The sequence below is a fragment of the Microcaecilia unicolor genome, chromosome 7, assembly GCF_901765095.1.
Source record: "Microcaecilia unicolor chromosome 7, aMicUni1.1, whole genome shotgun sequence".
Lineage (NCBI taxonomy): Eukaryota > Metazoa > Chordata > Amphibia > Gymnophiona > Siphonopidae > Microcaecilia > Microcaecilia unicolor.
In genome coordinates, this window is record NC_044037.1 from 225,146,067 (window position 1) to 225,218,155 (window position 72,089).

General features: G+C 43.2%; 1 protein-coding gene across 2 annotated transcripts; it reads right to left on the minus strand.

Moving 5' to 3' along the window:
• Positions 1 to 33,553: 33,553 nt before the first annotated feature.
• CDCA7 (cell division cycle associated 7) lies at positions 33,554 to 59,896 on the minus strand. 2 transcript variants are annotated; one of them, XM_030209970.1, is made up of 10 exons: positions 59,769 to 59,896; positions 47,084 to 47,206; positions 46,542 to 46,652; positions 44,719 to 44,976; positions 41,180 to 41,257; positions 40,841 to 41,029; positions 39,386 to 39,526; positions 37,397 to 37,546; positions 36,144 to 36,280; positions 33,554 to 36,023 (listed from the first exon to the last, which is right to left on the minus strand). In XM_030209970.1, the coding sequence occupies exons 1-10, from the start codon at positions 59,787 to 59,789 to the stop codon at positions 35,993 to 35,995; spliced, it is 1,239 nt and encodes a 412-aa protein (XP_030065830.1). In that variant the 5' UTR covers positions 59,790 to 59,896; the 3' UTR covers positions 33,554 to 35,992. The 2 variants fall into 2 exon arrangements, with proteins under 2 accessions (XP_030065830.1, XP_030065831.1); XM_030209971.1 differs by lacking the exon at positions 59,769 to 59,896 and adding an exon at positions 55,953 to 56,205.
• Between the last annotated feature and the right edge of the window lie 12,193 nt (positions 59,897 to 72,089).

Consider the following 72,089-nt stretch of genomic DNA (forward strand, 5'->3'; position numbering starts at 1 on the left):
TGGACGTCCTCAGGAAAACTTGGGCGCCCCATTCGATTATGCCCCTCCACGAAGTTTACAATTTCTATCACAGGTACTTTGCACTGGCCCTAACATTTGTTTGTTGCTTTTTTTTTTCAGTAGTCACACAGCTCTTCTCTTTCGTTGCCTTGAATTGAATTCTTGGACTCAGAACCTCTCTCTTCCTAATGTCTGGATCACAGGCTTTTTCAACCCCCAGTCCTTCCTCACAGGTAGGAAACACATCACAAGTTACAACTCATTAGTGATTTACTGCTACAGTAATTTTTCTAATTACTGCCAGGAGGCCTCATTAAATTTGATCTAATGAATAAATATTGTATTTTTCAACATGATTACCAGAACAGTTTAAGCCATGTGCCATCAACAATTAATTTCCTCATTTCTCATTCTATACAGTCTACTAGGGATTTGCATGCTGTAATATATATTTGCTGGACTGTTTAGCAGTATCTTTTTTATTCAATAACAAGACCTTAATGCAATTCCCAAAGTGATAGTCCTTCCATATGTATTCAAACAGAAAGGAAAGTCAGGAGAAAAGAGACAAAATTTCTTTAAAAAGTGGTAAATAAATTTAAAAAATATACTACTGAGCCAATAAAATGTACACACAAAATCTGGGAAAAAAATACACACTGAAAGCATTGAGGTCCATTTACTATGCTGCGTATGAGCGTACACGTGTCAATTTTAAACTACTGCCCGGCTACCGCATTGCCCGGGCGGTAATTTCATTTCTATGTCTGTCCACTATGTGCAGCACTAACTGGGCGGTAACTGGCATTGTACACGCGCTGACGATTACTGTTCTGTTAACGCATGAGACCTTACCACTAAGTCAATGGGTGGCGGTAAGGTCTCAGGCCCAAAATGGACGCGTGCCAATTTTCATTTTGCCACACATGCATTTTCAGCCAAAAAAAAAAAAGGTCTTTTTTGCAGGTGCGCTGAAAAATGGACCTGTGTGCATCCAATACATGTGTCTACAGCAGCGCAGGCCATTTTTCAGCACACCTTAGTAAAAGGACCTCATTGTTTGTTGAGGTGCAATTTTCTGCATTTACAATAAATTGATATTGAGCGCTGAGCACTAAGCAGCTTGTAACTCTGGCTGAGATCAACATGCAGATTAAGGGGCCTTTTTACCAAAGGGTATTAAGCCCTTAACATACCACTGCAAAATGCATTAAACCATTTTGCGGTGTTGTGCCTGTTAGTGTACATTAACTAATCTAAAAAAATATTTCTATACCATAAACACCTTCCCCTATGTTTACTAAGCCACAGTAGCGGCTGCCACGCAGCAATGCCGACGCAGCCCAAAGTGAATGGGTTGTGTCAGCATTAGTGCACGGCAGGTGCTAGTGCAGCTTAGTAAACAGGGTGGCTTGCAAAGTTCTACATAGTTTACATAAAAAAGGAACCAGGCATACTTGGGAAAGTACAGAGATCAACCAATAACCTAGCACAAATGAAATAAAAGACTAAATCATCATAATCCTTACTTTAAAAACTTCTCAAATAGTTATATTTTTATTGATTTTTGAAATAAAATAAGCTATTAAAATGCCTAAACATACAAGGAAGCTCATTCCATAATTTGGGACCTGAAAAAGAAAAGAAAGACTGAGAAGAAGGTAGATGTAACACCAAAATATCTTTTAGCCACCTAAAATTGCTAAGATTGGGAAAAGCTATCAAAGACATGGATTGTGGGGCTTATACCATGCAATATCTTAAAAATAGTCATAACCCACACTTTAGATAGGGGCCCTTTTACAAAGGCGCACTGAAAAATGGGCTGCGGTAGTGTAGGCGCATGTTTTGGGTGAACGCAGATCCATTTTTCAGCACGCCTGCAAAAAAATGCCTTTTTAATATTTTTGCCGAAAATGGACGTGCAGCAAAATCAAAACTGGCGCATGCCCATTTTGGGTCTGAGACCTTACTGCCAGCCATTGACCTAGTGGTAAAGTGTCACGCGGTAACCAGGCATGGTACTAATAACCTACATGCGTCAAATGCCACTTGGCGTGTGTAACGGACACGCGCCAGAAAATAAAAATTATTTTTTTGGATGCACGTATCGGATGTGCACCAAAAGTGAAATTACTGCAAGAGCCACGTGGTAGCCAGGCAGTAAATCCAAATTGGTGCACGTTGGGTGCATACAGACACTTATGCATCTTAGTAAAAGGGCCCGTAAGTTAACATAGGGGCAGTTGTATTTTGCACTAATTGTAATCTTTTCAACTGATATTTTGGGAGTCCACAATGTACAGCATTGGAACTGTAGCATCTAAACCATGTTTTTATTAGCTTTATCAGATTTCCTCATGTAAGAAATCTCCATGTCTTTTGATTGGACATTAAGGGGCCATTTTACTAAGGCGCTTATGTGTGTCCAACACATGTCAATTTGGAACTATCGCATGCCCCGGGTGGTAATTCCATTTTTTACATGTGTCCGTTATGAGTGGCAGAAAAAAAGAAAAGAACTATGATTTGGATAGGAAAGGTAACACATCCTAGCAATAAAGCAAACTTACTACATACAGTGGGGGAAATAAGTATTTGATCCCTTGCTGATTTTGTAAGTTTGCCCACTGACAAAGACATGAGCAGCCCATAATTGAAGGGTAGGTTATTGGTAACAGTGAGAGATAGCACATCACAAATTAAATCCGGAAAATCACATTGTGGAAAGTATATGAATTTATTTGCATTCTGCAGAGGGAAATAAGTATTTAATCCCTCTGGCAAACAAGACCTAATACTTGGTGGCAAAACCCTTGTTGGCAAGCACAGCGGTCAGACGTCTTCTGTAGTTGATGATGAGGTTTGCACACATGTCAGGAGGAATTTTGGTCCACTCCTCTTTGCAGATCATCTCTAAATCATTAAGAGTTCTGGGCTGTCGCTTGGCAACTCGCAGCTTCAGCTCCCTCCATAAGTTTTCAATGGGATTAAGGTCTGGTGACTGGCTAGGCCACTCCATGACCCTAATGTGCTTCTTCCTGAGCCACTCCTTTGTTGCCTTGGCTGTATGTTTTGGGTCATTGTCGTGCTGGAAGACCCAGCCACGACCCATTTTTAAGGCCCTGGCGGAGGGAAGGAGGTTGTCACTCAGAATTGTACGGTACATGGCCCCATCCATTCTCCCATTGATGCAGTGAAGTAGTCCTGTGCCCTTAGCAGAGAAACACCCCCAAAACATAACATTTCCACCTCCATGCTTGACAGTGGGGACGGTGTTCTTTGGGTCATAGGCAGCATTTCTCTTCCTCCAAACACGGCGAGTTGAGTTCATGCCAAAGAGCTCAATTTTTGTCTCATCTGACCACAGCACCTTCTCCCAATCACTCTCGGCATCATCCAGGTGTTCACTGGCAAACTTCAGACGGGCCGTCACATGTGCCTTCCGGAGCAGGGGGACCTTGCGGGCACTGCAGGATTGCAATCCGTTATGTCGTAATGTGTTACCAATGGTTTTCGTGGTGACAGTGGTCCCAGCTGCCTTGAGATCATTGACAAGTTCCCCCCTTGTAGTTGTAGGCTGATTTCTAACCTTCCTCATGATCAAGGATACCCCACGAGGTGAGATTTTGCGTGGAGCCCCAGATCTTTGTCGATTGACAGTCATTTTGTACTTCTTCCATTTTCTTACTATGGCACCAACAGTTGTCTCCTTCTCGCCCAGCGTCTTACTGATGGTTTTGTAGCCCATTCCAGCCTTGTGCAGGTGTATGATCTTGTCCCTGACATCCTTAGACAGCTCCTTGCTCTTGGCCATTTTGTAGAGGTTAGAGTCTGACTGATTCACTGAGTCTGTGGACAGGTGTCTTTCATACAGGTGACCATTGCCGACAGCTGTCTGTCATGCAGGTAACGAGTTGATTTGGAGCATCTACCTGGTCTGTAGGGGCCAGATCTCTTACTGGTTGGTGGGGGATCAAATACTTATTTCCCTCTGCAGAATGCAAATAAATTCATATACTTTCCACAATGTGATTTTCCGGATTTAATTTGTGATGTGCTATCTCTCACTGTTACCAATAACCTACCCTTCAATTATGGGCTGCTCATGTCTTTGTCAGTGGGCAAACTTACAAAATCAGCAAGGGATCAAATACTTATTTCCCCCACTGTAAGTACAGAATAGGAGGAAGTTAAAAAAGCAAACAAACATTATCAGCAGATATCTAAAAGCAATTGCATATAGCCACAGAGCCCATTCTCAAGGGAACACACTAAACAGTTTCAAAGGCTTGTGCAAAATGTCAAGCCTTTAGCGCAGGCTTAAAAGCCTTAAAGGAAAATTCTGCACGGACATGCGAGTCATTCGTGTGCTGGGATAAATTGGCTGAAATTCCTATTTTTTGTATTAATGGCCTTGAGTGATGGTTATGAATAGATGCCCTATCGTCTGGGACCCTGAAGCAGCTAAGCAAAACACTGGCCATCGTTGGCCTGGGGCCATGTGAATAGCTCAATGAATGTTGGCTTGGTTCTGATCCTGCACTTTATTATGAGTTTTCTTGAGATAAGTGCTTTTTCGTCTTTGCATTATGAATGTCGAATATTGTAAAAATTGATAAAAAGACAAGAAGATAAAGAAAGAAAATAAAGTTTTTGTTTGGAAGGTTTTTGCCAGTGATGAAGAGGAGATCTATTGGATCTGTTTAGCTCTTTGAATCTGTTAAGATTTTGAGCTCTTTGAGGCTTTTCCTTCCTTTTTCATTCAAAAACTTGTATGATGAATTTTTCTGGCAGAGTTATTTTTCAGGCAGTGGATTGTTTTGTGCTAGTTTATCTTTTGTGATTTTGTTAATCCACATTCTATTTTTTGTTGCTTGCACTAATTTTACTATTAGTCTGTGGCCATTAAAACAGGTTAGAGCATAAGCCCTTTCCACCATAGGAGCCAGAGCACCCCCAGTATTGAACATTGACTGTGTTCAGGGAAAGGTACTTTCCATTGGGTGTAGCACTAGCACCTCTAATAATTTGGAAAGTTGGCTCCTATACTTACCACCACCTATTATGTAGGCAGTGAGGTGTCATGCACTAAGCAGTGTTAATCAGTTAGCAGGAGGCAATGTAGCAGTGCTAACTGATTAGCACAGACCACGCCCACTGTCTGCCCCAGACATGCTCCCTGCACAAAAAAATAAAGTGTATTTTTTTGCACATGGGTAGCGCACACACATGGTAAAATTATCACGGGACACCTCAGCGTGGCCTACGGTACACCATCTTTTGCTGCAGTAAGCAAGCATTAGTGCTTAACGCAGCTTTGTAAAAGGGCCCCCTAGCCTGGTAAGATCAATGATTATGTGGCTAAAGAAAACCGGGTGCATTTGTTTCCTTTTTCGTTGTTCATATTGTAATCCATTAAAATACATAAAATACCAATAAAAATAAAGATTTTTATGCTTTCTTTAGCTGCATCTTCCTTGACTGAAAATTGGCTCCAAAGCAATTGTTCTGTCCTGCAAGAGAACATGTAGTTTAAGTATGACATAGTACATTTACTGAAGTGTGCTGTTGACATGCACAGGGCTGCCAAGAGGGGGGGCAAGGGGGGCAAAATGGCCCAGGCCCAGGCCCAGGCCTCCAAGGGGATCCCGGCGCCAGGGTCTCTTTCTCTCCTGCTCCTAACAGGACCCAAGTGATCAACAGGAGCAGGAGAGAAAAAACTCCAGCGCCGCCCCCCCTCCCCCTGGAGGCTGGGGAGGACCTGGAGGAGCATACACTGCAGGTCTTCCTCCAGCGCTGCTCTTCATTCTGCCCATTGCTTTTCCTCTCAGGCACGCATGTTCGGTTTTGAAACCAAGCATGCCCTGAGAGAAAAAGCAGCCACAGGGGCAGGCAATTGGCAAAGTGAAGAGTCAGCGCTGGAGGAAGATCTCCTCTGCTGGCTGCTGGAGGGGCCCCAGGATCCCCACCAGCCAAGGTATTTGAATTGCAGTAGCGGTAGCGATCGGGGGGGGGGGGGGTGGCAGCGGAGGATGATTGTGGGGGGTGGCAGCGGTGATGATCGTTGGGGGCGGCAGCGGCAATGATCGTGAGGGATGGGGTCTGGTGGCCCTGCCCCAAGCCTGGTTCAGTCTGTTAGCAGCCCTGGACTTGCATATTCACTAAAGATTGCTACCGCATTAGAATATGCTAATGCCATTAGCATGTGTCATAATTAAAGATCCTACTGTATAACTAATACTTGCAGTACCTAATGCATGTCAAATGGATGTAGTGCACTTTCATAGATGTAACCCCTCATGCTATATAATATGATCTATAGCCATGGCCTTTACTCCCGATCCCCAAGGGCCACCAACAGGCCAGGTTTTCAGCGTGCCCCTAATGAATATGCATATTTATTAGGATAGGCATAGGAGAAAGTGGGATTTGTTTGATCATATTTATTAGGATATCCTGAAAATCTGACCTGTTGATAGCCCTTAAGGACTGGGAGTGAAATTCAAGGGTACTGTGTCACCTTTATTTCAGGGAATTTCTTTGTCCTTTAACAAACTCTACCACAGCTTTGCCTGTTAACATTTTTCCTGTTGGCACTATGGGGCCCTTAAAAGTATGATGAAATCTGGGCATAACACATTTTAACATGGGACTAACTTTCCTACACACTAAGCCTAGATTTAACGTGTTACTTATAGGGGGATTTTTAAAAAATGTTTCTATGCAGGTCGTGTGCTAATGTTGTCATTAGTGCGCATCGGCTGAATACAGTTAATGTGGGAGCACTTATCGCTTCCTATTTAGGAGGTACTAAGGTTCTCCCACGTTAACCCTGAATTATCCAGTTAGCACATACTAGTCCTAATGCATTGGCTAGCTATTACAGGAACACCCACTCTCCACTCATGACATGCCCCCTCCAAATAATTTAATCTTACAAAATATGGGGCCCTTTTACTAAGCCGCGTAGGCGCCTACGTGCACCCAATGAGCGCAAATTTTGAGTTATCACCTGGCTACCACCTGGCCCTTGTGGTAATTTCATTTTTGACACCCGTCTGCTAGACGCAATGGAAAATATTTTTATTTTCTGGCACGCAGGTGGTAATCGGAATTTTACACGCGTAGACCATTACCGCCTGGTTACCGCGTGAGACCTTACCACTAGGTCAATGGCTGGCGGTAAGGTCTCAGACCCAAAATGGACGCACAGCAATTTTCATTTTGCTGCAAGTCCATTTTCGGCAAAAATTTTAAAAAAGTATTTTTTACAGGTGTGCTGAAAAATGATTCTGTGCACGCCCAAAACACGCATCTACACTACTGCAGGCCATTTTTCAGTGCACCTTTGTAAAAGGGCTCCTATATAAAGTATGGATTATGACTGTTTTTAAGATACTGCATGGTATAAGCACCACAATCCATGTCTTATGGACCCCTTAATAAAACACCTTATGATCATGTTATGTCTATCCTGAAAAATCTGCATTGTTTACCCGTTAACCAATGAATTCATTTCAAACTTTTTATGCTTGGTGTTTTGTACGTTTCATTTTGAACATCTGATGCTACCTTATGAGCAAGCAAGGATGTTGAGATCCTCTCAGAGGAATTTGCTTCAAATCCCAAAAGGGGTTAGATCAGTATCGATTTCATCTGGGTTTTTTTTAGATTTATGCTCCCCAGCTTTGTTTTTCCTATTTTTTATTCCTATTTTAGGAGATATTTGAATGCTTGGTATTCCAGAAATGGCTTTGGTTGATTTATATTTTATTGTTTTATTTTAAACATTTGTATTACTGTGGTATATGATTGCACTGTTATTTTTATTTGAAAATATGACTATTGCTAATTGTGACAATTTTTGTTATGTTTAACTTTATTTATATTGTATTTTTATTTTGTATGTTCTGTGTAATTCACCTCAGTCAGGTTTATGAGTGAGGCATGTAATCAAAGAAAGTAAAACGAGGTATTGAATAGGGATGTGTCGGAGAATAGTTTTCATTTTGTTTTTCCTTTTTCTTTTCTTTTTTTTGTTTCATCACTTTACTTGCATAAATGTATTTTGTATGCCTGTAGAGTTACATTTACACATGTGAAATTGGTTTTATATGCATAAATACGATTTTAAACATATAAAAACCTACAGAGAAACAAAATAAAAATGGAAACAAATCCAAACCCTGATATTATGCTAACTGATTATGGATTGGTAAATTCCAGCCTATTGCTACATTGCTCCACTGTGATACTTTCCCCTAGGGCCTCTTTTATCAAGCCACACGGCAATACTAGTGGAGCCCATTCAAAGTGAACAGGCTTTGTCGGCATTACCACAGCGGGAGCAACTAGCGCAGATTGATAAAAGAGGCCCATAGTTTGTACAGGTTCACAAGACTTAGTTCCTGGCTTGTTTGGCTGTTTGCTAATTTTACACTAGGTTGTCACTGTCCTAGCCTAAAAGAGGGGTATGCAGACAAAAAAAATTGTTTTCGTTAGTTGCCATGTTTGTTTGCAAGTTTTATGTTTTTTTTTTTCTTTTAGTTTGGAGCAATTTCATTAATAGTTCATACTATAATGCAACAGTGTGTACTATTGCTCAACAGTGCTTACTGTAGCAAAAGAGGGCACCATCAATGATACATACACACCCCTAATCCATATGCCTCTATACTGCACTGCCCATCCCCTTGAAACCAATACTGCAATTTGGCTCCATTTGGCAGACTGAACAAGGTCTAAGGTCAGTGAGACTTCAATAACTAGAGGGAAAGAGAAGGGAGAGGAGAAGTTAAATAGCAAGTAACCTGAAACTTTGATCATGATACTTTAAAACCATTTGTGAGAGTGACCAGAGTAACATAATTAAAAATTTCTTCCGGCAGCCATACAATGGCACATCAGAATGAGTGGCCATTGAACAAGAAGCTGTAAACACAGTAACAGGACAAAATCATGTTATTTTTTATCTGAAAGACAGTACTGCAGAAAAGCGTATGAGTTTAGCAAATATAAAGCATACTTTTGTATGCAGTCCTGTATTAGCATGTTAAAAATATTTTATGAAAACACTTCACTGCTATTAACAAGGAGGTGCCCTTGTTAAATTATTACATGAAAACAAAGGGTGTCACTGTCAAAGCTCAGGGAGCAGAGCTGGCAAGAGCCTTTTGAGAAACAATCAGCAGCAAATCATTCTAACTATAGTGTAAAATATATTTGACATATGTGTTATATTCAAATAAAGAATCTATTGAACCAATAGGTACTGCCCAACAGAAAGTTTTCTAGTTCAAGCACAAGGAGTGGCCTAATGGTTGGGCTTTGATCCTGGTAACTTGGGTTCAATTCACACTATAGCTCCTTGTGACCTCGAGTAAGTCACTTAATCCTCCAACTTAGAATATGAGCCTTCAAGGAAAGTACCTGCATATAATGTGTACAGTGCTGCATACATCTAGTAGCACTATAGAAATGATTATTAGTAGTAAATCCCACTGAGGCTCCTTATGACATAGGGCAATTTTATGACTGGGTGTTTAATTAAAACACTTACTATACTGCCTTTTTAATAAACAAAATATAGGTCAAAGTGGTTTTTAGAATATAGCAAAAAAAGGAAAGGAACACCAATTAATCATTAAAAGAAAAAGCAAAGAAATCATTCATCCTGAAAGCTTTTCACAGCAATACAGGTAAACAACTAAGCTTCATCAAGGCAAACTGGTCACATATCAGCACCCAAAGGCCACCTGGAAAAAATACATTTTAAGGGCCACTTTTACTATGCTGTGCTAAATAGTGGCCTGCAGTATCAGTAGCGCAGGGCTTTCCTACGCACTGAGGCAGGGCCGGTGCTAGGGTCTCTGGCGTCCCCTGCAAACTATCAGTTGGTACCCCCCCCCCCCCCGGGTCCAGCATCTCCTTTCCTTCTTCTCCCTCCCCCCCCCCCACTGTCACCGCCATCCCCCTCCCACATACAACACCCCTCTTCCCCACACCACAGTCCTACCTTGAAGGACCCACCCGCCCTTGGTGGTGTAGTGGCCTCTGTGGCTGCAGGAAAGAATCCCACTCTTTCCTGCCCACTGCCGCTACTTTGTCTATGCTTTGCTGTTCTGCGCCGTGGGCGCCACCGGCGTGTTTCAAAAATGGCTGCCGAGACTTCCGGCGGCAATCTGCTGCCAGAAGACTAGGCAGCTATTTTTAAAACACGGAGGCGGTGCAGAAGAGCAAAGCAGAGACAGAGTAGCGGCAATGAAAGAGTGGAATTCTTTCCTGCCCCTGCAGCCACACAGGCTACTACACCACCAGGGTGGGCCCTGGCCTTCAAGGTAGGTCTTGGGAGGGCTGTAATGTGCGGTGACAGTGGCCAGTGGAGCGCAGTGCAATGGGTAAGCATGGCAGTTTCTGGCGCCCCTCAAATGTTGGTTCTCCCCTGCTGTGCATATCCTGCCTACTGCGTTCCACCTGCCCTGTACCGAAGCCACTTTTAGCGTGACTGTAAAATGGCCACTATTTCTACTTCCCCATTGATGGCCACATGCTAGTTTCCTTACTGCCACCTATTTACTAGGCGGTAAGGGCTCATGCGCTAATCAGGCAGCGCGCAGCAATTTATCCATGCTACCCGATTAGTCTCCTCTCTGCCTCCAAACATGTCTCCCATGCTAAACAATAAAATCTATTTTTTAGTGTGTGGGTAGCACAGAGCAACTGCGGGACACCCGATCACATCCCATGGTAGTGCCTTTTAGCACACAGTACGCACACACAGGGCTGTGCCAAGGGTCTATGGCGCCCCCCTGCAGATGATCAGTTGGCGCCCTCCCGCTCCCTGGGCCATGTCCCAACAGCCCGCCCTTTTCTCCCCCCCCCCCCCCCAAGATCCTTTTTAAATTTACCTCCGGCAGCGAACGAAGGCGGCGCTCCCGACGTCTCTAGTCTTCCCTTCGTTCTATGTCCCGCCTTCTTCTGACGTCATTTCCTTGATGTCAGAAGAAGGCGGAACACTGAGCGAAGGGAAGACTAGTAGAGACGTCGGGAGCGCCGCCTCCTTCACTGACGCTGCGCCTTCGTTCACTGCCGGAGGTAAATTTAAAAGGGACCTTGCTGGGGGGGGAGAAGAGGGCGGGCAGTTGGGACATGGGAGAGGGCGAGGTAAGCATGGCGCGGCGGGGCGCCCCCCAGAAGACGGCGCCCTCCTGCCGTGCTTACCTCGCTTACCATGTTGGCACAGCCCTGCGCACACATTAGTACTTCCCAGTGGCGTTCCTAGGGGGGGGCGGTGGGTGCGGTCCGCCCCAGGTGCACGCCGCCGGGGGGGGTACCGCGCGCGCCTGCCCTCTGTTGTTCCATGCTTCTTCTCTGCCCTGGAACAGGTTACTTCCTGTTCCGGGGCAGAGAAGAAGCATGGAACAACGGAGGACAGGCGCGCACGGCACCCCCCCCCCCCCAGCGGCGTGCACCCGGCGGGGGGGGGGTCCTTCGCGGGGGTGTCCTTTCGCTGGGGGGAGGTCCGCGCTGCATCGGGGGGGCGCTGCACCTGGGGAGGCGGGGCGAATCGGCGATCCGCCCCGGGTGTCAGCCCCCCTAGGAATGCCACTGGTACTTCCTGCTGCTCAGTAAAAGGGCCCCTAAATTCCTGGATATATAAAAGACCATTCCAAAGGCTCACAGCCAGAAAAAAAAAAGATGGAATGTCATATGCATTCATAATGCACCAAAGCCGGTGATGGTATAACCAGACGATGTGAATCCAACGATCTAAGTGACTGAGCAGGGATATATGGAACCGCTAATGACACCTGGGTCAAACATAAAACCTTATATTGGATCCTACAACAAACTGGCAGACAATGTAATTTGACGAGGAGAGGGGTTATATGGTCATGTTTGTGTGTATGATAGGAGTGTAGCCAGACCTCGAGGTGGGAGGGGGCCAGAGCACAAGGTGGGGGGCACATTTTGGTCACCGCCCCCCTCCGCTGCTCAGTGCCACCGCTGTAACATCTTGGCTGGCGGGGGTCCCCAACCCTCACCAGCTGAAGACTGTCCAGCGCTGGTCTCTGGCGCCGTTGCACTGCCGGCCCTGCTCAATTTCACTAAAAGGAGCATGCCCAACGTGAGGGGGAGAGCAGGGCAGGCAAGGCGGCAGCACCAGAGACCAGCACTGGACGAAGTCTTCAGCTGGTGGGGGTTGGGGACCCCTGCCAGCCAACCAGGGGCCCAGAGCAAATTTAGGGGGGGGCCAGGCTCCTGTGGCCCCACCTAGCTACGCCACTGGTGCATGACAAAGAATGGCCACCAAGGTGACATTGTAGAATATTAGCATAAGGCATGCCTAAAGTTAGGTGTGAACAGTTCCACCAGGTCAAAGGCAGGTGTAAATATTTGGGCCTAAATGTTCCATGAAAGGGAGCTAGAACCCCCCCCCCCCCCCTTCTCAAGTCAGGGTAGAATAAGCAGAAAATGATAATATTAGAATATATAAGTGAATCATAAATGTTATTTGTGTGATAGAGAGGAGAAAAGGTAAAGGAAGGGCAAGATAGATGAGTGATCAGGTGACAGGCTCTATACTTTTATGATTTATTATATGTTAGAAAACACAGATCTTTCTTGTTAGTTTCAAAGTATTTAATCATTTTAACTTCAAAAACTCTTATGCTCCTGCATTGTTTTACATTTCATGATCATAGATGCGGTGTTCTAGTCTTGAAAAGTGATTCCCCACAGGGTTGTCACCTTCATCTGCTTTGCAACTTCTGATCTGATGTCTCTGTGAACTGATTCTGTCTTTTTAAGATCTGGCCTGTTCTCTGAACAGCATCTTTCCTCTTAGAGGCGGAGCTTAAGTTCAAAGTTTTTCCTGTGATAAGTGCTGTCACAGTTTTGCAATCTGGTATATTGCAGGAATTTATAGCACTCTTTTTCCTGAGCTTCCCTTGGGAGCTTGAAGCAAAAATAAGTGAAAAGCAGATAAGGTGGTTGTTGATCCTGGTGCTACCGTGTTTCCCCGAAAATAAGACAGTGTCTCATATTAAATTTTGCTCCCAAAGATGCGCTAGGTCTTATTTTCAGGGGATGTCTTATTCGGGAGTAGTAGGGGGACTGTGGCGGTCGGGAACAGTATTGAAGTGGGGGGCGGTATCCTGCAGGAGTAGGCTGCGGCTCGCCTATCTGCCCACAGTGACCGTAGGACTCGAGCGGAGCAGAGCCGCCCTGGCCGGGCTGGGAATGGAGGAGGGTTATGCACTAGGGAAGGTAATGGAATGTGGGGCCAGGCTGCTCTGGCTGGGGGTCTCGGGAGGTTGTGAGAGGGCTTAGGGCACAGGATCATCCCTACCATATTACAAACGCTTAAAAAAATTCTACTGTAGCTCCGTTCCCCATTGGTAGCGCTTTATGCGCTCCTCCTGTACATTCGCAACACTTTCCATCATTCTAGTCTGACTTAGCCCTTGGGTGATGGAGCAGCGCCAAAAGGGCTCGGTTACTCATTTTCTTTTCTTTTATTATTTCTGCAAGGGGGATGTTTCTTTTCTTTCCGGGCTCACTTACCGGTAGTTGATCTTCACAAAAGCGTGGAGGAGGATGGTAGGAGTCCGCTGGACGATAGATTTTCCACCTCAGTCTTGTTTCTTGCGTTTCTTTAGTGCTATTTCGTCTTTGGGTTACAGCGAAAAAAATTAAGGTTTCTGTGTCCATGTCCCATCGGGGCCAAACAAAAACTTTGCTAGGTCTTACTTTCGGGGGAGGCCTTATATTTAGCAATTCAGCAAAACCTCTACTAGGTCTTATTTTCAGGGTAAGTGCTAGTCTATAAATGGCACACAACGCAGAACACCGTTTATGGAATACTGCTCCTTGCAGATTTTTCGGCGCTCACATTTGGCCACCATTTACTGAATTTAGTCCATACTGACTTTGTAAAAATCTCTGCTGGCTACAAGAAACTGTCAGCATTTTTATTTATGTAGGATAATTTAATATACAACCTTTCAACAGATATCAAGGCAGTTTACAGTAACAAAATGACATCCACTATAATGAATAACAAAAGTAAGCAATCAAAACACACAAGACTAGAAACAAAAAGGAGAAAGACAAATTACACAACCATAAACTAGCAGTGTTTAAACTGTTAAAAACATAAGGGCCCTGTTTATAAAAGGCGCGCTAGCATTTTTAGCGTACGCTAAAAATTAGCATGCGCTGTGTGGACACCCACAGGAATATCATAACATAGTGACAGCAGCTAAAGATCTGAATGGTCCATCTAGTCTGTCCAACAGTCACATTCATTATCAAGATTAGAACAACAATGAACGCGATATTATATACTTGATCATGGTCTTCCTTAGGTGTTTCTGGGACATAGACCATAGAAGTCTGCCCAGTTATGTTCGTATGTTCCAGCTCCTGGAGTTGCTGTCAAAGCTCACTTCAGCCTATCCAAAACCATTTTGTTATTTGCGGTACACAGACCATAAAGTCAGTACTGTCCTCATGTTCCAAATTACTGGAGTTTCTGTCGAAGCTCTCTCCAACCCATCATACAACCAGATTGCTATATGCCAGCCCAGCACAGGTCTTGGTCGATACAGTCAGAGTTACCATCTAAGCACCACTTGATATGCAAACATATATGCAACTCTTTAAGTTTTGTTTTTTTATACATCGATGTTGAGTATGGGCATCTACATGGTTGGCTGTGCTAAAAATGTTAGCGCATCTTTGGCAACAGGGCCCAAGGATAGGAAAACTGGACATGTAATCCCCAGTTCTCTAAAGCTCGAGACATAGTAATAAAAACATCCCTATATAAACATGTTTTCAGCCCAATGCGGTGGGGCAGTTGCAAGGAAACAGTTTTGGGGGACGGCAGTTTGTGGCATGGTGTGAGTTGCAGAGGAATAGTTTTGGGTAACAGATTACATGGGAGTAGAGTAGTTGCTGTGGGTTTGGGGGTGCAGTTTACAGGGCAGTTTTGCTGGGCTGAGATAGGTTTTAGGGTGGTGAGGCAGTTGTAGAGGATAGTTTTTGGGGTTGGGGCAGTAGGCAAGATGGCATAGCAGTCGTGGGGGTAGTTTGCTGGATATTAAGACATTAATTTTTGTGGTGGGGCAGTTGCATGGGGTAATTAATTGGTGGGGCCAATTCATGGGGATAGTTGGGGGTGGTAAGGGCAGATTGAGTAAGAGATTTGGGGATATGGAAATTTTCATGCTGGCGGGGTAGTTATGGGGCATAGTTTTTGAGTGGAGTAGATCAACAGGCAGTGGCGCACAGATGGTGAGCGCGCTATAGGGATAATTTGACCATGACCATTACAGAAGGGTTATTTGGGGGTGGGGGGAAGATTTGATAGCAGTGAATCAGTAGTTGGGAGTAGGTTTGGAGTGGGGAAGTTACAGTGGTTTATATCAGGGGGGTGGGGCAGATTGTGACATATGAACCAACTTTTCAAAATTATTGCAGGTGCTAAACCCAGTGGAAATAACCTCTTCTTGAGCACATATGAGGAATTTTCTCAATATTGGGGGTGCTCAAGCACCCACAGAGTCAGCTCCTATGGATTGTGAGCAGTTGCAGGGGTTGGTTTTGGGGGTAGGCAAGTTTGTAGGGTAGTGGAAAGTTGAAGGGGTAGTTTACAGGATTAGATCAGTTTGTGGAGTGGTAGAGCTGTCACAGGGTGGTGGGACAATTGAAAAGGAGTAGTTAGTGGGGGAGGGGTAGATTGTGGGGTGGTGAGGCAGTTGCAGAGGGTATTTTGGGGGGGGGGTGAGGCTTGGTGGGAAGCCATTAAAAGTGTAGTTTTGGGGTGGGAATTGCAGGGGAAGGTTTTTCAGGTTGGGTAGTTTGCAGGGTGATTCGAGAGTCAGAGAGGGTAGGGCATTTGTCAGGGAATAGCTTTCTGGGCTTAAGCAGTTGGCAGGGTGGTCTAGCATAAGAACATAAAGAGTAGCCATACTGGGTCAGACCAATGGTCCATCTACCCCAGTATCCTGTTTTCCAAGCAGTGGCCAAGTCAGATCACAGGTACCTGGCAGAAACCCAAATCGTGACAACACTCCATACTACAATTGGGGGGGGGGGGGGGGGGGGGGGGAAGCAGGAACAACAGTTTGATCGTAAACTTATTTCTCTAAACCATCCAATTTGGTCCATTTTCAAAACTTGATGTGTTTTTCTTACATGCCAGGTTTCATTCCATAAAACTTTTCTAAGTCAGTCTGGCCCCACATCAATATTCTTAACCCAACTTCAAATTGGGTTGGAAAGAAAAACAAAAGGGAGGAAAGTGTCTCACACCTACTGCTGCGAAATGTTTTTCCTTACAGTCTTGACTGGTATGTCTTACAGAACTCATTTTGTCTATCAATACAGTAAAACAGTTTGCTTCAGCAGCAGTTAGAGATGATATGAGAGTACAACTTTTTCACATGTTCCAGAGAAAGACAGTGCAGGATTCACTTCTCCTTTGCATTTGTTTTTTTGTTTCACCCTGCTAAAAAAAAAAAAAGGTGATACTTTGCATTAACTGAACAGATCAGAAAAATAAGAGACTCCTAAAAATAAATCCCCTACTTTCGAAATAAGAAAAAAAATAGTTTTGGTAACTTAAGTGGCACATTGCAATTATGAATCAGCCTTCTACCTGTGATATTCATGCTCAGCTTAGGCTCTGCTTTGGTTTCTTAAATCAAAATTTCCATTTTTTAAATCCTCCATTACTGTGACCTTAGTTTCTTTAGTGTGGTTTGTTGTATTCCTCATTGTGAGACAGGTTTTGGAAAGACAGAACACAATATATATGGGCCCCGCACTTAGCACCTGAGAGAGACGAATTCAGCGATTTACGCTATCCACGAAGCACCCGCTATAAAGATAAGTGTGGTGCCTATTTAACATTGATAGTTTTATTAGTAAAGCACAACTAATAAGTTAAACAATTGTAAATAAAGTAAAATTAATGAGATTTAAAATAGTTTCAGCAGTAGCGGTTTTTTGTGCCAATGATGAAAGTAGGGTCTTTTGACCAGATTTAGCTTCAACAGATCAATTCAAGACCTGGAAGCTTTTTGAGGCTTTTTCCACTATTTTGGTATACTATTCAGTTGTTGGTAGTCATTTTGTGACAGCAGTTCTCTTTGTTTTTGTTCACAATATATATGAACCACTATAGTAGATCACACACTATGAGAACGAATTACTAATATTTAAAATCTATGCCATTTAACATTTTCCTCTTCTCCTTCATTATTTCCTTAATGCACTGCAACACTGGTATACACACATCACTTCAGTTAGATGCCATTGCACCAGAGTGGCCTAGTGGTTAGAGCACCAGTCTTGACATCCAGAGGTGGCCAGCTCAAATCCCACTGCTCCTCCTTGTGATCTTGGGCAAGTTACTTAACCCTCCATTGCCTCAGGTACAAACTTAAGATTGTGAGCACTGGAACAGAGAAATACCCAGCCTACCTGAACATAACTCACCTTGAGCTACTACTGAATAAGGTGTGAACAAAATCCAAATTAATAAATAATAAACCTAGTGCGGGGCTGTGACAGCCAAAAGATTCTTTCAAAGAAGTTATATAGGCTATGATGAGGGATCAATACCAACTTATATTTAAATATGTAGACAGGCTTAGAAAAGGAATTTGCACAAAATTCTTTGCTTCAGCTTCATTCCATAGCAAGGGAAAAGGACGTGGATTTAGCTCACACTTCCTCAGTAGTGCTCATTGTGAATAACATTCAGATACAGTAGGGTGACTTACCCAACATAACCAGGTGCATCAGTTGTATGTGAAACCATAGCTTGCCTGGTTCTCAGCTCTAACCACTTGGCTACTTCTCTTCCATTTAGTGTGTCTAAACTGGATCGGGTTTGAAAACAGCTGGCTAGGTTGAGAGACAGGCAAGACCATCAAGACTCAATACTGAAGATTCAGAAGTTAGAGCAGTGGGCTGAAAACCAGGGAAGCCAGAGTACAAATGCCACTGTTGCTCCTTGTAACTTTGGACAACTCACCAATGCCTCAGGTACAACCTTGGGGGGGGGGGGGGGGGGGGGGGGGGGGGGGGGATTCTATAACTGGGCCCTTGCAATAGTCACACCAGTGCCAATTCTAACACAGCATCTGGTTCTAAGATGTGGAGGAGTGGCTTAGTGGTTAGAGCACCAGTCTTGACATTCAGAGGTGGCCAGTTCAAATCCCACTGCTGCTCCTTGTGATCTTGGGCAAGTTACTTAACCCTCCATTGCCTCAGGTACAAACTTAGATTGTGAGCCCTCCTGGGACAGAGAAATATCTACTGTACCTGAATGTAACTCACCTTGAGATACTACTGAAAAAGGTGTGAGCAAAATCCAAATAAATACATAACACTAGTATTCTATAAGAGCATCTTATTTAAGTCAGCACTGATGCACCTCACATGAGGCATGAACAGTTATGCCAGGTATAAGTGTTCCATGACATAGAATACTATAACTTATCCTTAAAAGTTAAGCATTTACAGTGTGGACATGCCCCTCCCATGTGGACACCCCCTTGCAGTTATGTACAAATGCATTATTCTGCAGAATAGCACATGGTGCACTTTTACACATATGGGGCAGTTTCAGTAAAGAGTGCTTAAAAAAAAAAAAGAAAGAAAAAATCAGCAAGGGGAAAAAAAGACAGTATTCTATAAACCCCACTTAAAGTTAGGTGTGGTTTATAGAAGGAGAAATTAGATCTTACCTGCTAATTTGCTTTCCTTTAGTCCCTCCGGACCGGACCAGGATTGGACTGTTGGGTTGTGCCCGCCTACCAGCAGGTGGAGACTGAGAAAAACTCTGACTCTAGAGAGCCAATAGGAGCCCTGGCCATGTGACCTTAGCCTCAGTATTTGAATAACAAAGCAGGAAAGAAAGAAAGAACTTCTGTGCCGTATGAAATCCTAGCAGCCACAAATTCCTCGGCAAAACCAAGTACTAGAGCTCACCAGCAACTCTCACCAGAGAAGTAGTATGACTCACTTAAGGTTTCATATATATTCCATCAACTGAGCTCATCAGCAACTCTCACCAGAGAAGTGGTATGACATATTTAAGGCTTTATATATATTCTAGCAACTCAGCTCACCAGCAACTCTCACCAGAGAAGTGGTATGACATATTTAAGGCTTTATATATATTCTAGCAACTGAGCTCACCAGCAACTGTCACCAGAGAATTGGTATGAACCATTAAGGTTTTATATATATTCCAGCAACTGAGCTCACCAGCAACCACCAGAGAAGTGGTATGGACCACGCAAAGTCTTTTTTTTTTTTTTTTATATATATATATATATATATATACAGTATCAACTGTTTTTTTTTTTTTTTGGTTTTTTTTGAAACATTCCACTTCCAAACTTAATAAAAGAATCTAGAGTTGATAGAACATGGGAGGGGCCTGGTCCGGTCCGGAGGGACTAAAGGAAAGCAAATTAGCAGGTAAGATCTAATTTCTCCTTCCTTAGCGTCCCTCCGGACCGGACCAGGATTGGACTGTTGGGAAGTACCAAAGCAGTAATCTTATGGGAGGGACAGACATTGAGAATGCGGTAGAGTCCCTGAAAACACCCAAACTAGGATGAATACGAAGCCAAAAGCTTGACGATCCAAGAACCGCCAATAAACTAAATAGAATGACTACAAAGCAAAAAAGCTGAAAAGTCCAAGCGACGCTGAACATTGTCCCCTACCAAGTGGCCACTATATAATGTCCCCTACCGCACTATCAGTGCAGCGCAAAGGACAGAGAGACTCGAGAAAAAAAAAACGACTGAAAGAAAGATGGCAAAGGTAGAAGCAGAGCCGCCTGGAAACAAAAAACTGCAATGAATCTACTACCTCAGCTGAGAAAGTGGAAACCGAGATCCTGAAGTACAATACTCCAGATATCATAGACTATTGCTGACCTAGCAACAGATTGGAAGTATGTAAAGCCTGTCAGTGAGAAAGTACCTGATCACTAGAAGCTAAATAGGTAAAAACAAGAATGCAGTTAAATACTATGCAGAAGAAGAAGGTACCTAAATCCCTGCTGCAAACTAGACTGAAGGTCCAAATAAACTGACAGCCGATGCAGTTACCCAACATGAAGAAAACATATCTCAGAGCGCAATTCAAATGAGAGAGAATCATCTGTAGCTGTTGCCTCTGCAAGCAGATCACCTGAGACTCTTGTCGTAGACCCCAATTAGTGAAAACAGGAATAAATCAACAGTAGACACTTGTTAGTACCTTTCATCTGTTAGATACATATAGAAGTCCATAAAACACTACACAGTTCCAGGAATAACATGTATAGAATGTTTGTACGTTTAGGAATCTAGCCAGGTGCTCATGGTCTGGATTGGCTGTGGACCGAAAAGGTGGGCTCGATAGGACCTTTGAGCTTTTCCCAGTGTGGAATTAAATATGTACTTATGTAGTAGAACTATAAATATACATATATATTTTCACAGATGCCGCCATCAAAAAACTGTTCACTGTGTATATGCTCCTGGCATACTTGCAGGAAGAATGCTCAATCTCAACCACCAGACCCAAGTGCTGCACTAGTGAGAATACAGAGGCCAACTGAGCGGAGGGAATTCCATCCGCGATAAAAATCTGGATACGAGAGGGCATCTATCTCTGCCGCTGACAAGTCTTTTTAGCAAGAGAATAAGCAAGGCACATGGAAGGTCAGAGCGAAAAGAAATAGTTCTAGAACTGGGACCTCCCCTTAAGGTACTATCCACTGAGAACTCCCATAATTTTTTTTTTTCAATGGTCACGAAATTGACGGAGTGAAAAGCTGCCAAAAAAGACTACCGAGACTCCAAAGAGAATGAAGAAAAAATTCCTTCTTGGGTGCTAGAAAGTAAAATTTTACTCTGCAAAATAGAGCAAGGTAATGGCCGAAGGCCCAAGAACATCCAGAGAAAACAGAAAGTGGGACGCTTGTAGAGAAGACAAAAACAGTCTGCGCCAACTTGACTAAACAAAGAGAGAAAAATAGAGACATGCTACGAAATCTAATGAGATCACACGAGAGCTCAAAAGAGAGATCAAATGAGAGACCTGGCTACATGCACCCCGTAACCTAGAGTGTGCCCGAAATGCACCACCCGTTGCTTGACCTGACAACTCTGTCAATAAGGCTGTCTGTAATGAACCAGACATCTAGGAAAGGATGAAACGAGGAGACGTTGTTTCATGAGCGCCGCTGCTACTACGACCATAACTTAAGAAAAAAGTGCGCGGAGCCAACGCGAGACCGAAGAGCAGGGCAAGAAAACTGGTAATGAGGACCTTCTCATCATCCTCGTATCGTGGACATTACTCCTCCTATACTGAGATGTACTAAGATGTACCGACCCACACCCATAAGAAATGAATGTGGTACTTGCAACCTGGATTGACCACAACTGAGGACAGGATGCTGGGCTTAATGGACTCTTAGACTTTCCCCGTATGACAATACTCATATACTAATAGCAAAAATGCACAGGAAGTGAAAGAATCCCTTTCCAATTGAAAGGAAGGTCTGGAGTGAGAACGTATAGAATGAAAATGAAAGGATCACCATATGTTGAGCGTGGACTGAGATACAATGGCCTTTACTTTTACCGGATCTCCCCAAACCTCGTATTATGTCATGCCTCCTTCCTCACTGAGATGTACAGAGATGAACAGACGCACACTCATGAGATATGAATGTGGTATTTGCAATCTGGATTGACCCCATCTGAAAACAGGATGGGGACTCTTGGCCTTTCCCATTATGGCAACACTTATGCCCTGATGGCAAAAAATGCACAGAAAATGAGTGAATCTCCTTCCAAGAGAAAAAAAAAAAAACTCTGGAGAGAGGAAGAATAAAATGAAAATGAAAAGGAATAGACTTGGAAAATACCTATTACGGAAAAGGTGGTGAATTTGTGCCACAGGAGACAAGACTGTACCTGACGTCAAAAAAGCTTGAAACAAGACCCTAAAATCTGTAAGGAAGAGAAAGGGATAGCAGATGTTATGGATGGTCATACTGGACAAAACCAGAATGTTTACCATGTGCCCAGGCTGAATAGATAAACAAAAATACAAGTAGAAAGCGTGAGGACCTCTCACTATCCTTAAGTGGGAGAAAATGCAAATTGACCGGATAACTTTACTCCCTAAGTGGACATATCTCTTGTAAGTCCTAGAAGAAAACTAAGATAACACATGAGAAACTCCAAGACAGTTGGAAAGTAGAGAAGACGTGAATAAAACATGCCTTCTAAAGCAGCTGAGAAAACTGGGTGCTCGGTAGACAGGACTGAGTCTCCTAGAATATGAGAACCATCTGAACCATGTAGCCTATGCAGCTGTCATCTGCTATGCCAAAGAGAACGCATAGCCATGAAAGAAAATTGCTGAAAGGAAGTAAGACCTTATGTCCAGAATTGCAAAGTACGCAACAATTGAGTATCAGACAATGTATTTCATTGCACATGGCATCTGAACCATATAGCCTACGCTCTAGAGAACGTTTGTTAAGATCTTAAAACACTGTATAAGAACATAGCCACGGAGGAAAATTTCCTGAAAGGAATTAAGATCTTACGTCCAGCATTGTAAAATACCAAACAATAGACTATCCGGCAATGTAGTTCTATCCACATGGCACCTGAAACAGATAGCCTATGCCATAGAAAATGTTTGTTAAGTTCTTAAAAACACTGTATAACATCATAGCCATGAAGGGAAATGCTTGAAAGGAACTAAGATATTATGGCCAGATTTGTAAAGTACTAATCAATTGACTATTAGACAATGTAGTCCTATTCACCAGGAAATGAGAAAGACACAGAGTGACGTACACTGGACCCCCATAAAAACTGCGCTAGACAATAGCGAAGACCTTTCCTCCAAACATCGCACACAAGGGAAAGGAATAGGAAAATGGTTATTTTGGAGCTGAGATACAATTTAACTCGCCCCATTGTCAAAAACAGAGAATTCCCGACTGAGCTGCACTTTGAATCGGAGTCTTGCCAAGAACAAAGAAATCGCCAACTGAGCTGCACTTTAATTCACAACATTGCTAGCAACCAAAAAGCCCCGACGGAGAAAAAACAGAGGGAAAAACAAAATGCGCGCCATTCGCATCGTAGCATTTCGGGTTTTTTTTTTTAATAGCTTGAAAAATACATGTAAAAATTAATTGTGGGGAAAATATACTACCAATTGCCCCAACTACCGGAGAAACAATATCTCCTTTCCATTGCACAAACAGCCAAACACAGTAAAAGCAGAAAAACGCTGCCGCGTCAAGGGAAATTGCAGCTGCAGGCAAAACAATGGCGGCCAAGCGCGCCAAAATGAGAAGAATAAAGTTCGGGGGAGAAAACCACTGACCGGACCGACGAAGAAGCAGGAAATCCGTGCCGCCGAAAAACAGATAGCCTCCGATGCCGCACAAAACATGGTTTAGCCTCTGGCCCGAACAGGAACCGTCAATACAGCTCCCAAGCTATACAGACCCGTCCAAGAGCGAACACGCACTTAACAGTTCGCGCCTCTTTTTTTTTTTTTTTTTACAACTACCGCCGCTAACAACGCCGGAGAGCAGAGGAAAAATAATGAAAACAAAAAACCGCCGATTAAAGTCACAGACGCTGACTTATCACTTTTTTTTTTCTTTAAATAGCTCCGCCAGAAAAGAAAATAAAGACTCTTCAAACAGAATAAGACAGAAGAGCTACCTGCTCGTTATAAGCCTGGGGAAAGCAAAAACTACTTCCTTTAAATTCCTTTCAATTGAATTAATTCTTTTAATTTTCTTTTACTTGATTTAATTCTTTAAAAACAGCTGCCTATTAAAAGTGGCTGCCTCTCCCAAAGACGGTACACCTTTCCAGAGAAAGGGACGGCCCTTCCCTGCTAAGCCAGGGAGATGGGGAGGAAGGGGGGTGGACTCGAGACACCCGAGTTTAACACCCCAGAGGCTGTCAAAGAAAGAAAAGAAACCCTGTCAAGCCTCTAACTATGATTCCAGGCACAGAAGAAGTATTATAAATATATCTATAATATCTTATAGAGAAAAAGAGAGAGAGAGACTAATGGGCTCACTTCCTACCTGCTGAGAGACTGAGAAAATACTGAGGCTAAGGTCACATGGCCAGGGCTCCGATTGGCTCTCTAGAGTCAGAGTTTTTCTCAGTCTACACCTGCTGGTAGGCGGGCACAACCCAACAGTCCAATCCTGGTCCGGTCCGGAGGGACGCTAAGGAATTGGCAATTATGCCCAAATTTGCACCAACGAAAACATAGCACAAATGCACATGCCTAAAATTAGCCACAGATGCCCTTATTCTATAATCATGCATGTAACTTAAAGGAATGGCCCCCAATTTGCCCAAGACCCACCCATTTCTGCACCCTTTTTTTTTTCTCACTCATAAAAGTTAGGCACAGATCCTGCACCTAGATTTACGCACATATGATTTTAATTGGCACCAATTGCTTGTTAAAATGCCAATTGGTGCTAATTAGCTTGTTATTCAAATTGTGCATGCAATTTTAAGTTTTTGGGTTTTTAAAACGTTGAATCAGGGGGATGATGTGCATGACTACAAGTGCAGAATTACCCTTTTAGATTAATAAGTTTTCAGGGACAGGAAAATACCTACTATATTTGAACGTAATTCACTTTTGAGCTGTTCCTGAAAAGGCATGAGCTAAATCCCAAATTCCCTTCCACTTTTTCAGAATTTACATATCTCAAAGCAGGAGTACTTTGCATTTTAAGATAATACATTAGATACTTGAAAAATCAAAATGGAAAGTAGAAAGATTTTACTCCACCAGAATTGTCCAATATTACAAAATATAAGAAAATTGAGGCTCCGCACAACCCCATTCAGGAATCACCATGAGCTACAGCAAGCACAAGTCACTGAGGGGGTCTTTTACTTAGGCGCACTGGCATTTTTAGCACACGTTAAAAATAGGCTAAACACTAAAGGCGCCCATAGGAATACATGCATGCACCTATTTTTAACGCGTGCTAACAACGCCAGTACACCTAAGTAGAAGACTCCCTGAAGGCGGTGGCCTGGTTGTTGCCACAAACAGAAACTTTATGTTTTCTAAGAACCGTAATGTAAACTAAGAGATGTCTTGGCACATAACTCTCCCAAAAAAAAAAAAAGGGAGAGAATCGCCAAATTTAGCACACAGGAAGAAAACATGAACCTCAGTAAAGTGTCAGAAATGTGAAGAAAAGTCACTGGTTTGTGAGAAATGACCTAAATCCCATACACCCCCACACAGGAACAGCTTGAAGCTTGTGAACACAGTACAAATGGACCTAATCAGGGTAATTTCTTTATTAAATATATAGAAAGAAAAGCCAAAAACCTGCATCCTTTTCTTCAAATCAGTTCAAAACGTCAGGCATGAACAGGTAGCTTGCACACTAGGAGGCAAGTACTTTATGCAGTTAAGTACTCATTACATGCATAAGTGGCCTCATATAAAAAATGACTAGTGCAAAAGCACAGGCTTTGAAATGATGGCATGCACATTGGTGATGGGCAGTCACAGGGGTGCATGGACAGGGCATGAAAGTATGTGTATAGATGATAGAATACTAGAATTTATCACATACTCAAAAAAAACAAAAAAAACACATTGGCATGGACATTCACACCAGTGCTAGGGCTACTGCTAACATCTGCTCCTGCCACTTATGCTAGTATTTTATAAAAACAAATAAGCAGCTAATCAAACATATAAACGGCAAGTGACCGCCTCACCTGCAAATGCGCAGTAGAGTCGGAACGCTGAGAGTGTAGAAGTCCAAGTCCTGCCTCCACCAGCAGTACAACCCAATAGGGAGGAGGGCTTGGAAATCAGAGAAGGATGGAAGGAGGGGGCGGAACTGAGGGAAACAGACGCTGGGGGGAGGGCAGGGTTGGTGGACGGTGGGGGTGGGGGGGGGGGGGGTGGGCATAGGAAAACAAAAAACTAGCCCGTTGTTACGGGCTTAACGGCTAGTTATATTTATAAAATAAACTTCGCATAGGCACCTTAAAAGCAAGGTAACTAGGTGCCCTTATAAAAGTTACCTCCTAATTCTGTATATTAAAACTTGGGATTTTATGATCAATTTGACATTTTCCAGTTTGTTTCAGAAATCAATGGTCTGAAAGACTATGGCACCTGCCAAGGACCTTACGTGTGCCTCCCCCGGCTCCTTGCTGCTTCTCCTTTTCACTGGAGGTAGCACTACCTCTGGAAAAGCTGTTCCAATTTCTTCCAGCACTATTCGGTTCTGTGCAAGCCTCAGCCCTGTAGTGGCTTAAGTCCTGTGACACAGCAGCAAGGGAGCTTAGCACCAGAGGGAATCAAACTCAGAGCCACAAAGTCTGTGCTGGCACCAATATTCCAGAGAAGGTGAAGCAGGAGCAAACTTGGGGGAGAGCAGCTTGAAAGAGAAGTGATGGAGAGGCAGCTTGGGTTGTGAGAGTGCATGTATTGGGAGGGGAGTACAGTCCTCACTGCCCAGGGCACTTTGTCCTTCAATAGTCCTGGTTGTCACTTTAAAAGCAGGGAGTTCTCTACCAAGTCCTCTGTGCACACCTAGCCAGTCAGGTTTTGGGGATATCCTCAATAAATATTCATGAGCTAGATTTGCATATAATGAAGGCAGTGCCTGTAATTTAGCGCATGCATATTCATTAAGGTTCCACATTACCAGACTGCTTAGGCATGCCCCGAAGACTGGGTTGGGAACCCCTGCATTAGAGTGACCCCCTCCCCACACACACTTGATTTAAAAAAAAAGAAAAAAAAAAAAAGAAGCAGCCTAGTACCTGTGCTGCAGAGGTACCTAGAAGCTCTGCCAAAAATCACCGGACTAAGAACCTCATAGCAGAAATGAAAATTTTACAAAATCTAAAGTTTGGGGAGGCAAAGAGCAAGTTATGGAAACTTGTCACACATACTTGAAAAGGAACTTCCCTCCACCGCCCCCCAATACCACTGCTCACTATAGAATGTAGCACTTGGGCCTGAAGCTGCTTTTCTTCCTGGCATCTTTTAATTATTATACATCTTTGCTATACTCATGAACAGAGAGCAAGTTGCTACTGTTTAAATTGAACATAGCCAAACAGCCAAAACTTGTATGATTTTTTATTAAAATAAAACTTTTACATTGATTAGAACATTTGTATACAGTAGATTTTGTACTAAAAACCATCTTTTAAAGTAAAACACATCATCAATACTGAAAAGCAGATCTATACTCGAGCTATGCATCTTCAGCTGTGATTAAACAGTCATATGCATTCAGATACAGTCATGAAGAAAATGGGCTAAAGTCCAACATCTGGAAAAACACGCAAGGTAAGAAACTGGGACCCGTCCAGTGGCAGTGCTGGGTTCAATTCCCCGATTACATGTTAAAAACATCAGTTTATACCAGTCCTCAGGACACATCCAGCCAGTTGGGTTTTCAGGATCTCCACAATGAATAGGAATGAGATAGATGTACATGCAAATCTGTCTTGTGCCTATTCACTGTGGAGACCCCGAAAACCCAACTGGCTGGATGTTGCTGGGGACTGGTTTGAGAACCACTGGTTTTTACTTAACACTAACCTTTACGCTTCATTTTATACAAGATTAGCACAAAAGGTTTTCTTATGTCCAATTCCTACTTCTCTGGCAAGCGTGTTTTCTTTACCAAGGGTCTTTGTATTTTATGTAGACCCGACGCAGGTGCGGAGCACCGAAACACGGCCCGTATTGGGTCTTTCTTCAATAAATGTTTTTATCAAAAGTTTATAATTAAAGAACTGTCCCTCTTTTTAAGGCCCTTGGTGCTTTTTTTCTTTGCCTAACATGCTACAAAATTATTCAATCTAAAAGAAGCCATTCAAAAGGTTCTGGGCTTATTAGAAAGCTTAAATTGAGGGGGAGCGGTGACGTCACGCTGAGCGATGGCTGTGTGAGAGAACAGCTCCACACGCCAGTAACGAAGATCAATAATATATAACTACAGGTGGCGAAATCGGAGCACACGATCGGTCTTAGTGAGCATTAGAGGAGCTGCGGAGCACGGGGATGGCAGGCAAAGAGGCGTCTGGACCCCGCAAATCTTTAAAAGACTTTTCTTACCGGCCACTGCAGATGGCGGACAAGATGGCGCCCGCGGAAGAAAGCGGGAAAGCAGACAAGGCCCGACGCGATAGATCTCCAGTAGATATTGCGGTGGAGGGGGAACTCTCTGCAAAAGACTTCTGGGCACTGCTGGAGGTGATCCGAGCGGATATTAAAGGGGTCCGCGAAGATTTCGCGACCCTAGCAGCTGAGCTCCGGGGCGAGGTCTCCGAGATGGGACACCGCGTAGAGGAGCTGGATGAACAAATGGAGAGCCAGCAGGAAGCCCTGAGCTCCGTCGAACTGACGCTGGAAGCGCAACAGGCCATGTGCAGGTCCCTGAGTGAGAAGGTGGAAGACCTAGAAAATCGAGGGAGGAGAGCTAATTTACGATTCAGAGGCATACCGGAGCAAGCTGAATACGTGAACTGCGAACAGACCATACAGCAAATTGCGAGTATGCTGCTATCAGAAGAGGGGCAAGAAATGACGCCCTCCATGATCAAAATAGACAGAGCGCATAGAATGCTGGCACGCACGAAAGCTAATGTGCCCCGGGACATTATTGCATGCTTCACGGAATATAAAACAAAGGAAGCTATCCTCCGTAAGGCACGGAAATTGGAAGTGGTGCATTGGGAATCCTTCCCTATTGAAATATATCAAGACCTTGCCCCTGCCACTTTAAAACGACGGGCGGAACTGCGGAACTATACCAGATACTTGCGAGATAAAGGAATACCTTACAGATGGCAGCACCCTTTTGCTTTGACATATAACCAAGATGGAAAATGGCACAGGGTTACTACTGCGGAGGAAGCTCGGGCTAAATGGCCAGAAGTAGAGGCACCCCGGAGGCCCCCGGAGGAACAGACCAGAGTGGAAGGGGATGCACGCCCGATAAGACAACGCTGGACGCGAGTGGCGAGAGGCAAGGGACGCCTCACTAGACAACAATCTGAGAAGCAGCTGACATCAGCACGATTTAATATAACTTGACTGCTGTATTATGAACATTGAGGCTCAAGGTTTGGTTACTGTGATGTGTGTGCTCACGAGTTGATATGTATGGGGAAAGTAAGGGAGATAAGAATGTAGTTATAAACAAGGACATGGGACACTGGGATATCTGCTGGCGAATGGGTAGTCACCGTTCTCACAATTTAGGAGGTGGGATACAGTTTTCCCATCGGTTAAAGAAGGAGAGGGGAAGGGAGGAGGGAGGGGGATGGGTTTCGGGGTTCTCTCAGGAAACTGATATCACTACACACTGTTTAGATAAGTTGCAACAGATCAGGAGGAAGGCTGATAGACTTATAGATAAGGCCCCACCATGACTGGGTTTACATGCTTATCATTCAATGTACGAGGTCTCAACTCTCCTCTAAAACGTAGGAGGCTTTTTCGAGAGGCACAAAGGGTGAAGGCAGAAGTGCTCTTTATACAGGAAACACACCTGTTACCCCGACACGAACATCTGCTACAGCACTCTAGATACCCTCACCAATTCCTGGCATCTAATAGGCAACCAGCAAAAACAGCGGGTGTGGGGATACTATTTAAACAAGGGCACCAATGGGAAATACAAATGGTCAAGAGAGATGTGGGGGGCAGGTTTGTGATTGTGGTGGGGAGCCTCGGGGGTCATACCTACACCTTGGTCAACATTTATGCCCCGAACCACGCGCAAGGAGCCTTTTTTGAGACACTGAGCGCTCAGCTGTCACGCAGCGTGCAAGGGGAGCTTTTGCTGGGAGGGGACTTTAATTTGACGATGGACCCCTCTTTAGACAACTCTAGTGGGACAGCGAATTATGCACAATCAGATCGGGATAACTTGCTTCAGTTCTTAAATCAATGGGGCCTGGTGGATATGTGGAGGGTGTTACATGGGGGAGAGAGGGACTATACATGCTTCTCGGCTCCCCATGATTCCTATTCAAGAATAGATATGTGGATGGGGAGCACGGGTGTGACTATGCAAGTGGAATCTTCAGAAATACATACAAGAACATGGTCGGATCACGCCCCTCTCTCTATAACACTCCGGGGATTCCCAGTAAAAGATAGACAGGTGAGGTGGCAGCTCCCCGATAGAGTATTAGACGATCCAAAAACTGTTCAGAAAATCGCAGGAGAGATCAGGGAGTTTTTGCAATTTAATGATATTCCGGGCATAGCACCAGAGATTTTATGGGAAAGCCTGAAGGTAGTGATTAGGGGGTCCTTGATCTCTATACAAGCCTTTATTCAGAAAGACCATAAGGAAAAAGAAACAATCCTGAGACAAACAATATATCGGTTAGACCCATTGGCCAAACAGAATCAGGCCTCCCCGAGCCAGCAAGAGGAACTGCACAGAGCTAGGGTGCAATTGCTGGACTTGGACCTCAAAGTTATTAAAGAGCAGATGCAGAAGACACAACAGGAATTCTATGAATTCAATAACAAAGCTAGTAAATTACTAGCATATAAATTAAGACAGTTAAGGCAAAGGAATGTCATTAGTAGAGTGAGAACAGAGGATGGGCGGCTTTGGGATCAACCGGCAGAGATTAAGAGACTCTTTGTGGAATACTATCAGAGACTCTATAGCCCAGAGGAGGGGATGGAGGAGGAGGCCATTCGGGCCTATCTGAGTAACATAGATATGCCAACTCTTAGGGGGAATGATTATGAGATGCTATCTGCCCCCATAGAGCTAGAAGAGGTGACATCAGCAATCAAGGGTCTGCCTAGTGGTAAAGCTCCAGGAGCAGATGGGTATAATAACCGATTCTATAAATGTTTTAACTCGTTATTGGCACCAATTCTACTTAGAGTATTTAATACTATACAGGCTGACACCGGGCTCCCAAGATCTTGGCGCCTAGCTGAGGTGGTTTTATTATTAAAGCCACATAAAGACCCACAAAGTTGTGGCTCATATAGGCCTATTTCCCTGCTGGGGACTGACTATAAAATATTGACCACCATCTTGGCTGCCCGACTGCAGAAAGTACTCCCATATCTGGTTCACGAGGACCAAGCCGGGTTCATAGCAAATAGACAGACCTTCGACAATACCAGGCGAGCACAATATCTATTGGATAGAATTAAACAATTGGGACATCCGGCAGTGTTTGTGTCACTGGATGCCGAGAAGGCGTTTGATAGAGTGCTGTGGCCCTTCCTGTTTGAACTGCTACGGAAGGTTGGAATTGGCGGGCAATACTTAAGCTGGGTCACGGCGCTCTACCAACGGCCGATGAGTCGGCTGCGAATTAATGACACGACAACAGAGCCTTTTGAATTGTTTAGAGGTACAAGACAGGGATGTGCCCTCTCCCCATTACTGTTCGCACTAGCCATGGAACCACTAGCAATCTTGATCCGAGCAGAAGTTACAGTACAAGGCATTAGAATTGGGAGGCATGAAACCAAACTACTGCTTTATGCAGATGATATACTGCTGACACTGTCGCAACCTGAGATATCGTTGCAAGCTGTAATGCAGATAATTCAGGGATACGGTCAGGTGGCGGGTCTCAAAATTAATATGCAGAAGTCTGAGATCATGCCCATACAGTGCCCGAATGAGCTACAGGAACAGCTACAAACCTCCTTCCATCTTCTCTGGTCGCCCCAGTATATTAGATACTTGGGGGTTAATTTAACGCCAGACACTGGGGACCTATTTCGAGAGAACTTTTTACCTAAACTACGCGAACTTTTGCAAGAATTGGACAGATGGGGAGGGTTACACATGTCATGGATGGGTAGAATAGCAGCGGTTAAGATGACACTACTCCCCAAACTCCTGTATCTGTTTATGGCAGTGCCAGTTCATATACCATACACATTTTTTCACACTCTTCATAAGAAAGTGTTCGCCTTTATCTGGCGTAGAAGACCTCCTCGAGTGGCTCGTAGTGTCCTCTTTCAACTACGGAAAGATGGGGGTATGGGAGTGCCCAACTTTAGCCTATATTATAGAGCTGCCCTATTTCAGATGCTATCCACAGTACAGAGAGGCCCGAATAAGCGGTGGACCTACGATGCGCAATGGGGCTTAAAAGGGGTGCCAATATGGGCAGTAGCGTGGCTCCCCTTACCGCTCATACGAGACCTTATGTCGGAAATACGGGGTCCGATGGGGGTGATCCTGGGGGAATGGGTTAGATGTAGAGCGGCATGGTTCCCTGGGCGTAAATATCATGTGATGACCCCTATCATTTTTGCAACCGACTTCACTCCAGGTCGGATAGATGGGGTATATAGACATTGGTCTGCAGCCTCGTTGCGCTTATTGGGCCAAATATGGGAAGATGGGAAATGTCATTCATTTCACACACTCCAGGAAGAATTTGGGTTAGGGGACAAAGATTACTTCTCGTACATGCAGATTAGAGACTTTATACAGAGAAAAGCGAGAGAGGACTTATCCCTTGCAGACACAGAGCTTGAGTTAGCCATCAGATCAGGGGAAGGTAAAGGGGGGATATCCCGCATTTACAGAGCTCTGTTACATAAGACCCAACCACTGGGCAAATACATTAAGAAGTGGGAGACGACACTGGGTGCCACATATGATCCACAGGTCTGGAAAAGAATATTTAAACGTTTATTGGCATTTTCAGTAGCTACTCCTTTACTGGAAAATGGGTATAAGATGTTGTATCAATGGTATATGACCCCGAGCCGACTTTTCCGCATTTTTAAAAATGGATCGGCACTCTGCTGGCGTAGGTGCGGGGCAGAGGGTACATTCTGGCATATCTGGTGGGATTGCCCAATGATACAGCAGTTCTGGCAGGACTTACAGTCCAGACTGCAGAGCGGGATGGGGCTGGTGATAAAGTTGGAGGCTGACATATGTCTGTTAAATTTAGTTGCAAAAGAGAGTAAAGGCTCCTGCTCAGCACTTTTACGATATATTGTTACAGCAGCCAGGACTTTAATTGCAAAGTACTGGAAACAACAGACACTACCCACTGTGGACCAAGTGCTCACTAAGGTGGACTATTGCTGTATGATGGATAAATTGACTGCCATGCGAAGAGGAGGAATGATGAGATTTCTTAAAACCTGGTCCACTTATGTAGAGTGGCGAGGGCTTACAGAATGAGGAGTATATTTGGTGATCTTGGTGGCAAAACAATGTGTAACCTTTTGATGATGTGTTCCTGAGAGGGGGGGGAGGGGGGAGTTCAGGGGGGTTTAATGTTTTTTTTTTTTTTTTTTTTTTATTTGTACTGGTACTGCATAATGTATGGCATACACTGTCAATACGCGTTAATGTATGCTCTGAAAATTGTTAACTTTAATAAAAAGATAAGTGAAAAAAAAAAAAAAAAAAAAAAAAAAAAAGAAAGCTTAAATTGAGCAAATTAGCACCTTTTAAGGGAAAACATGAACATCTGATCTAAATTAGTAGTCCTCTGCTGATTTCAGATTTTTGTTTAATAATTTTTAAACATAACTTTCAAGGACAATTATAGTGCAGTGACATGCCTGCCCCATCCTTATCGAGATCTCTACAAATTTTACTCTGAGCATGAAGTCCCTATTTCTTAGTATGGAGAACACTCTAATAACAGCTAGTGGTCCTCCTTTCCATCAGAGGGCAGCAAACACACCGACATCATAAGAACTGCTGACAAAAAAAAAATGCCCTTCTGTAATACACTGCAATTTCCATCCTCTATAAAAGCATTTCCATTACATATGCATAACTAATGGGACCCTATGCTCCAGATGTGCCCAAGTGTGCAAACCCCTTAAACTCCATGACTTGGCCAAAACATTTGTTGTTAATAGGACCCTAAATTAAAAACACAAATTATGTGGGAAGGGCTCAGGCACAAATATGGCACTCATACAAATCCACATAAAAAGCATCCCCTGTAAACAATATTCACCCTGGGTTATAACTAAAAACAGACCACTAAAGGTTTTCTATTTAGGACAGAGTCTACATGCCTCACCCCCAGAGCAGACAAGCAATCACAAAGATGCAGGCAGCTAGGATAAAGGCACTGTATAAACAACAGAAATGGTGGGGTGGGGGTCGAGAAGGAGTAGGGCTTCATCCTGAAAAGTCTCTAGAGATCTGGGCAATGAAAAGCAAGGCGAGAGAAGTCTCTTATCAGGTAGAGCCCAAATCATGGAGGAATAAAGATCTGAGAGAATAGAGAAGCAGATAGGTCTTCAAGGTAAAGAGAGAACATCTGCCACAGATGTTGAGGACCATACTGAAGGCTGACAGGTTTAGTAGGGCCCCTTCAGTAAGGAGACCAGCAAATAAGTTAAAACTCCAGGATCTACTGGATTTTCCCTGTATTACTTGAAGAAAATCAGAATAGTCCTTCTAAAGTCAGTCAAAAAAAGGATTGAAGAGCAAAACATATCAGATATTTTTTCACACACACAAGAATTAACTTGTTTTATAGACAATGGGACTAAATTCAAGCACACATCACTTAGATCATAACAAAACAAAACAGGATTCTTTGCACCTTTCCTCTTCTTTACTAGGGATGGAGTCATCCTTAGTGGGCAAGGAGGTGGTAGCAACTAGCAATGGGAAGCCCCATGCTCCCAACATTTGACATCACTTCCCATGTCTCAGTGATGCCAATGGGGTAGAAGCTGCAGCAGCCATGTGTGGTGCTCTAAAGCCTCAATCCCTGCCCCCCCCCCCCCCCCCACTCTGTGTAGGGGATGCCCACTGAGGCTGAATCGCCTTAGGTACTGGCCCAGTAAGGTAAGTCCCGTACCCTAGGACACAGTACTAGTTACATAATCTGTCACTTCATTTCTCAACAGGCTTTGTGAAATAATCCTTCCTTGACTCACAAACTAATTTACGAGAAAGAAAATGTTGACACTGAGCAAGTTGTAAGCAAAATAATCAACTGTGTTGTATTTTTTTGAAAGCCTCAGTTAAATGCTGTTGGGAGGCTTACACGACTGTACCAAATTATGCACATGTAGTATCCTTCTGCCCCAGTTTTACTTAACACAGGTACAGCTAGGACCATCTGTTTCAAACTGGGTAAAGTCCTTGAGGAAATTCCTCATTTTTCAAAAATCAGTAAGCGACCTGGGGAGATGTATAGATAACAGAAAGTTGACAATTTTTGAAAAGGATTGAATGGAGGGGCCTTGTTCTTTATTTCAATTTTGTGCTTCATACAGAATTTTTATGATATAACCTTTGGAGTTTTCAACTTTGCTAGTCCCCTGTAAGGATAAAAGGTACTCAAGAGCTCTTCACAACAATGCAAATGTTAACTATGGGTTTCAAGGGTCAGACAGACGCTAGGTGCATACACAAATTCATGAAATCTATCAGGTGGTACTAGTTTTGTTATCCAGAAAAACTGGCCCTTGATAAAGTGTCAGCCCCAGTTTGTAAAAGTCTCAAGACAAGCAAGAACTCAGTATTAAAAGATAGCTAAATGTGAATTTAACTAGAAAATGTACCTGCCCCCCCTCCCAAGGCTAAACCATTAGAAACCACATTTGACGCAAATCAAAAACATACTGTAAAGAGCAGACTGCTTACAGCCAAACCTGTGAACAAAATAACGGATTCAAGGACAAACACGAAATGGGGCAAAAAACAGTCAACGTGAGAAGTTTAAATGGAACGGACAACAGGTTTCCTAGATCAGTTTCCTAAACAAAAACATTCATATAAAGAGGCCTATTTTCTCCCCCATTTCCACAGGAACACTGATCACCACAAGATTACAAAATAAGAACCAAGTGACAGCACAGAGTATTCTGGTTCCTAGAGAGTCCTGCAGAAGCTTCAGTCCTCCAGTTCCAGCTCGCGTTTGAGGCTGTAAAAACATTTGGGGGTGGAGGGAGGAGAAAACAAAAGTGCGTGAGTGCATTTTACAATAAAACCTCCTCGCCCACATTTATCCAGCTTTGGATTAGGCTGATTTTGTGCTGTTTACCTTTTCAGATAGGCGTGCACGTTGTCATAGCCATGGTACTTTGCCAGGTACACGAGCACACCAGTGGCACATCGACCATTACGCTGCCTGCAGAAACTGCAGTTGCAAATTCCACGACAAGGAGGACAATACCAAGCCTGGCAAAGATACAGAAGAGAGTTATCAAAGACAATATGGAAATCTGAACACAGAAATAAACCCCCTAAAAGGCTCAATAGAACAACATTCACAGTAATAATGATTCACTTGTTCGATCCCTTAACATTTGGTTTTTATTCCTGCTTTTTTTTTTTAGCAGTTTCACGATTCATAGCAAGCCATCTGTTCTACTTCTCCCTTCCCTCCCCCCTCCCGGTTTAGATTTGCACACACTTCCTGAACGCAAGGTTCAGAATTACAGCTATCACCCAGAGCTGTGCCAAGGACAGAGCAGTGCAGCCGCATAGGGACCAAGGGAGACAGGGTACAAAATTGCTCCCTGTCCATTGTCTCCTCTGCTTGGTTGTGGTGTAGTTGGCAGGGTGGAGGTGCCAAGGGGAATGAGACACAGAACTCAATTCTAGCTCAGTATGGTGCTGCTATTACCGCATCTTGTTGGAAGGCCATGGACTCCCCGTAATGCAAGTGTTAAATGAGTCCTGTAAAAGGCTTCCCAAAAAGTCTCCTCCGACCCCACAGTTTATTCCATTTTTGGATATCCTGCAAACCTGACACACATGACCTGTTTGCACATACTACATTTCCTAGGTATATACACAAATCTTTACTGTGAATATCCTAAAAACCTGTTCAATGAAAATCAGTGGCCCCCCATGTCAAAAGTGAGCATTGACAGCAGCTCCGAGTAACAAGACCTGTTGCAAATATATAAATGCAAATGCTGAACAAGCATCAACACTATAGAACATTTTGGTTACAGAAACCAACAGGATTTTTGAGGCTTCTCAGACTGCCCAAAAAACAAAGTTGGCAAAGTGACACCACACCTCAGTTCTCATTGGTATCTTTAACTCACACATTTCCATTAAAAGTTATTCATTTGCCACCTGCAAAGGAATGCCCATTATCCAGAGAACCTGAAGGTAAAATTGCATTCAGAGATCCATATCAAGATCTTAAAATCCAAACTAGAAGGGCAAACCTGTTTCTCCCATCATCCCAAATAAAAGAGAAGTAAATAGTAGATAATAGCATTAAAGAACAAGAGTGTCTATAAAAGAAAAAAAACAACAACAAAAAAAACGTGCTCTTACAGGATTCAACAGGGCAGTCCTGACATCTTCACCATACCGATTGCGAAGACATGGCCCGCAGAACTGGCCTCGTACCCCTACACAATCAGGATTACGGCAGTTGGTTTTAGTATCAATAGTCTTCTGACGACACTGGTGACAAGTGGACCCCTGCAATCAATGAAGCACACAAAACTTTAAATATGTCTACCAACCAACCACAAGGTTTTCATCTACAACTGATTTTCAATCTAGTACTTGAGTGGAAAAAAAAAGGCAGTCCCCTGTACACAACTACCACCAAGTCATAAATGACTTGAGGCTGCCACTTGCGAGTGTTTCTTGGCAAACTGATGGGGGTCTTTCCCAGTCAACTTTATCCCTGTCTAAGGTAAGGTATTCATCTATTGACCAAAAGTAGATGAATGGCTGGGTTGGCCAGAGGCTGGCTACCTGACAAATCCCATCCTAGCATGTGTAATTAAATTCTGGAATTCATTGCCAGAGAATGTGGTAAAAGCAGTTAGCTTAGCGGGGTTTTAAAAAAAAAAAAAGGTTTTTGATAGCTTCCTAAAAGAAAACAGTCCATAAGCCATTATTAAAATGGACTTGGGGAAAATCCACTGCTTATTTCTAGGATAAGCAGCATAAAATGTATTGTACTGTTTTGGGACCTTGCCAGATACTTGTGACCTGGATTGGTCACTGTTGGAAACAGATACTAGGCTTGATGAACCTTCGGATCTTATGATTCGAACCCAGGTTATGACCAGAGTAGGCAAGCGACCTACAGACTGCATCATGAGACCTCAATTTAGTCCTCAAGTGGGGTGTCCCTAAATCTGGTTTTCTGGACATCAACATACAGTGAAGTTCATGCATGTGTCCCTCATCTATTCACACTGGATATCCTGAAAAGGACTGAGTTGAGAGGTGCTGGACCCCATAAAAGCCCTGTTAGTTCTGCATACACCTTTTGAAGCCAGGGCTCAGAACTTCTGGTATAAAGAATGGCACATAAACATGATCCCTCTAATAACTTAGGGCCCTGTTTACCAAGCAGCGTTAACCATGTACGTGCCTACAATATCCCCTATAGGCGCCTACATGGTTAGCACGCACGCTAAGTGTAGGCACGCTAAAAACACTAACAAACCTTAGTAAACAGGGCCCTTAATGTTAAATGTGCAAATAAACCAAATATTCATGTAAAAAGAGAGAGGCGCTCATCTCAGACATCCGAGTTATCTATGTAACCAAATAATGATAAAGTGGCTAAAAAACTGAGATGTCTTGAGATGAGCGCCTCGCCCTTTACATAAATACAGTAGTTTCAATTATCTGACCTTCCAGCTTATCTGACAGACCCCCCCCCCCCCCCCCCCCCCCCCCCCCGTGACATCATGTTTATTTCTATTAAAAAAAAACTTTGCTAATAATTTTTTTAAATCGGGAACTCTATGCCATTTACGTTGGATAATCGAGACTGTACTGTATTCAGTTTATTTGCACATATAGCATTAAGTTACAGGGATCGTGATATTTGTGTTGGATTTGATCCTTTTTTGGGAAGAGTTTTTTTTTTTGTTTTTTTGTTATAAGGGGTGGTGCAGCCTGTGAATACCATACCTTGCTGGCAGGCCGCAGATTACCAGTTGTGCAAGTGTAAATGGCTACTGTAAAGGAGAAGGTTTTCCCAAAAATCTCTTACAGCCCTACAGCCACTTGGTTTTCAGGCTATCCTGTGTTTTTTTTCCCAAGGCATGCACATTTAACTCAACCATATTTACTGTGGGTTGGGAAGGGCTGCTAAGCATTTTGTAAACAGGAAGAACGTATTTTACAAGAATACTAAAGTCTGATCTTTTGAGACACAATCCACATTTTAAAAACCTGCCAATGAAAATGCATTAAAAAAAATAGTTACCCATTTAAGATGGCATGCCAATTTCAACAAATTGAAAACCACCCTCTCAATTGTGTTTTCCCTCTTGCTAGAACCATACTTACAGTAGCTCTGTTATACACCTTCTCACTTGTTGTAACACAGATACTGTCCAGCTCTTCCTCAGTAATTTCATCCACAGGACGCACAATATGTGGAAGAGCCAGTGAGCCTGGGCGGCTTCTCCTGGGACCAGGGGCTTCATCCTACAAAGAAAGCAACCATGTGTTATAATCAGTGGTATACTGATCTTCCTACAAGTCTGAAGACACAGGCACCCACCACCTACAAACACTCCTAGTTAAAGTGAGATGTCCATGTCTTGTGACTAACACATGGGGTCCTCAAATCCAGTCCTTGGAGGGCCACATTCCAGCCTGGTTTTCAGGATTTCCCCAATATGTACTAGATCTAGCTGCATGCAATGGAAGCAGTGAATGCAAATCTCATACATATTCATTGAGGAAATCCTGAAAACCAGGCTGGGTTGTGGACCTCAAGGACGGGACTTGTTGAGGACCCTTGCTCTAAAAGCAGAATATACTGATTTTACACATGAAAAGAATTATAAGTTTATAAAAGACTGGTTAAAATATTTTGATTAGAATTTAATTTCATCAAAAATTAAAAAAATGTGTTTTGTTTTGTTTTTAAATTACTACACACCGTTGGTTTACCTCATTGACATCATATAGTAATTAAGAAGACAGCCTCCATCATCAGCAAATGCTAGTTTGATTCTCCCACTAAACACCATTCTTACAATCAGTACTGTCGTGTTAACAGGCCCCATATCACTTACAATAACCTGTTTTCACTTTACAGGAGGAGTGTGTTCATCCAAGAGCTGGGCAGGAGAAGGTAAGACATCCTTATAGACTATTGTGCCAGAGAAGAAACCTAGGAAGGGGGCAGACCCTGGAGAGACACTGAAAGGAGCCGCAGCAAAAAAACTGGTAGTGTTCGTTATGTGGGTTGACCGCACACGGTGCTAGGAGTACTGGTGTTCCACTTGTTTTTATTTTTTTTTAAAAGAACGAGGCCCCGAAGGCAGAGGGAAGCGCTGTGACTGGCATGGAAGAAAGGGCTCTCAAAGAAAATTTCAGCGATCTTCAAAATTTGAAGCTGCTAAGGGAAAGCTCTGGGACATTGGCTCTGTTGGTTGACATCACCAACAACCGTTTTTCCCTATACAGTAGGAGTGTGTTCAGTCAACAGCTGGACAGGAGAAGGCAAGACATCTTACAGGTTATTATATGATTTCCTGGCCTATCAGGATGACATGGGTTGGGTTGTGGCCTAGAGTGGCTGTGCACTCTGGTCTATGTTTAAGCCCCATTCAAAAATCAGCTACTTTTGATGAGATGTTTTAAAGTAAAAGGAGCCCTGTGGGGGTAATTCTTACCAGAAACTGGGAAACCAATTAAAGTCTTGAGATAATTGCAGAGGATACATAAATTGCGTTTAATATCTTTCCCTCAAATTGATCACGCCACAACATGAAAACAGGCTTTACCCACCTCTGAGTCCTCTTCGAACCCTTTCCTTTTCCTTACTAGGTAGAAGTGGTCATCCTCATCATTGTCCTCACTTGGTGGGCTGACAGGACCCTCCAAAAGGGATCTCGATCGTGTATGGGGCCGTGCATGCCGGTCAGGGTTCCTCCTCGAAGCTTCTCCAACAGATGATCTTGGGGAGCGCTTGGGTTTCTGTGGAAGTTATTTGAAGTGAACACTACTTGAAAGAAGAACATGGTCTGCAAACTCTGAAGCCATATCCAAAGATTTTTTTTTTTAAATATAAATAAGCACACTTGCACAGATGCCTGTGTAGGTTAATTAAAGCTAATTTCAACTTACTGGTGTGATTGTTGAAAATGACCTCCTCCCAGTGACAAATCCAGGAATATTATTTAGTTCAGCCATTAGCTGCGCAAGCTGTAGGAGAAAGAACATATTTATGTTACATTATGACTAGATAAAGACAGGTTCCTAATCTTCACCCTTTATTTAAAGAGACTATGGAAAAAAGTAGACCCCCCAAGATGACGGGTGGGAGATGATTAAAAACACCATCAGAAGTATAAATGCACGGCAGTTTGAACACAGCGGTCAGGCTTAGAGGGCACCCATCAGGAAAAATTGTAGAGACACGGACATATACTTAGAGGCAAGCAAACCTTGGGCATTATGAATAAGCCCCAATATTAGTCTCTGCTCATCCTGCTGACAGTCGCCAAACGTCTTGTCCACGTTTGGCGGCTGTCGGCAGGATGAGCAGAGGCTAATATTAGGGGATTTTCTTGAAAAAGCGATTTAGCAAAACACGTGCCATGTCGGAGAATCGGAGAAGAGTGCCCTTATGCCAACTAGATCAGTGTACATTTTAAACATGAGTACAATAATTTGATAACAATATAATTTGAAGAATATAAGACAACTCTATTTATGCATTAAAATATGTTCAAAAACAACACAGGAAGGAGGTGGTCAAGACTTGCGTATGTAAGACACTGTGTATGAGCAGATTTAACACAGTGAGTTACTGCTGAGGTTCATTGACAAACCCTTTACTTGTGTTGATTTTTCTGGAGTTTGTGGATGTCTATGAAGTATATTACATATCCAGCGGTGTTTATTATATAAATCCAGTATCCAATTAAAGTAGTGCCTGGCTGATTTGGTGGTTTAATCTATTACTACTGCATCCAAACCTTTATCTAAGATTCCAAAAGAGATCATCTCCACAGAGAATAAAACAATCTGTGAACTATAGCTAGGCCTAAATCCTGACTGACCCTCATCCAGCACTTCTCAATAAATTGAACAGAAGTAACTGCCTGTTTACTTTACAAAATCTCTTTAGAGAAGAATAGTATCACTGGACATAATTATTCCTTCAACGTTTCCCCAACATCCATCCAGACTAAAGAGACATTCACAATAACCCCCAAGGTCTCCAGCAGTTGTGGGTCTGAGTGATAACAGTGTTGAGTCCCTCTTCAAGCAAATGTTTTTGTTTTTACTGGATTTACCATTACCACTGTGTCCAAAAATATTCCATTAAAGGATTTATCAGAACTTCCTGGTTTTGGTCATTCCTACTGCTCTTTCTTCGGTGTTTTGGTGGAAACTCTGAAATTCTCATCCTGAACGTAGCAATTTTCAAAACCAGAAAAAAACATCTATTTTTTTTGTTCAAAAATCTAATTTCCAGATGTTTTTGTGCTCAGTATGTATTTCTTTAGGTGCCATTTAAAAAAAAAAAAAAAAAGTCCTAGAGAAAAATACACAAAAGCCATAGGAATGGCTGTGTGGCACCATTCCTTGTAAACTGGCCACAAAGACATCCCAGCAGAGCAGAGGGGCAGCCTAGTGGTCAGCGCAGTGGACTTCACATACTAGGGACCCAGTTACAAATCCCACCTTAACACCCTCATTTTCTATTATTAGCCCTCCAGGAACACATAAAAACCTACTGCACATCACTAAAAAAGCCCTCAGGTCTGCAGGTGTCTATAGGTACAGTTGGTATTTTGTAGGTTTTGGAAGGCTCACAATTTCCACAAGTGTACTAGTTAAGAGAGGGATATGGCTATGGACCTGGGTCCTTTTCTCTACAGTCCAATGTACTGATCACTAGCTTACTCCTGGGACCAGTTTGATGCTCTAATAGGAAGGGCCATGACATCTGAAGCTGTCACAGAGCCCGGTACATATTGCCACTGTCATCTTTTCTTTTCTTTTTTTTGGGGGGGGGGGGGCAAATCATACCTTAATCCCTATAGAGATCAACTGGTCAGAGCACCTTTGTGTGACTTAATCATGACTGAAAACAGGTCCAGAAAAAAAAAATCCCAATTTTTGCCCCGGATGTTTCTATCTTGTTTCACTGTCCACAGAAAATGTCCAAATTCTGGGCCTGCCCAAAAATCACACCCCCTTGCGATTTTGATGAACTGCTAAGAAAACCATCTCAAATTCGAGTTTTGAAAGCTGCAACTTGAACGTTTTCCTGTGAAAAAGACATGTTCATCTGCTACTGTGTGCCTCTTTTAAAAATGAGCATCTAATTCTCAACCAACTGCTCAACAGAATAAAAAAAAAAAAAAAAAGGGAAAAACCACCATATGGCAGTTCTTACACAAATTATTCAGGTATGAATCTCTCCTTCAGAAACGGGAAACAAACATGCCTTTGCTAACATCTTCCAAGTTTCCTTTAAAATGTTAATTGTTTTAAGACCACCAATATGAAAATCACATCCCCTATTCCCCCACTTCTTTAACCACAGGAGGTAACACATGCCCATCCCTAAACTTAAAAAATAAACAGGATTATACTAGATATCAGAAAGCCCAAAGTTGCACAAGACTTTAGTTCTTTGCCTATTTTGACAAGTTTGTGTTTAGTTTTATTTGTATATCTGTACTGTCTATGTTGGTCTCTGTTTGTGGATGTGGAACTTAGGGGGTTGAGAAACCGATTAATACAGAAATTTGAAAGGAGCAATTCCTTTATTGTTATGCTTCACTTACCTTAATTTCTATGTTGTCAGATCTGCTTCTCCTGTGGAAATACAGCCTAACCCCCCAAAATGGCCGATGCATCGCTGAAACCTTTTGTCCAATCTGGCCCATTTTCAAAGGTAAAAGGTGTGTGTCCCCCTCCCAAGTTCTATTTTTAGAGAGTTATTTTGCCCTTAGACATTCAACCCTTTCTATAATCCATTTCAAATTCTGTGTGGTTTTGAATTAGTGCTGTTGTAATTAACTACTGTGCTAAACTTAAGGCCCTATTTACTAAGGTGTTTTTAGCGCACCCTAAGAATTAGCACCCATAGAATACTATGGGCGCCTAAACGATTAGCAAGCCTCTAAAGCTGCTTAGTAAACAGGGCACTAAATTTGAATGTCAATTAAAATAGTTGACAATCTACAGCAATACATATAAGTGCTGTTGATTGATCACTTATATTCCTGCATAAATCAAATGCAATAGAAGTAATTTGAAGAAAAACTAACATATGCTGACAGCTGCAGGCAGCATTAAGCGTGTACACTTAACTCCCCCCACCCCTCAAAGCACTTCCGTCCCCTCCCAAAAGCCCCACCATCATTTTGAACCTGGAGCTAGCAAAAGCAGCAGCAACTAGGGATTGCTACCACCACCACCCTACTCTAGCCCACCAGGGAATTCTTCACATAGGCTTGGGGGAGGGGGGGGAGGGGGAAGAGACAAGATCTTCAGGAAGAGAGTGAATACCTCTTGGAGAACGGTGATGGTCTTCAGGACCATGATTTAAAGAGTGTGTGATTTAAAATTCTGATTGAATCAAACAGCAGCTATAGTTTGAATGAATAAAAAAAAAATGTTTTTAATTAAAAAAAGGTGCTCACCATTGCTTTATTTTCTTTAATGTTCAGAGCTCGTCTCTCCAAAAAGTTTAAGCCTTTCTCATCCTCCGAATCTGACTCGGAGTCAGAGGCTTTCGCTGGTCTCTGGGATGTCTCCTTTTGAGTTTTCATCCTGTTGCTCCTTCTGCTTGGAAACTTGAGAGCTACTCTCAGTGGCCTAGAAGACTTCCGACAGCCCTGCAGTGGCTTCTTGCCCTCTTCAGCCATCTGACCTTCGTCCTCCACCTCAGACTCAAGTTTCTGTTACAATAAAAATCAAGATTCATTTTATGAAAATGTGCTCAGGACTGGGAACAAGTCTCAAAAAAAAAATCTGAGATTCCATAAACTTTCGTTTTGTTTATTCTATGCTCCCAGTAAAACAACAAGACATATACCCCTGTCAGAAATTCTCCTTTTAAATTTTCCCTTCCAAGTCAGAAATGCCAACCCAGAGACAGCTCTAAGCAGTTCCAACCTCTCTCATCCACATCTAAAGATATCCATTTACCCCTCTCCCTTCCCAAACAGCCATGTTTTCAACTTCTGGCAGAAAAGTCATAATAGTTACTTCCAACTGCAGATCTAAGAGCATAATTACCGTGGTGCTGAAGCTCAAAAGTATTCTACATGCTGATGGGTACAGCATGACCCCAACACTCAAACTACACCTACCCAGCATTCTACTATTCAGCAAATGACATCAAACAAGCTACCATCACCAAGTCATCTTGTTGTGAAACCTGAAGATCACATGCACATAAGGGAGCAGATGGAGAAAGGTGCTCACTGAATTACTAAACCTATTTCTGTACCATATACTCAAAGTGTTGCTTCTTCTGCTCACACTGCTTTGAATGAACTGTATTGCTATAATGTAGACAGCTGACGGTATAAGGCAATCTGATTTTTAAGTGCAATAAAGACAAGAATTTATTTTGTCTTCTTAAACCACACCAGATGTTAAGCTACCTTTTCCTGTTTATGAGATGACTGGCCAAAAGTACATTGAACAGCAGACCCTCCTGAACACACCCCAAAAAATGTGGCACCCTGAATTTGATTTGCATTGGCAGCAGAGGAAGACATCAGAAGTGTGACTGCATTACCCTGGCTGTCCCCTTAGAAACAGTGCTCTATAGGGAATAAAGGTTTTAGCATGCACTAAAGAGCAGTATCTGAGGATGATCCCATCTAATAATCTTATGGTGGCTGCAAAGATAAGGTGATGTCTGAAGACAGAATGGTGGGTAGTGAAAGGAATGGCCAACAAGAAAAAGGAGGCAATATTGGCTTGGAGGAGATCTTTGCCGAGATCTTTTAGAATACTTTACACAATACTGGAGACTGCACCCCCAAAAGGGCATAAATCAGATGAAATCAGTCCACAAGTGAACAATGGTCATCAAAGCACATAGTAAGACACCTAAAATGCATAAACCCGGGAAGCAGAATACAACACTAAGAGAACAAACATTTTATATACCCCGAAAGGGATTAATAGACAGGAGCCTCTGGAATGAGGTGTCACAAAATGAGGGTAAAAGTGGGCAGATTCACAAGTAATTTAAGGAGATCTCTTTACAGAAAAAGTAGCAAATGCCTCTGAAAGGAGGTTGATAGGAGGCAAGACCAGTATTTAAATTCATGCAAGCATAGGATAAAATACAAATCTGATGGAGAGGTAGGGACTGTAGTGTTGGGATGTGCACATTGAACACAGCATGGTAGCCGAAAGAGGCCCATGTTTGTTACCAGCAGATAGCTCATTTTGAGCTTAGGACTCGTAGGTAGACTTTAGAGCTTACTAAGAGGTACAAGCTCACCATTACATCCTGGAGTTCATCTTCTGAAAACCCACAAAAGGATTCCTCATCTGACTCTTCACCAAATATCTTTGCCAGTTCTTCTGGCATGTCTGGCCTGAACTTTGGCTTCTGAAAAATACAAAGGAGGAAAAAAAAAAAAAAAAAAGCCAGCCACAGTTTTAAAAAGAACCAATTTTCTGTATACTGCAAAGAGAGCAAATCACATTTACAAGTGCACTACAAGAGAATAGCTTTTGTTACTAAGAAAATGGCTCAGAGGTTTACAAATGATTTCAAAGCTGTTATGGCAATCATCGGGCATGTTAGCTTAGGTGACATTTCAAAGCGCAAAATAAGTAGTTAATCTACCACCAGCAATTACTACCCAGAACCACTGGCAAAAAGTGAAATGAAATTACAGGACATGCTGTACAGTCCTACCTGCTGTATAGAAATGTTAGCAAAAGCATGCCGTTCTAATCACGCGCAAAGTATTTTTTTTTGGCATTTTCAGCCCTGCAGACTCAATGTTGTTTATTCCTACATTGCATTACACTTACAGTGTTTGCAAAATTATCAGAAGCAAAACTGTCACAACTGTCATCCGAGGACGAGGTTTCCATGGGGATCAAGCGCACGGGTCTGAAGTGCTTGAAATTCTTCTCTGCAGACGGGCCTCCTGGCTGTAATACAGGAATGGTAATACTCTTAAAGGTGATGGCACCTGGCTCTCACACAAACCAGCTATCCACTTTGCACACATCTGCCCAAGTGTAACCAGAAAGCAAACCAGCACATAATCTGGAAATTAACTCTAAAAACACAGGCTAGTTGCTCAAAACACATGTACTACCTGCTAGGTTGTCAAGATTACCAGAATGAATATGCACAAGACTGAAGATCCCCAATGCATCCTATATATGCAAATCCTCTCATGTATATTCATTCTGGTAATCCTGAAAACCTGACTGGCTACAAGTAACTCTAGGAAAAGGTTGAGAAGCAGTGGTTTAACATACCATTTCCCTTTACTCACTCTGCCTTTTAGACTTTTTTAAAAATTTAAATTCCTAGCAACTTCTGCTCTTTTTTTTTTTAAAGCCTCAAAGTAGAAAGCCATGTATTAAGACAATGTGACAAGCTTCGGGGCAGAGCATTCTAACGTGTGCTAGAAAAATAAAAAAATAAGGTTGGTTGGTCATTAAGGACAATTTAGAAACCAGTAGGAGTATTTTTGACTTGCTACATTTCTGTTTAGAGGATGGATCAGCAGCTCTGGTTTGGTTTCAGGCTCTGGAAGATATAGCCAAGTGGACTAGTGTGCCTACTGCAGTATCATATTTACACTTTTGCACAAAAACCACAACAATAATGAAGCTTACAGAGCTATTACCAATAATCTGTAGGAAGTTAGCAGCCACCCCAGTCCTAGTCCCCCATCCAGCTGCTACCAAAGAAATCTCCCACCCCACCTGTCATGGCTCCAGGATCCAAAGATGGTCCCACATCATTTATGCCATACTATAAAATTACCAGTTAACCTGAGTATGTGTAGGATGAAGGGCAGAGAGGTAGATTGGGGGGGGGGGGGGGGGGGGTGGGGGGTTCTATTACTTTAAAGCAGGGTAAGCAGGCTTAACTGACAAGTGTGGAGGCGGGGGGGGGGGGGGGGGGGGGGGGAGAAGAGCACCAAGGAGGTTAGACTGAGAACAGGGCATGAGCCTATCAGGCCTATTATGTGGGCTGAAGCCAGTAGGCGGAGCTCACTGCCACACTGATTCACCCAAAACAATAGCAAACGCTTATTAAAAATAATGGACTGGCTTCGCGTGGTCCATCTGTAAAACATCTAAAGCTGTTCCAGTTGGATAGGCAGTGCCCTAAAAGGTGGAGGACAAAAGCTTTTCTTTTACTTATTTGACAGCTTTATTTGAAAGCTTCTCATATGTAGATACATATCATGAAATAAAATTGAAAATCACCAAAACAGCATAACAAGTTGTAGCTGGTAGAAAGAGTAATAAACTCTGTATTGTGTTCATTTTTCTACACTGGAATACATGGCCAAATTTAAGTGAGGATATATTGTTTCCTGAACTGTTGTAATATGCCTTAGGATGCCTGGTGTTATAAAGATAGAATATACTGAAATTAAATGGAAGTAAAATTAAACTCTTTCATTGGGCACATGGTAATCAATAGAAACATGGAAAAGAAAATAAGATGATACCTTTTTTATTTGACATAAAACATTTCTTGATCAGCTTTCGAAGGTTGCCCTTCGTCAGATCAGAAATAAGCAAATGTTGGTAAATAACAGTATATATAAGTGAAACATCAAAGCATGTCAGTGACAGTCTAACAGGATGGGGGTGGATAGGTGAGAGACAGGAAAAGTCGGGTGGATGAGGGACAGGGAGATATGCATGGAGACAGGAGGGTGACAAAGCAGTACAATTTTATGGTTTATAATGGGCTAGAATGCCCAGATCTTTAAGTCAAGTCCTGTCTTGTGGGTGTCAAAATATTGGGCACATGGAATCTCAACTTCACATCATTTTTCTGTAGAAGTTTATTTTAGATACTCTAATGGAGGATTCTGTTTTGCGCATTTTTCAGGGACAAAAGGTTTTATAATTCAAAATAATAAAAATATCTTGTTTCATGCAGATCTCTCATTTGTTTAAATATAACTAAATGAGCTATAAACCTCTAATGCAGTCCATTGGTTTTCTTGTATTTTGTTCATCTGATGACTTCTGGAAACTCTTCTCTCTATCTGGTCAATAATTAAAGGAGCTCATTGTGAACACTAACCACCCTAAAAGGCTGTTTTGAGGCTCCACATGAGGAATTGTGATGTTGCATAAATGTGTACGTGTGTGTTTTTGTTCCTAGTCAATCATCCAAAGGTTATATAATCTTAAAAAAAAAAAAACCTAGCTAATCGTGTAATTTTTTAGTGGAACATAACCACAAAAGGCATGGTATGGTTGCATTTTCAATATGGTAATACTAGATCCCAGCCAAGGAACAGTCTTCACTGGACCAAACTTGCTTTCTTTGTGCCATCACCATCCAGTTGGACAGGCAGTGCCTTAAAAAGTGGAGGATAAAGAATTTTTATTTTATTTGACATTTATATCCCACATTATCTCAAGCAAACTCAGTTTCAATGTGGCTTACATTTGAAAATACAGTGAAACAGAATAATAGAATTCAGTAACATCATGGGAGTAGGTCGATCAACATCTGAAACAGTTGAGATTATCATATATACCCAACTGGGCATTTAAAAGTCTGTCCTTTAATGATGCTGCATGTTCAGTTATTCAAACATTATCACATGCACACACCGGAACAGGCATCCATATACACAATGCGAAAGTAAACAATTTCTACAGAGTACATCCAAGTTTTATTTCCTCATTTCCATCTCCCAAAATTCTAGACAGCAGATGTACAAATCAGTCCAAAACAAGTAAAATCATAAATAACACTGGCTAATAGTATTAAGGCTAGATCTTCTTTGCTGAACTCATGCCAACTCATAGAGTTTTGGTTCACAAAATCATTCACGGTGAAGCCCCTGCATACATGTCTGATCTAATAGACTTGCCACCTAGAAACGCCAAAAGATCATCTCAAACTTTTCTCAACCTCCACTTTCCTAAGTGAAAAGGAATAAAGTACAAAGCACTACATGCATCAACCTTCTCCTACATGAGCACACAACTCTGGAATACATTACCACGTAACTTGAGAATGATTCACGAATTAATCTACTTCCGCAAATGACTGAAGACCTATCTCTTTGAAAAAACTTACTGCAAGGATCAAAACATATGAAATCCATGCACACTAATAGATATGCATCAATACACTCCCTCATGAATTCTCTTCCCCCGTATTCTACCCACATTCACAATTCAACCTACAGATAAATTGTTATACACAACGTTATCTTGCTATGATCTGTACACCCTATCATTCCCCCAATGTTACATCCTACATTATCTATGCCCCAAAGATGATTTTACCGAATTTGCTTCCTATAACTCCTCATAATGTAACCCATAATCTTAATGTAACAAACTGTACTTCCATCATTCACAATGTATTGTAAGCCACACTGAGCCCGCAAATAGGTGGGAAAATGTGGGATACAAATGCAATAAATAAATAAGTAAATAAATCCTCTCCACCAGATTAGTTTTAAACAAGAAGGTAAGAAATGATTTACTCAGTTCTGACAAGGGCATTCCATCAAGCTATGTATCACCATTTGCAAAATATAAATGTCATTCTGCTCCAACTCTTCTACTGCTGCTTTCCCTTAGCCATCATTATTCCCAGGACTCATCTATATACAAACACACAGCCAGAAGACAGATTTAAAAAAAAAACAACCCACTCACACATGCCTTTTACAAACAGACTTGAAGGAAAATATATACAACAGAACTGGAAAATGTTGGCACAATTAAACTGACTCTGGACAGAACTTCAGCATGAAGGCAGCTCTTCCCTCATTCAAAACCTCTCTTTGAAATAGCAGTAATACAAATATTAAGTGCATTTTTATAATATATCACTGCATTCCACAAAACAAAAGGAGCAAATTCCCACATACCATCTTTTTCTTTTGATGTATGCACAGGAAAGAAAAAAAATAGATGTTAAATGCTCCCAGGTTTCAACTTACTGTTTAAAAAATAACCCTTGTACTTATAAAGAGAAACTCTGAATGCTGAGCATCCGACTCTCGTAACGTCTGTTTTGGTGGTCTCAGCACAAATACGCCTGCTAGGGGAGTCCCTATAACCAGCCCCTCCAAATCACACAATGAATACAATTTAGAATTAATTACTACTCTAACCGATAAAATGTTATTCTGTTGTGATATTTCCTCTTTATACATCTGTATGCTACACAAGCTACCAACCATAAACATCGTGGATGCAGCAGCTGATACATTTGTTTGCTTTGTGTGTACCAAAATGGCAGGTGCATGGAGGAGACGGCTTCAGCTTTGTAACATCATGCTGTCTCCTGTTCTCAATTTAACCTCCTTGGGGACCACAGCAAGACTGTCATCTCCATCCTCCTATTCTGATTAAGTGTTCTGCCACCTTCTACCGTAATTGTAGTCTTTTTGGATACTGCAGAGTTTACTGCATTTATTTTATATTCTTTAGCAATACTTTTCCTCTGAAGTCCAAAAAATTGTAGATTCATTGCCAGTCATTCCTCCTTACCTACAGTCCTGGTTTCAGCAACCTCTCCAGATTTGTCATCCGATACGTATGTCCCTCTTTCCCTAGCAGGATCAACCTAATGGTCCACTTTTCAGGAAGTCTCTTTTTTTCAATATCCACAACAATAAAGTCCATGTGTCCTACTTTCTGGCCTCTTGATCTGTTTCCATCTACCTTGTTAACAATCCCAGAGTCTTATTTATTACCAAGGATCCTCCAAGTAATCAACACTAGTCTCTTCTCAGGGACAGTGCCTGCATCCTGGAAATCTGCAATAGTGCATCCCATCTTAAAGAAACCATCCTTGTATTTGCATGTTTCCGCTCATTACTGCCCTGTATCAAATCAGTATTTTCTTTCCCAAGTTTGGAAAATATTGTGTTTACCCAACTATCCACATTTAGTAGTAAAGCTCTTGCCCTCCACCCCAGCCAATCTGGATTTAGGCCACACTAAGTACTGAGACACTTAACAGCTGTTTTAAATTAGATTTACTCCCACCTTGACAAACACAAAGTTGTACTTGCAATATCTCTTGATCTCTCAGTCGAATTCAATCTGGTTAATTATACTCTTCTTATTAGCGCACTTATCCTCTTTAGGTGTTGATGGAACTGTCCTGGCAAGGTTTACTTCTTTTCTTTCTAAATTGCTCTTATAAGGTTATTACCTCTTCCTTCACAGCTTCTCTACACTCTCTTACTTGCAGTGTGCCACAAAGATCAGTCCTGTCACCTCTCCTCTTCAACTTATTTCCGAGTCCCCGCGCTACATTGATCTAAACAACTGGAGTTTCTCTACACTTCTATGCTGATGAAATTCTTCTGCTATATCCCACTAAACCACTTAACCCATCTCTCTCTCCAAGATTCCCTAGCTTAGTCTCCAATTGGTTAACTGCCCACAAATTGGTTCTAAACAAAGAAAAAACAAACAGTGGCATGTTGGTTCACTGGTGGCCTTTTTCACAACCACCATCCATGGGATAATGGGTCATGTGTAGAACTTGAACTGAAGGAGACAGGGGCTAAGGGGACATGTATGGAAGATAAATGCTATGGGGAAAGACAGGATGCGAGGACAAGTGGCACAAGAGTTTAGAAAGATAGGGATAAGGAAATGTTTGAGAGAGTGACAAGCTGATGAAAAGGTAAGAGACCATTTGGAGGGAGGGGAATGAATTCAGGAAGGAAAAATGTTTGTGCGCATGCATGTAAGGAGTATGATCTACTGCAACCTTATTATTTGAGCACCAACTTTTTCCCCACTACTGATGTTTAAAGCAATAGCCAGGAACACAAGTATTGGCAGCTGCATGTTGTCAGCAGTGCTTGCAGCCCAGAGCTCCCCCCGGGGATTATTGCTGAAGCCCTGTGTATGGTGCACTATTACTAGGGGCATCAGAATCTTAAGAAGAATTTCTGCTCTGACGTATAAATGAAGCACTACGACAGTAGCTAAACTATTACTTTTAAATAATATGCAATGTTTTGCTGAAGTTTTAAAATATTGTGCACAAACTTCATGGGGCCCTGTTTACTAAGTTTGCTGTAGGTGCACACGCTAACATTAGAGAAACCCATAGGAAAATGGGCGTCTATCAGCGTGCAATAATTTTTAGTGCGTGCTAGTTTGCACGCCTACAGTGTGGATTAGTAAACAGGGCCCTCGATTTTTTGGACAGATTCCCTCAGGAGTAAGCATTGTTCTGCACTGAAGGTTGGGTGAATAACAGCTACCAAAGAAGTTGGCCATTTAGAAATAATTGCACCTTTAGTGTCTTTTCCCTAAAGAGCTTAAAAAAAAAAAAAAAAGATCACTCCAGGTTTTGTAGAAAGAACAAACTGGAGGCCAGAAAAATAGTTACATTGGTAAACTGCTCATCAAGTATTTTGTTTTGTATTACGAGAAAAAAAATACTTTTACAGAGACAAAATCCTAAAGTCTGGTTTCAATATTTAACTGTACGCACAAAAACAAAAGCATATCCACCAAGACAGACATCAAAAAAGCAGAATACTAAATATATATGGGAAACATTTCTATACACCTGATAATGCTCATTATTTAAAACAAATAAACCTTTATTGTATGCATAGCGACTAATAAGCATAACAAGGTGAACAGAAATCTGTTTCCCTTCAAAATATAACTCACATTTAAAAGCTTTGCTTTGGTACCCATTTCTAACATCCCCCTCCCCCATCTTCCAAATCAGAGTAATAGAAAATATGAAAAGTCAACCTCCATAAGATATACAGTTCCATGACACACGAGAACACCTAAGATCAGGTCACAGAGTGGAAACTGTATGCAGTCTGGTAATGCTGTACATACTGGTGATGCATACCTTGTTAAACATGGGGGTGGTCTAGCAGCAAAACAAAAACAATGAACTGCAAACCAGGGTTTATAACCTTGGGAATCTTATTATGCCCCAGGTATCCACTTCGAGACCAATGTGCTACAGGCACTATTCTTGAGTATAGCTGTTTGTTATTTTCCCCATACTAAAACTCCTCATGCATTGGCCCGTAAGGACTCATGCCTTAGGGGGCCAATGTACAAAGCTTACTGCGATAGCAACTTCTGATTTAGACTGGTTCTAGCCAGTTTAGCGTGCACATTATTCAGTGAGTAATATACAATGGGGTTCTGGGAGGTTTTTACCGTTCACAGTGGCAGCCAATGAGAATCCTATGCAAATGTATTATGAGCCAATTGGGAGTGATGCACAGAAAGGAGCGCCACCTTTAACGAGCATTATCCAGGATGTCTGCAGCTCTCAGTGCATGATGGCAACGTCTCGGTGGAGCAGTCTGCTATCATATATTTGCACTTGTGGGTTAAATATGCCATGTGCGTGTGTCTCACACGTAACAGTGCTGTGAAGTTGTCTTGGAACAAAACAAAACAAAAAAAAGAGAGGCTGAAGCACATTATGGAGGCGCATCCATGGCACCCGCAGCTGGAAAAATGCTACACACAGCTTTCATGCATAAACAATAACCCCCCCCCCCCCCCCCCACCGGGTGTGAAAGTTAAAAACTGTAAAAAAAAAAATAATAATAATAATACAAAAAGAGGCTGATTCACACTGTGGAGGTGCATCCACAGCACACACAGTTCTAAGCATGCATATAGTGTCAATGCTTAGTGTGTCAGTTCTGCGTACGTGCTAGGCACTTTCTCTACCAAACTGCTTGTTAAAATTGCATGCAGCTCATTTGCATGCTAGTTCCTTTATGCATCACTCGCTGTTTCAAACTCGGTACCTTCTAGCGGGACTCTAAATGCACACGTTTTTTTACAGGGACTTTTGTTCATTGGCCCCTTGGTACATCTCTTGCTTATGCACCGACAAGGAAAGAAACAAGTCAGATGCCTCAACACAGCAGACTACTGCATATGTATTTTTTATGTGCACACCTTAGTTTACTGCATCATGAATTAAAAGTTTCTTTCAGTACATGTGGTAGAATTTTGTGCACTCATGCTTAGGGCACTGTTCTAATGCACAGCTTACTACATTTGTTCCTTAGGGACTTAAACACCTGAAAAATATTACAGCTTTGAACTAAATTTGAGAAGAACAAGCCATAACTACAAAATGGTTGCTACAAAGTACAAAAATAAGTGTTGTAAACAAAGCCAACATATTTGTACATAACGTTTGAGACTTTTGCTTCTTTCATTAAGTTTGACAAGATATCAGCTAACAAACCTGCTAACAACCAAAAGGTGATCACAAGAGCTGGTGTTCTGGGGGGCCCCAGGAAGAAACTCACTTTATCTGTACTTCTATCTTAAGGCAGGCTCTGGGCTCCCTGTGGTATGGGGGCCCAGGGCAATTGTGTTCAGGGTTGGTGTTGGGTGGCAAACAGCACAACATATGGAGGAGCAGACCAGTCCAATTATACAACTCATGCTGATTGAGGAATGAGAGGGGGGGGGGGGGTAAATTAAGGTAAAAGCCCCTGCATAGTTATGTGAAGACTCACGGTAACACAGCACAGCCAGTTGTAACTGCAAGGCCAAAGTAGGAATATTAAACTCTGCGCTATTTTTTTTGGGGGGGGGGGGGGGGGAAGAGAGAAACACTTTCAACTTGTTTGCCGGTCTCTAAAGTACAGTCAAATTCCTGGTATGCAGTCAACTCAGATTTCCTCACCACTTCCTCGAAACAGCTACAGGGTGCTCCGTCCTACTGATGTTTTAGCAGCACCAAGATTCTTTACTGTGGCCTGATAACCTCATCTCCTATGAAACATCCCGCCTTGCCGGAGAGGAGACAGGAAGTTGCGTCGAAAGAAAGCGGGACGCCAGAGAGCGTGTTTTTGCGGGGAACGTAAGGAACCGCCTTGGCGCCGGGCCCGGGCGCCGCCTGCCTTCAATAATTCCGCGTAGGATCATTTAAGATACACTAACACATCCATGTGCCAGCAGCATCAAAGGTCACTTGATCTAATAGCGCATGCGTGTGGCGATCTCCACGTGCAACCAGATAAGTTACACGTGGAGGAATGACGTTGGATAAGCTCACACCCACGCGCCGCTGGATCAGGTGATTTCTCCAGTTGTTGGTCTGGGCGGGGTTTCCGGACATCAACTTGGGAGAGAGCAAGTGCGACTGGGCTGAATTAGTGAAGTGAGGACAGGTAGGACTTATTGCCCTGCGCTGTTCACACCAACGAGTTAAGTGTTAAACAATGCACCGGGAGTTGTTTGTTTTTTTTTAATTCTTGCGGGTTCTACAAATGGGCCCTGCTTACAAAAGGCTACGCTAACCATGTAGATGCGTCTACATACTTAGCTATGCTAAAAATGCTAGCACACCTTTATAAACAGTGCCCTTTATGCACAAAAGGGGTACCTAGTTAAGGGCAGACTGGGGGCCACCATAGGATACAGAACATATTAAGTGTCCTGTTTACTAATCTGTGCTAGTATTTTTAGTGCACTTAGGGTTACCAAATTTGCCCTGGCAAAATATAATTCAGCCCCAGCCCCTTTCACACTCCTTCACTGCAATGTGACCTTGACTTCTTCCCACTCCATGTTTGTTCCCTCGCCAATCTGTTTTCCAGACTCCCTCCACCCATATAGTTTAATAGCTCCCTCCATCCACCCACATGATGCCACATCCTCTCCTGTACTTTATCATCCTGCCCTTGTAGTCTAATGGCCTCTGCAAGGCAGGAAAGAGCCCCCTCTGGCACTGCCACAGATATGATCTCCTGGCACCGCAAGTTTAAAGTGATGACCTCGCAAGGCTGCCGCTTGAACACTTGGCAGCCATTTTGAAGTGGCACAGGAGCAAGAGATGATGAACTGCCCAGCAGAAGCCATTAGACCACCAGGGCACAACACTAACATACAGGATGGGAGAAGAGGAAACTGCGGCCAGCCAGCAAACCCCGATGTCCTCAAAAAGAGGACATGGTCAAGTAAAACTGGCCATATGGTAACCCTAAGTGTGCACTAACTGTGTAGATGTGTCTACACAGTTAGCATACCATAGTAAATAAGGCCCGTAGCAAATAAATAGAAGGTCTACCTTATATGCATGAATGATGACAAAGTTACTGCTTATATGGATTGTTTAGCTCAATAGAAAAAAAAAAAAGTATCACTTTATTCTTTGTTTTTCAAACATGTTTCCATGCTTTAAAATAGACTAACAATCACACCACTTTATCCATGTATAATGAGTGTAGCAATTTAAATGAATGGAAGTACTGAATATGAGTCTAAGATAAGAGCTAGTGGTGCAGAAACAAAAAAATAATAGTAATATTAAAATGAATTTATAAAGGCAAAGACAGTATCAGGTTCTGTTGGTGGTAGTTATTGTTCCTGCTCAAATTATAGTTCTAGCCTGGTGGCAAATGTTGATACCATAGTTGCTGTTCCTACAGTTTCCTGTAGGATTTAGGGAGGAATTCATCAAGCAGTGTTATGGCCAGCATTTTAAGGAATGTTAAGGGATTTAGCAAAAGCTAATTCCCTTAATGCCTATTAAGGCCATAACGCTGCTTGATGAATCCCCCCCCCCCCCCCTTTAGTTTTCTGGTGGTTCATTCTGGTACAGTTATTCTGTAACTAGTTGTACCATTCAATTACTTAATTTGTCTTCCATTTTTCTCTTTTTATATATGATCTGCCTTGCTTGCATGAAGACTTCTAGATTTTGATGTAGTGAAAGTGCAGTCAATTAGAGTGACCACAAACAGTAGTTGAATTAGATTGAACCCTACATTTGACTAGAATTACACCGAACCCTACATTTAGAAAATACATTAGAGGTTCTGGCAACAACCCATTTACAAAGTATGCCTTCTTCCTAATTAATATTTCCAAATTAATAAAGGGCTTTTGCTTATTTGGAAATATTAATTGGGAAGAATACATACTTCATTGGCCCCTTGGACTGGCTTTAACCTCCTTAAATTCCTGTGTTGGGGTTGTCTGGGAGCTGCCTGGAGGAAGGGTACAGGACCAGTCTTTAAAAATCTCTCAAGGAGAGAGCTCCAGTCTCTTCCCGAGCCATAGGCCTTGTGTGTCCAGTAAAGGGTGTCTCCTAGAATCCTGTATTGCACTTGTTTATGCACAGACTTGCACATGTACTATACGTTCTCGCACTTACTGCCATGGAACATGTAAATGCATGGCTTTTCTTACTGTTTGCAATTTTGAAAAAGGGATTTTCCCCTTTTAACCAATTTGAATGTCATTTCTTGAAGCATTTTATGTGCGAGTTATATTCTACATGCTGAAATGGCTTTTATTTAAAAAAAATGTGTTGATGTATATGTGTAAGTACACATCAATGTTTTCTCTTAAGCTGTACACCATCTCTGCAGAAGCCTTGTACCAGTCCTGGCTTGCCCCACTGGCTGCTGCTACTACAGACCAGAGCCAAAAAAAAAGGACAGTCTGCACTGTGCAGTTCACAGCTGCTAGTCCCTGCCCCTCACCCACATGCATCTTTCTCTCACCTCCATATCCTGGCATCTTTCCCTCCCACCACGGCATCTTGTCCTCTCTCCCTCCCCCCATCACTATCTTGGCATCCTTTCCTCTCACCTCCCATTTTCATTCCCCTGCTCCTCAGTAGCCCAGCTAGATTCTACCAAAATCACTTGAGGCCACTGCCACTCCAGCCTCCTCTGATGCTACTTCTGGTTTCTGGAGACAGAAGCAGCAGAAGAAAGGCCCATGTTGGCTAGAAGCAGCTTCTGTTTAGAGCAATCTGTGGCAAAATGTCAAGCAAGTTTGGCAGACTGCAGGAGCCTAGAAAGTGAGATATGCTGGGCCAAGCTGTAGGAGTTGGGGCAGGAAAAGGAGAGAACAGCTTTATGGATCAGAATGTCAGTTTTCTGAATGCACATATGCTAATTAAAGACATGGTAGAGCCCACGAAAGAAATCTCACTCATAGGCTTTAAATCTCCAGCTCTGGGATAGGCCGCCTCCAATTCTCCCTTATAGCATCAAGTCTAGGAAGCAACCATTTTCATTTAGACTGTTTAAGTTGCAATGGACCACGTTGTTTTTACCCCGTTATTACAACAACAAAAAAAAGTCAACAAAGTTTTTTTTTAATTTTCAGCTTCTTAACTTTATAAATTCAATCACAGGTAGTGCCAGTGCCTCCCCCTGCTGACGTTGATGTCTGCTTTTCTGCACAGGCTGAACGCGGGAAAAGGGAACTATCCTGGATAGGAGCAAGCAACCAGCATTACATGAAACACTACCTCTAAGAGAGAACACCCCTTTAAAGGTAGACGAAGTAGATTATAGAGAAGGGAGAGCTGCCGGACTGCTGGAGGGGGCAGCTCCGGAGGGGAGTGTTGGGGGAAGGGACGAAATGCTATCGCGAGCAGGGAAATGGCCGCTGCTTGGGGAGGGGGGCTACTAAGGCAGGCTACTCACTTACACCCTTGATTGTCGCTGCCGGATCTGCTTCCAAGCACCCTGCAACTCACCTGGGGACGGAACGGAGCCATGCCTCCACGCGCTGGACTTTCTGCAGCCTAGAACTGGTGAAAAACACAACTCGTGCTTCCTCCTGAAGCTCTGCAAACTGAGACTAGGAGTTTGGATCAGCGCGCGAAAGCCGTCAGCGCTGAGGGCGGAGCACCGGGCCGCGTTTCCCGCGTTCTTCTGCAGGTCCTGTCAGCTGTATACGCAGCACTGAAGTGTCTCAAACGCTCGCTACCTGAGCTTGTATACACCCCTGATCGGTCCTGAGCTAGTGGCGTGAAATTCTGTAACTAATTCCCGCCAGCAACTTTTGTCTAAAGAAAGGGGCGGAGAAGGTTAAGGGATTTTATGTTACTAAAGAGGAGGCTCATTTACCAGCTTAGTAATAGGCTGTTATTAGGGATGAATGTGTAAGAAAGAGGAAAGGAAGGTACCGACTGTAACTTATTCAGTATCCGATTCTATTAAACTAGCAGAGCACTCTGTGAATTAAAACGCTGAATATTATAAAAGTATTTTATCTAATGAGAACGTGTTTTTTTTTTTTTTTTTGCCATTGTGTTGAGTGGTTTCGTAATTCAGAATGTTTGTGTGGGCAGCTTTCTACTAAAACCGATATGTAACTATACTAACTGGAAGCATGGAGACTGCACAAGAACAGCTAATCAGTGGCTATTCCCCAAAACTGCTGGCAAATCAATTCTAAAACGCCTCCATCGCTTCTTCCACTTTCCAGCACGTTGATTTTAGGGGTCATTTTACTAACCTGCATTAAGCACTAATGTGTGCTTACTGCAGCTGAAAAAGGCTTACTGCAGGGCGCACTCGAGTGTCCAGTGGTAACTTATGCATGTGCACAGGCAACCCTATCGGTATGTAGAGAGCGGGGACTTGAGCTGGGGGAGGCGCTGGTGGCGGCTGGCTAAACTTTTCTATAATCGTCCTGGCCAAGCGACAGGATTCCTGCTGAGCCTCTTTTTCTTGTTCCCAGGCTGCCGTTTGTTTCTGGTACAGCTGCTTCAGGGCTTCAAACTCCTCTTTCCAGTCGGCACTCATCTCTGCTCCTTCTTGGGTGTGCTGCATAGAACCAGAGGCCTCACAGACCGCCACACAACAGAGAACTAACTAGACCTGTTAAAGCAAAGCTTGCACAGAACACTTTCCGTAAGATTCTTGTCAGGATATGCCAGACAAGGATCTTATACAAAACACAACTCTCACCAAGTACTAAAAAATTTATTTTTTAGCGCTAGATGAGGAGAGTGGGCATATTCTGTGCTAATCAGTTAGTACTGGTGCATTGCTGTGCGCTAACCGATTAGTGCATGTTTAGTGTGTGAGCCCTTACCGCCTACATAATGGTGGTGGTAGGGGCTCATGCACTAATGGCTACATGCTAATGGGAAGATTGGCGTGTGGCCATTCATGGGGAATACAAAAATTGGCTGTTTTACTGTGGTAGTAAAAACTGCCTTTAGCACGTGGAAAAGACCTGCATAAGGACGTGCTAAGGCCACTTTTTACAGCAATATGGTAAAAGGGTCCATTAATGCTTACATATTTCAGGTTTTTGTGTGTGTGTTTTCTCAAACATATTCAGCTAAAGGTACATATTATACAGCCATTTCTGTTGAGGGCAAAGTATTCAATCTGGGGAAAGTCCTAATTTAAATTTTATTATATAGTTTATAAAATACCAGTTCTAATATAGCCAAGTTAATTCAGTATCGCAGGTAGCATGTCAGGAACAGTAGAATATCTTTTTGTGGGGGGGGGGGTTGTCCGACAAATTAACCTCACTCTCTGTTTGCCAAAGGCCTTATGCAGAAAGGCTCACAGTAGAAACATTTGCGGATGTCTGAGCACATGGCTTCTATCACGCCATGTAACAAGCTTATGTCATGCAAAATTGCGGCTAATAGGTAACCTGCAGAACACGTGCACAAAGGTTATGTGGTAAGCGCGGCTTCTTTTCACATATTCAAACTAGGGCAAAATGCCAAGGGCCACCCAATGCTAGAGGCTGCCTGCAGTGGTGAACACCCCCCCCCCCCCCCAATCCCTGCAAATCTGACATCCCTACCTTTCTTAGCTTCTATCACCCCTGCCCACAGGTCTAGCATCTCTCCAGCACCCCTCCCATTCCCGTGTAGCCTGGTATCGCTTACCCACCCCACCCCACCCCGTGGTCGTCAAAATACACATGGGTTGCTGGCAGAGACAGCAATTGAAACCGGCTGCCTCTACCGAGCCCTTTCCTGTGTCTCATCCTGCCTACAGGAAGTTGCATCATAGAGGCATGCATCATTTTGGCACCTGTCTGGGCACCATTTACAGAATCTAGCCCAATGTGTGTGTCTTAGCATCTCTGGGGCGGGAAGGGATTTTGGATTTAAGCTCATTCCGTTTTTTCACTTGTAGCTCAAGGTGAGTTAAATTAAAATATAGTAAGTACTTTCCTAGCCATTGAAAGCATATAACCTTAAATTTGTACCTGAAGCAATAAAGGATTATGTGAGTCCATTGCTCTAACCACTAGACTCCTCCACTGGGAACTTATTGAATCTCATCTGAACTCAGGATGTGCAATCAACCATGAAATCCTCCCCCAGAATATTCACTGTACTTCCCAATACTACAACAAGGAGGGAGACTCTACCAATAGCATGTGGTGACATTCCCAGTAGTAGAGTCAGCAAATGTGCCAGTCAATTTCCCCTCTCCAGACAGTATTGCCCACACCAGCTCTCCCCCAATTTTCTTCCTTTTCAGATGCTTTCTCTTCCACTAGCGTGCCCCACCCCTCCTCATTGTGTCTCATAAGATGTTACCTCTGACATTACAGTACACCCCCCGCCCCAAAAGGCAGGTATACACATGAACTATTTCCTGACATTTGTGGTACCAAATGAAACATTTTGGGCCCCTTGTACAGAATCACACTAGTGTTTTAGTGAACGCTAAATTCTAAGATGCCCATTATATTCCTATGGGCATCATGGTGTTTAGCACAAGGAAATTTTTAGCGTGTACTGAAAATGCTAGTGTGCCTTTGTAAAAGACCCCCTTACTGCCCACACCATATGGTGAACTTCATCAGTTCTTCCTTTCTCTGTTGCCCCTTCCCCCCCCCCCCCCCACCCCACCATTGGTTCATGAGCTTTCCCCAGTCAGATACTTGCCTAGCTAGCTACACACATCCCAGTCTCTCTCACTCCTTTCTCCTTGATCTTGTCTCACTCCACTCTACCATTCTTTTTATCTCTTCTGGTTTTATCCTAATCATTAAAACATAATAAACATGCACATTTATTAAACATAACAAACAATAAAAACAGAATAACAACAAGTTAAAACAAAGTGTTTTACAAAATCAAAACACATGCATCAATAACATAAAACAAATATTAAGCATTTCCTAAAACCCAAATAACAGTGTAAAGACCTGTAAATCATAACAGCCTATTGGCTAAAAAGAAAAGAGTTTATAATTCGTCTAGATTGCATAAGGTCATCAATTACCCTTTAAGCTGAAGGAAATTTAGTCCTTAATGATAGAATTGAATAGAAATACATTATCTTGGCCATCTGGGAATGCCCGTTGGCAAGAACAAGTCAACTGTTCCCACTGGGAACACAAATGGTGACTCGGTAAATAAAATGGTAGTTTTGCAAATAAATTACCAGGGGTCATGGCCTCTAATAGATTTCACATACAAACACCAACAATTTATTAGAATTTGAAAGATTTTATTTACAATATTTTTTTTCATTTAGAAAGTTCTGTGAAGCCAAGATTTTTTTGTTGCTGCTATTGTGTGTGTTGGATCAATCAATGTGACTCCAATATTCAGGGGCCCTTTTACTAAGCTGTGATAAGCACTAATGTGTACTTGCTCAAGCATCCTGTGGTAGTTTTGGCATCTGTGCATGCTTCTCATGCACTAAAAAATATTTTTTAATTTTTAGCACTGGGGGTGTATTTGGGGGGGCAAAGGGTAACTTGCCCAGAATTAATCAGTTAGCACAGCTGCATGTTAAACAATTAGCGAGTGGTTAGCGCGTGTCAGACCTGTGAGTTCTTGTACCAAGTAGAGCGCTGCCGAGCCCGGTACTTGGACCAGGTTCTACTTGATGGCCAGACAACCCCGGGTTTCACCTGCGCTGACCGCCGTTCCCCAGAGGTTGAACCCCTAGGTGCGGGCGGCCTGCAGGGCTTACGAGATGGAGCAGGAAGCGGGGTGATGAACATGACGGCCAGACAGGCAGCAGGCAAGAGAGTGATCCAGGTACAGGCAGAGTCAGTAGGCAGGCAGCAGACACGAGAGTAATCCAGGTACAGATAGTGTCAGTAGGCAGGCAGCAGACACAAGAGTAATCTAGGTACAGGCAGAGTCAGTAACGAAGAACAAAGAAGAGGAGACGCACACTACTGAGCAAGTAACACCTACCAAAGTAGAAGCTGAAGGAGTATAGGGAGAGCTCAGCTGATAAAGTGCTGGCGTCTGACATCAGCAGGGAGAAGGGGCACAGCCATAGGAAAAGAGCAGGGGAAGGAGGAACCGGAAGACCAATAGGAGAGAAGCAAGGGAAGCCAGGCAGAGGAAGAGCAGACCCAGGTGGGTGGAAGCAAAGCAATCAAGGAGCCTGGAAGCCAGGCAGAGAGAGAGCAGAGCCAGATGCATGGAAACAAAGCAATCAAGGAGCCTGCAGCCAGAGAAGAACCACACACACGGCTCAGGGCTGTGCCAGTCAAGTGTGCATGTCAACGGGACCCTGCGCAGCCCGAGGACGCCACTTGCGTTGAGGTAGGGGACTGACAGAGCGGGAGCCCTTGCTGCTTAGAACAGTGTTTCCCAAGTCCAGTCCTGGAATACTCCTTTCCAGTCAGGTTTTCAGGATATCCACAATGAATATGCATGAACTTGATTTGCATACACTGCCTCCATTATATTCAAATCTTTCATGCATATTCATTGTGGATATCCTGAAAAACCTGACTGGCAAGCCAGCTCATTTTCTAAAGAGATCATCGGCCATCTTCCGACACAAACCGGAAGATGGCCGGCGATCTCCTGAAACCGGCCAAATCGGTATAATCGAAAGCCGATTTTGGCCGGCTTCAACTGCTTTCCATTGCGGAGCCGGCGAAATTTCAAGGGGGCATGTCGGTAGGGCAGTGAAGGCGGGATGGGGGCGTGCTCACGAGATGGCCGGCTTTGCCCGATAATGGAAAAAAGAAAGCTGGCCTTGACGAGCATTTCGCCGGTTTTACTTGGTCCCTTTTTTTTCACGACCAAGCTTCAAAAAGGAACCCCCAACTGACCAAATGACCACCGGAGGGAATCAGGGATGACCTCCCCTTACTCCCCCCGTGGTCACCAATCCCCTCCCACCTAAAAAAAATAAAAAATCCAAGTGCTCGTCAGGGACATCCTAAATCAAAACTATGCTCAGCTTTTTCAGTAGTACCAGTGGGATTTGAACTAGCCATCTCTGGATTATAAGACTGGTGCTCTAACCACTTGGCCATAGCTCCACTTACTTGGATGTCCCTCCCTTTTGATTATGCCCCTTCAGGTCTCTCACAGCCAATCACAGACGGGGGGCTCTCTCAGCTACTCACAGACAGCTAAATGCACTGTGATTGGCTGAGAGAGACCTGAAGGGGCATAATCAAAAGGGAGGGACATCCAAGTAAGTGTGGCCAAGTGGTTAGAGTACCGGTCTTGTAATCCAGAGGTGGCCATCCAAAAAAGTGCTTGTAATTCAGAGGTGGCCGTCCAAAAACGTGCATGTCCAATCCAGAGGTGGCCGTCCAAAAAAGTGCATGTCAGGGACGTCCGTCCCTGATGAGCACTTAGATTTTTTTTCCACTTTTTTAAGTTGTATGAAGTCTTTATTGAACATTTATCAAAACAGCATCACAAAATACAGCACTCCAGAACAAGTAAGTCATAGCATAACTGATCAGCAAGATCTAAACATCTAGAAGTACCGTATCCCAACAGTGTGGGCGTCCTCCACTGCATGGGTCCCGCGCAGCCCCAACAAGAGTTGTAGATCTCCCGTTTTTTCCACGGTGCATGGGGTCGGAAAACGACTGTGAATCTCCTAATTAGCTCATTATAATAACCTGTAGATCATTTGCATTCCGTTTTCGTTAGCTGCTATCGTGACAGGGTGCCCGGTTGGTGTCCTGGCATGTGAGGGGGACCAGTGCACTACAAATGCTGGCTCCTCCCACAACCAAAGGGCTTGCATTTCACAGGGCTTGAGATGGCTGGGCCCGGTTTCCATTATGGCCGAAAACCGAAGCCGGCCATCTCTAAACCCGGTGATCTCAACATTTGACCTAAATGTTGAGATTTAGCCGGCCCCAACTGTATTATCGAAAGAAAAGATGGCCGGCAATCTTTTTTGATAATACGGTTGGCTCCGCCCCTTTGTGGAGCTGGCCCCGAAGATGGCCGGCGCCGTTCGATTATGCCCCTCAAGGGGTACTCCAGGACTGAACTTGGGAAACACTGTCCTAGAAACTATGTGTCGATAAGGGCTTTCGCGCTAATGGCCACACGCTAATGAGGAAATAAGAGATGGGGCCATTTTTCAGCTGTGCTAAAAGTGGCCTCACCATGTGGGAAACCCACGCACTAGTCATACCGCAGGCCATGTTTTAGCGCAACTTAGTAAAAGTACTCAATTTGCTGGTCAGGATGGAAAGTCTATCTTTTTGGACGTTTTGGTAACCCTGACACTGCAGGGGTTTCATATTTCCATTTATAGTAAGAAAGACAGGTTATAATAATTTATTGCAGTATTACAGTCGTCACCCTAGGAGTTTGCAGAATCATATCCTGCTGCAGGAATTTTGACAGTTTGCCATATGTGTGCATCTGTTCAGGAGTATAAAATACAGACTGAAGACATTTCTGTTTCAAAGGATGGATCAGCAGCTCTGGTTTGATTTCAGGCTGGCAGATGTAGCCAAACTTTTGCATGCAATAATGAAGCTTACAGAGCTGCCATTACCACTAATCTGTAGGAAGGTGTTTTCATCTTTACAACGGAAATATCAACAGGATGTCCTGTTTATTATAGCAGCCAACCCAATCCTAGTCTCTAGTGATTTCTAATCCTGAACCTCTTTAATAAATGTGAAATACAATTTTATTGATATTTAATTTTAAAATCATAAATGAAATCCTTATTATATAAACACTCCATTCCCTCCACAGTATTCTTTCATCCACACCATTCACTCACTCATGCATATCAAGTCCTCTAACATTGCCCACCAAAATTCTGAAAATGCAACCCATTATAATTAAATGTTCTTAATTCTATTGCTCCTGCTTCTCTGCCAAATATTAATAAAACCAAATATTAATAATATAGTCATATATCAACTTGAAGTTGCATATATTTCAAAATAACTTCACAGTGTCTTTACACTGTATGCATTGAACTAATCAGATATCATGTAAACCAAAAGTCCCCTTGAGTTAGTTATATAAAAATACAGTGACCTGGATATAATATATTCCCATGATGATCTTTGCAAACAGTCCACAAGTGTTTTCATTATTCACTCTCTCCCTGTCCTCCATCTGAAACCCGGCATCTGTCTCCAGGGTTGCCAAATAAAAAAAAAAATTCCCACACAAAACAGCCCAAAACCCGCCCAAAAACCGCACACACCCTACCCCCGCCGTCATCAACCCCGCCCCTTCCGTCATCACCCCCACCTCCGCCGTCATCACCCCCGCCCCTGCCGTCATCGCCCCGCCCAAAACGTCACAAACCCCGCCTCGGTCGCCATTAGCCCCACCCCCCGCCGGCCGAAAAACCGCCCCAAAATCCGCACAAAAAAAACAAAACGAGCCCAAAAAACCGCAACCCACTGCGGGCAAAAGTTTCCTGCGGTGGGTTGCGGAAAACCGCCCAATTGGGCGGGAAAACCGCCCATCTGGCAACCGTGCCTCTCTCTCTCTCTGACCCCAGCCCCCCTCCCCCATCCCCCCTCAGAGCTATCACCAGCAGCAACAGTGATTCCTATAGGTGGCCTGTGCTGACCCTGCAGGCTTCCATCCACCATGTCCCACCAAAGGAGATTGGATGAAAACAGGAGAGAGGGTGAGCCTATCTAGTCCATTATGTGGGCTGAAGCCAGTAGGCGGAGCTTGCTGCTATTTTAGTATACCCAAAACAATAGCAAATGCTATTGAAAACAATAACAAAAGATTATTAGAGATAATGGACTGCCTATATGTGGTTCATCTGTAAAAAGTTTAAAGCTGTTCCAGTTGGATTGGCAGTGCCTTAAAAGGTGGAAGACAAAAGACTTTCTTTTTACTTATTTCACAGCTTTTTAATTTATTTGAAAGCTTCCCATATCTAGATATAAATATTATGAAATAAAAATTGAATAACAAACAGCTTAAAAATTACTGTAGCTGGCAGAAAAAGCACTTATAAACTCTGTATTTTGTGCTCATTTTTCTACACTGTTCTATACAGTACAGATGGCCAAATTTCTGTGAGGATATCCTGTTTCCTGATGGGTTCATTGTTATCTGCCTGGGGAAGCCTGGCATGATAAAGATGGAATATACTGAAATTAAATGGAAGTAAAATTAAACTCTTTCATTGGGCACATGGAATCATGTCTTCATCTGTTTTGTAGAAGTTTACATTTTAGATATACACATGGATTATTCTGTTTTAAACATGTTTCAGGGGCAAGTGGTTTTATAAGTCAAATAAAAATAAATATTTTGTTTCATGCAGATCTCTTTTGTTTAAACATAACTAAATGGACTATAAGTCCCTAATGCATCCCATTGGTTTTCTTCTATTTTGTTCTTGTGATGTCTGGGGGAGGGTGAAGGGTCCTGTCTCTCCTCTTCGAGGCAGTGAGTTCCGGTTAAGCAGGTGAATTAGCAGTGAATTTTTTCACAGCCTTCTAGTTAGGCAGTAATATCATATTCACTCATAATAATGACCCCCAAACAATGCTTCCCAGTAGCTCAGAATAATGTCGGGCAGTGACTTTCTGAAGTTGCAGTGGGCGATTGCTGGCCGGAGCTCGGACCCCTGTGCCCAACTAGAAGGGAGCAGGTGTACAGCAAGGACGTGCAAAAGAGAGGAAGCTGTGGCTTATTTCTCTTCTGGGGATGTAATCAACTTTTGTGAGAGGAAGGAGAGTTGAATGGTAAAAACTATGCAGTAGTCGCTCCTGTGGGGCAGGATGGGATGGGAAGTTGCTGCACCAGAGAGAGAGAGAACAGAGGCGAGAGAAGCAAAACAAAGCAGATCAGCTTCCTTGCAACCTTACTAGCAACAGATGGTCCACAGCTCACAACAGCCCAAGCCAGGCATTACCAAGAGCTCCAGACCTCCCGTTAGATTTTTCCACTGTAAAGGTAGGGACTGCTTCTATGCATCGGGTCAGAAAACTGCCGTGCGTCACCTTGCATACACATTTGTATAGTAATTAGCTCATAATAGCTTTGCATTCCTTTTTCGTTGCTGCTGCCATGATAGGAAAAGAGCTCGGAGAACTCGAGCATGTCCCTTTTTACTCCTTGCTTACTAAACCAGCTAGAACTGGTATAAAAACCATATTGCTGGCTCATTAGGTTTAGTGCATCTGGGCCTTAGTGTTTAATGCGTGCTAATTAGCATGCATTAAAAACGCTAGTGTGCCCTTAGCACAGCTTAATAAACAGGGCCCTAAATGTTGAGCTCCTGATTCTCATAACATGATGCCAGTTTTAGTGGCCATTTAGCAGGAGAAAAAACATCTCTGCATGAATATAACACGTGCTAGGGTATCCTTAGAATCTGCCCCTTCAAATGACACACTGATTACAATTTATAACAAATTACTACTCTACCTATGAAAAGTTATTCCATTATTATAATTCTGTGTACATCTGTATGCTGCATGAGTTGGCATATTTGAAAATATAAGTGAGATTTAAATAAAAATTCTACCAGCAATAAAGAACAACATGAATGCAGCAGCTCACAGGTTTGCTTTGTTTTGAGTGTACTGGGATGACGACTGCATGGCGAAGGGAAAACAGAAGCTAACCTAATTGGCTTCAACTTTTTGACATCATCCCGTCTCCTGTTTTCATCCAATCTCCTTCATCCCACCAGTGAAGAAATAGGAAGTGACATCAGCAAGGGCAGGCCATGTTAGAGGAAAGACAGAGTGCAGGGCCAGTGCAGGTTGCCTATATAGGAATCACCACTACTGCTGCTGCCGCCGCCGCCGCCAGTGACAGCTCTGAGATGAACTTTGGGGGGGGGGGGGGAGGGGGTTTCAGATGCCAGATCTAGGGTGGAGGAGAGGGAGAGAGATGCAGACATGTAACTAGGAGCAAAGAGGGAAGAGAGGGAGAGATTTTGAATGCAGGAACAGAGGGGAAGTTTAAAAAAACAGTATTGTATACAGTGGTGTGCTGGAGCCGGCTCGCAAGAGCCGGTTGTTAAAACGCGCGAGCCGGCTCTCCTCCCTCCCTCCGGATCCGGTCCCTCATGTCACCAACCTGACTCTTTGAATTCTTTGGAGCAGGAGAATTCGCCGAACAACTCAGGAGGGGGTGGCAGGGAAGAGAAGGCAGTCGCTGGGCATTTGTGGATGGAGGGGAGAGAAGGGTCGCTGGGTATGGGTGCATGCAGGGGAGAGGAGGGTCTCTGGACATGGGTGAATGGAGGGCAGGGGAGAGGAGGGTCGCTGGGTGCATGCAGGGCAGGGGGAGAAGAGAAGGGTCACTGCTGGACATGGGTGGATGGAGGGCAGGGGAAAGGAGGGTCACTGGGTATGGGTGCATGCAGGGCAGGGGAGAGAAGGGTCGCTGGGTATGGGTGCATACAGGGCAGGGGAGAGGAGGGTCACTGCTGGACATGGGTGGATGGAGGGCAGGGGAAAGGAGGGTCACTGGGTATGGGTGCATGCAGAGGAGAGGAGGGTCACTGGACATGGGTGGATGGAGGGCAGGGGAAAGGAGGGTCACTGGGTATGGGTGCATGGAGGGCAGGGGAGAGGAGGGTCGCTGGGTGCATGCAGGGCAGGGGGAGAAGAGAAGGGTCACTGGACATGGGTGGATGGAGGGCAGGGGAAAGGAGGGGAGAGAGAAGAAATGCTGGACATGGATGGAGGGGAGGGAGAGTGAGGAAGGAGATGAGATGAGGGAAAAAGAAGAGAAAAACTGCACATGGATGAAGAAAATAGGCAGAAGCTGAGGACCAGAAATGAAGAAGAAAGGAGGAAAGGAAAGAAATAAATGGAAAGGAAGCCCTGGAAACAGAGTTAAGAGGACAGATAGCAGCAGAATCGGATACTGGGCCAGCATGATCAGAAAAACAGTCACCAGACAACAAAGGTAGAAAAAAAATCATTTTATTTTCATTATAGTGTTTGGAATATGTTCACTTTGAGAATCAGGTGTTCAACATTAAATATTTATATTTATTTACTTATTTATGGTATTTTATCGCACATTAAACATGAATTAGATTGGAACCTGGGATCATTAAATTTTTTTTTCCTGGAGTAATGCATTACCACCCCCCCCCCCCCCCAGGCTCTCTCCCTGGCTTTAGCCAGCTCTGCAATTTGGGGGGGGGGGTGCAGAGGGGGAGGGGGCAGAGAGCCTGTTGTTAAACATTTACCAGCACACCACTGATTGTATATATCTACTGGGGGGGGGGGGGGTGCGAGGGGAAGAAAGGCCCACCCAGCCCCTTGACCCTGAAATGTGTTTTTTTTTCTCCTGTCAGTTTTCTCCCACCCCTAGCCCCATGAAATATTATTTTTCTCTTCTCCCAGCTTTCCTCAGTCCCCTGGAATATTTTTACACTTCTTCTCTCAGCCTCCCCCTCCCCTGTGGAATATATTTCTCTTCTCTTAGTATTCTTACTCTTGGCCATCCCAGTTTCCATCAACATTCTTTGAAAATCCTAGCCCCCCCCCCCCCCCCCCCCCCCCCGGACTGGAATCAGGCCTTTCCCCATACATGTTTCCTTCCTGCCTGGTCTAGTCACTGAAGTGATTTAAATACTACTGTACTTCATGTCTTCTCTGTGCAAGGCATGCTGGAATTGAGATGCAGAGAGAAGCAGTCTTGAAGCATCCTGGCTATGCTTGTACCTGCCTCAATAACATTAAAGGATTTTCAATAACAAAGGTAAACCATGACTAAGAGGTAATGCATTTTGGCGCCATGAACCAGTGCCTCACCTGGCTCATGTCTAAGCTGGCCCTGTACAAACATATAATACAACCAATGCATTCACTAAAGCCTAATAGA

Coding starts and splice junctions, on each gene's coding strand:
- CDCA7 (XM_030209970.1), bottom strand. CDS start 59,789: ATGGCTCCGTTCCGTCCCCAG. Junction 37,547..39,385: donor AGGTGTATAACAGAGCTACT/GTAAGTATGGTT, acceptor CATTGATTGCAG/GGGTCCACTTGTCACCAGTG. Junction 36,281..37,396: donor GGACTGCCCTGTTGAATCCT/GTAAGAGCACGT, acceptor TATCTTTGCCAG/GCTTGGTATTGTCCTCCTTG.